General features: G+C 39.5%; 2 protein-coding genes and 1 pseudogene across 2 annotated transcripts; 2 read left to right on the plus strand and 1 right to left on the minus strand.

The window, feature by feature from the left end:
- Positions 1-13,039: 13,039 nt before the first annotated feature.
- On the minus strand, positions 13,040-33,768 carry LOC104602958 (uncharacterized). The gene is made up of 3 exons (XM_010266837.3): positions 33,461-33,768; positions 13,799-14,001; positions 13,040-13,463 (listed from the first exon to the last, which is right to left on the minus strand). Exons 1-3 carry the CDS (start codon positions 33,560-33,562, stop codon positions 13,199-13,201), a joined length of 570 nt encoding a protein of 189 aa, XP_010265139.1. The 5' UTR covers positions 33,563-33,768; the 3' UTR covers positions 13,040-13,198.
- A 1,266-nt stretch (positions 33,769-35,034) lies between these two features.
- LOC109115061 (heavy metal-associated isoprenylated plant protein 39-like) lies at positions 35,035-38,927 on the plus strand (annotated as a pseudogene).
- Positions 38,928-51,024: 12,097 nt separating this feature from the next.
- LOC104602957 (ribulose bisphosphate carboxylase small subunit, chloroplastic-like) lies at positions 51,025-51,960 on the plus strand. Its single transcript, XM_088902383.1, has 2 exons — positions 51,025-51,399; positions 51,516-51,960. Exons 1-2 carry the CDS (start codon positions 51,082-51,084, stop codon positions 51,744-51,746), a joined length of 549 nt encoding a protein of 182 aa, XP_088758509.1. The 5' UTR covers positions 51,025-51,081; the 3' UTR covers positions 51,747-51,960.
- The last annotated feature ends 5,777 nt before the right edge of the window (positions 51,961-57,737 follow it).

The raw sequence follows: 57,737 nt of genomic DNA on the forward strand, positions 1-57,737 counted from the left end.
ATTTATGAAAAAGATCTAATCTCCACTGTCGGTTAGAGTCAAGAAAATCACAAACTTGACATATATAGGCATATGCGTATAGGCGATGGACATTGCCCAATTGTTGCATTGCTAGTACTCGAGTACTTGAGATCCCTGTTGGCTGTTGATTAACATATCCTTCATTATTTCGGCTATTTAATCACTTCAACTCCTCACTTTCGCAATATAGCTATCAAATCATTTCATCTACCAATTCTACTGTATTGACTTTTCTATACATTTTCTCTTCCTATCTTCATGTTGGTTACTTGATATAATAAGCATATAAATTAATAATAGAACTGTTCATGCATGTGTTGTCTTGGCCAGCTCCCTTGGGTCCCTTATGGCACTACTCGCCCGATCGAAAAAGGCCAGTTGGGTTCGGTAGGAGCTGACCTTGATGACTTGACCCCTGCAGCCTAGCCCGACTCCTCTGTTCCCTGGATCTGTGGCTATTATGAATCCAAGCATCATCTGTTTTTGGGTTTTAATGCATTGTTTTCTGTACTATACACTGCATTTTTTAATTTTATTTTAAGTGAATTAACAAAAGGGAAATTGGGAAAAGGTTGAAGTAGTTGATAACTTTGAGCAAGTTTTATGGTCTTGCTACGGTCCAAGCGAGGCCCCACCCAAGAAAACACTGAATGCCTGGATGGATGGATGGACGGATATTGGATTAATTTTAATTAAAATTTTTAACTCTATTAGTTGGGATTCATCAATCTTGTTGATTGATCAAAACTCAAGGAGGAAGAAAGAACAAAGAAACAATGAATGGGGTGTCCGGAAATGATGCATCGATGGGTGTGTGGTTGGGGAGACGAGAGAGAGATCCCCCATAACCATGGGTAATGAGTAATAGATGAGTATCAGTAGATGATGATTATTCAACTTACAACAAGCTCTGAGTCAATTTGATTCCAAATCCAAATCGCTATCGGACAAACACCCTCGCCTTCAAATCACTCCATCACCCTTTTTTTTAACCTTTTCCGCCGCATTATACGTGGCACTTTTCCCACATCTGTCTGTCTCTCTACTTTCTTCTCAACTCTCAGACACTCTCTCTCCAGTCTCCCGTCCCCGGTTCAGTCTTCTGCTCTCTCTCTCTCTCTCTCTGCGCTGCCGCTAATAATAAAAGGTCGTCCTTTTCCTTGGTGACCATCCAAACTCCAAAGTCCCAAAAACATCAGAAAACGAGGCCCCGCTACACGACCAAACTAACCAAAGGTCCAAACCCCACAAATACTATAAGGCATAATAATGCCTTTCATAGACAATACTACCCCTCTATTACCAAAATCAAAAGACAATATTAACCCTGGTTTTATCAAACATGCATCCACTCAATTGTTTCGCCATCTCCATGCCAGAAGCTCTTCTGCATCAAACATCTTCATCTCTGACGCACATACACATATAAATGGACCATCCAACTCCCTCTACTACAAAGATCAAAAGATAACGGTCAAGATTATCCAATCAAATTGATATCTAGTCAAAGATATGTCCCACCATACGTCAATCAATCCAACTGTGATGTTCGATGAACATGTGCACCCTAGTGTACGGTGGTACGTAACCTCCCCTCCTCCAGTCCTCCTGTTTTCCTTCCCTAGTATCTCTCCAAATCAAGGTGGGGATGAGGTGGAGAAAGGTAAACACTCATTTACGCGTTATGGATATATACATACTACGCTTGCAAGCAGATATATACATCTCTTTCTCTCAGATTTCAATTAACCAGCTAATTACTGAAATAACAATACACCTGCAACAACTCTGACCCCATCAGAAGACAAAGACTCAAGAAGGAGAAAGGAAATACAAATCTAAAATGGTGATAAAAGGATCTTTGTATTGATGCATTGCAGAGACAAGAATCTCTGTAGTTTAATTACATTTCTGCTACGCTCTTCTTCCTTCTTCTTCTTCTTCTTGTTCAAAGCCAAAAAAGAAAAAAAAAAGAAATGAAAAGGCTTTACAGAGATTCCAGCAATACAAAGTCCCCCCAAGAACAATCATCATGATCACTATAAGATTTACCAAAATTTCAGCTTCTGTACACATCATGATCCCTTCCATAGTTCCATCTCTTGTTTGTCTCCCTCCCTCTCCCTCTCTCTCTCTCTAACATAAAACTACCAAAATACCCTCGGTTTCCTCATTCAATTGCCGAATGCCCCATTACACCATGATCGAAATGATTGAGGAAAGCGCGGGTATTTTGGACGAAGTGTATAAAAAATTTTCAACCGAAAGCAAAAAAAAACCCGAAAAAAAAAAGAACCTGCTAGTTATGAAGAGGATCTGGGCAACTGGGTACTTTTCGTTTGCTTTCTTCGAAACCTTTTTGAGCTTGGTTGAAATCGAGAACCCTTCCACTGAAGAATTTATTGAAGAACTCATCGTTGCCCTTCCTCTTCTTCTCCTCATTCATGTTGTTCTCCGTCGACTGTGTTACCCAGTTATTACTGCCCGGAAGAGTTCGAATTGCCCCTACCTTGCAGTCAGAACATACCCATGTCTGTAAAACCGAGATGATCAACAGAACGACCAGAGAGAGCACGAGTCTCCTGCCTCCGGCATGCGACATCGCCAGAAAACCCACATACAGAAATAGAGCCAAGATTAAAAAAAAAAAAGATAAATGATGAAAGAAAAGCGGGATGTCTTGGCTACAACATGAAACGTCTTCCGGCGAGATTATGTTGGAGATCAAAGTGAAATTTAACAGGATCTTCTCTTTTTCTCTTTGGCTTCTCTTTCTTAGACTCTGGAATGACGTCCCTTCTGGTCGATATGAGAGAGAGAGAGAGAGAGAAAGAAAGAGGGAACTCTATCACTCAGCTCGGCCACTGCAGCTATTACTACGACCAGCACCACGTGATGACAGATTTAGCTGTTGTTTGGGGTGGTTTAAAATCGAGGGTATGTTAATAAATTGTCCGTCGTCCAACTGTTATTTACTGATGTGCCATTACCTGTTAAACAGGGCATTTTTTGAAGCCTTGAAATTTGAATGTCGGTGCCTAATAAAATTAAAATTTAAAATCCCTCATAAATTTTTAAATTTTCCGGTGAGGCCTGACTGCCTGAGGGGAAAGGAAACAACAGAGTCCGACTACTCGAGGCCGTGGATCCCGCCACCGTGTCGTGCTGGACACTGACTCGTTGACGTAAAGAAACCAAACCAGGAGCCCTGCCGAGTGCCGAGGACCTCCCGGCCCCCTCCTGTGTTTAGTATATTTACGTCATGAAATCAGAATGTTTAAAACTTTAAAACATAAGGATAAGGTGGTATTGATGGGAGAACCAACGGTGATGGCAAGCCTGAGCTGAGAGCTGAGGATTCTTCATTCTGTGGGGTCACGAACGGTTCACCACCTACCAACATATTAGCACGTCACACCTCCATCATTGATGATTTAGAATCACGGGTTTATGTCCTTCTCATCATAAATGATATGATGATGATGATGATGTATGTAAATATATAAGATACAGCTGTTGGAGTAGTTTTCCAGCCAACCCGGACCATAATTACCTGATTTTAAAACGTTATGGCTCGGGCCCCGGCCAGCTGTGGTTGGCCCTCCTCTATGGTTACAGCTGTTGGATTGGAACAATACAACCGGAGGATCAAGATTCACAATTACGATTATTGAACCATGTTTGCTAATTAAACTTTTGGAATCTTTTTATCAAACTTCACTTCAAAGGAGCTAAACTCTGAACGTAGAACCTCGATCTATGGTACCATTCACTGATACTTAAAAAGTTCCAATGACTGACTCTGATCTGTTTGTCTTGTTCACACTTGCGTTGTTTGCTTTCCGCGTTCGTGTGCTCTAATGAGCCGAGGCTGGGCCTACATTTGAGATTTTGACTAGTGAGACCTTTAGCTAAAACAGCTTGAGCCGAGTTTGGGTGGGCTCCGGCTCGGTTTGTAACAAATCACAATCTCACCCGCCCCACGCTGGTCGGGGCGCTGTTTTTGACTGTTGGCTGGATTCGGAATGGATTTTGAGGAAACCCGAACCTCTTAATTCCGAATTCGTTCCCATAGATAATAGATAATGTGTGTATAATGTATTATTTTATTTTATATTTTATATTTGTATATATAAATAATATAATATGATACCTATAATTCATTTTTCATATAATAAAATGTATATAATATACTTTTTTTTCTCAAAAATTGATTTGCACATAAAAATGGTTGGAGTGGGGTGGATGGGATAAATTCAGGGATCCTTGTATCCTGTGAGGACCAACGAGGTATACAAAAACCGTCCATGCACTTTCATCATTCATTACTTTAAAAAATGGGATAATATAATATATATATATATATATATATGTATATATTTGTTGCTGAAGTCCCTTATTTTTTTTTATTTCATTTGAAAGGTTACACAATGGGGGATAGCCCAATCTCCACTACGACCAATAAGCTGATTGGCACCTTACAATCTCTTATTGTGAGTAGACCTGGGATTTATTGATTTTATTCCCTCCTTCACTTAGGGATTGTGAGTAGACCTGGGATTTATTGATTTTATTCCTTCCTTCACTTAGGGATTGAGAGTTTGGAGTTTGGAGGATTATCTCTCTGTTGTTTGATCCATTCACTTAATAATATCAAAACAAAAAAAAAAAGTTACAAATAATATATTATCTTTACCACGTTAAGGTTAAACATTTAGAAGTTTCAAAAAAATCATCCAAAACAGGCCCGTATGGATGACAATGGTTTCCTATTCAGGTCAATGTTTAATAAGAGTTATGGCCCTTAGTTATAATTCGTTGACGGTTGCTGGCCAGACCTTCTTGGCCGGGTAGGAACAGCACGGCAATATTTCATTATTTCGGGCTGTTCAAATTCTGCCCCGACTTAACTTCATTATCGTCCTGACACTAATCCACACGGTAAATTTAACGGGTTGAACTGGACAAGTAATAAGAGAGAAAGAGAGAGATATATTAAAATTAAATATATGCTATACACTAGTAATATATATTGAAGTAATTATTTCCTCCTACATAAACGGCTAAACCAAACACTGAGCAGACCAAAACCCGTCTCAATGGGGAAGGGTGGTTGGTAGGGTTTACCCTGATTACCCAATATGCCTTCATCGATCTGTTGCCGTATGGCACTTGTTAAAACACTTGAATTCCCTTTCTATTCTTTATAGTTACTAATAGACACGATAAAGTTGACAATGCTCCATATGAGAATAATTGAATAACAACAAAAGTATAAAAGTGTAATGATTCAACTGGCATCATCTCATGAGTCAAACTTACAACTGAATGAATTGGTCAAAAATTGCTTTGCTGGCCAAACAATTATGCTGTTTTCCACAAATTTATTTTAAACAATATTCCACTTACTTTTTATTTTTCATCTTAACTGAGGCTCCCTCTAGTTGACTATTTAACATCCATTTGTAAATTTCCAAGACGCTTAGCAAAAGAAAGAACAAGAAAAATTTGTAATAGCTTCATTATTTTAGGGAAGCCCTTGGTTTTGGGTTGCAGTACTCTTGTAGATGGGGATTAGGCCCCATAACTTGTCATCTTTTGCATACTATGATCCTAGTTAGGAAAGGCGTACGGAATTGATATGGTTTGAGAAAATTCATGTGCAATTAATTTGGAATCAATAATAAGAAAAAAAAAAAAAGAATCAAACAAATATGCATTCATGTTTAATGTCAATAAATTCTTATAAATACATAGGGTGTCCCGATCTCCTATCCCACAAAAATTCTGCAATACTTTGAAAGCATGAGCATCCAATGCACATTTGGAACATCTCCATGTGAATGTAAGAGATATGTAAGGGAGATATTTCTAAATTGTGGCTGCATGTAATGTGGGTAAAGTTTTTGTAGACAAGAGATCCGGATTCATCTATAGGTATATAATAATATCAACTATATGCATATAATATCAATTGTTTTTAAAATATACAACTAAAACTTTCCCAAAATTATTCATGTATTTCTATGTATTGTTGAAAATTATACAATTTGAATTGTTTCTAAGGCTCAGTTTAAAAAGGGTATACATACAGATATAATATATACAATACAAATACAAATACATATAAAATAATACAAAATACAAGGATTTGCACTCTACTACTCCTTCCAAACTGATCGGGCCTAATAAAAAGAATTCAGCATGCTTATAATATGCAATATACTGTATGTGAATTTCCTAACTAGGGTTCAGATGATCATACCTATCATTATTGCACGGGTCGTGTCTTGTTCCCATTGGGGGACTTCACCTAATAACTTCTAATAAAAAGTCAACATGCTTATAATATGGATATGTATATTGTATTTGAATTTCCTAACTACAATTCAGATTATTGTACCCACCATATTAATTATAGCATGGGTCTAGCCTTGTGGGAGAACAAAAACCCATTCAGGACCTCACCCCTAACAGGTTGAATAATTCCGTCAAGTGGTATCATTGCTTGTTTGACGAAATGGTCTAGTTTTCGATCATTGTGTTCTCCCATTTGTGTGCATTATTGTTAGAGGTTTCCGAGAGTCATGCATCCAGACATACATAAAAGATTTATTATCAGATTATGGAGTAAACCAAGAGAACCCTACCTTTCTTATCATTCTCCTTTGTTCTCTTAATTTTTGTGCTTTTAAATGTTATACATGGTATGGAAAATTTCTTACGGTTCCCATAAACCAAATTCCTGAGCATGGACCATAGATCTCAAGTTAAATGGTCTCAGACCATTTTATATGGTTCCAAACAGATTATTTGTACATATAAATAATCATTTCTTATTATACACATGAATAATTAATAATATATATATATATATATATATATATAGCTCGTGAGCTTTATGAGTCTAGATTTATTAGACTCAAACTTGGTTCCATTAACAAATAAATCTATTTATTGGATTTGAGTTTAGTTTAAAGCTTGATTTAGACTAAGATAAATCAAGTGTTTTACGAATAAAGCTCCAATAACTTGTGAAGAACTCTCCAACCCTAATTTTGCCCCTATAAAATAAAATCATTCAAGCGTTGCAACAACAATCAATTTGACCATTTCGGTATAACCAAATGAATCGGAGAATACATTTTACATGATATTGGGAAAAAGAAATCCAAATACCCAATATCTCAAAGTTTTGAGCTATGGTACCTGGATTCCACAATTCAAAAGGCCGGATTGAAAAATAAGAGAAAAAAAAAAGTTGAGGGAAAAGTCTTCAGAACTTTTGAACTATCCCCCAAATTTGTACTTCTCTCTTATTTTTCTATCAAATTAAAACAAACATAGCCTTACGCAGAAAACAATGAAAATTTGAATTTGAGACTTGTTTTAAGTTTGACATTCTGAAATAAACTAGGAAAATATGTCTAAGTAAAAATAGATAAAATTGAGGAATTATCAAATTTGCAGGTTTTAATGGTTAGTAGCTTTTAACTAAATATCATCAGTTGATTATTCTTTTTTATAGGGCGTGTGATGCTCTTAATTACCTTCGATTCTCGACCGGGTGCTTAATGATATAAGTTAATTGTAAATTTGTATTGTTTTCCTTCCAATCTTAATCAAGAAACTGATGAACAAAAATATACTAAATTATATTCTGCTTCTGGACACACATAAAAAAAATGCAGAACCGCACATGTACAAACCCAAAACCGCATCTACTTGGCACTCTAACTATAACGTGTAGAGGGCCAGCAAGATGCAGGTCTCTCTCTACAGTTGTAACAAGCAAGCAGCAAGCTTACGACACCTTTATTGTTTCTTTAAATGCCAGCCAACACATGTGTCATGTGGGCTTGCTTCCTTTGAATCTGATATAATTACCGTTGGACGAAGGCAGACTCCCAATCCCAAACCCACATTTATATTAGAGAAGATTATATAGTTTATATAATACTGATTAACGATAAAACAATAGTATCTTCTTGTACCTTAAAACACTTTGTTTATAACGTAATTAATCCCTTAATTATTATATGTGTACGGCGGCCGTTTAAGCAGATGTGTGTCTCCATTCTCCACTCTCCACACTCTTTCTTTCCTGTAAATTCACGGGACTCGTTAAGTCCGGACAAAACTAGCAGCCTACCCAAAGTAGAGAGACTTGGTTTAGTAATTTAGCCGAACATAGAGGGTGCTTTTTACGGATGGCCCTGATAGTGATACACTTATTTGGAGCTCCTTTTTTTTATTATTATTTCATTAATTTAATTTGATGTTTTATTTCACCTCAATAATTCTTTAGGGAATGTACATAAAAATTTTAATATATTAGATGAAAATGGGTTTGAGGGCAAGGCCCCCTCTCAAAGTCTGACTTTTAATGTTTCGTCCCCACAAAGGAAAAAGTGGGTTTTGTCCGTGCAAAGCTCTCAAAGGCCTGAACTCGGATGCCATAAAGCCTAAACCTTTTAAGTTTCTATTTGGATTTTGCACCCTTTTGGTGTCCCTACGTCTATGGCCCCCAACCACATCCATCCATCTCTCTCTCACTCTCACTCTCCTACACACACGCACACACAGTTTTTGTAAGCTTAATTGTAAATCTCTTTTCATCTTTCTTGTTGAACTTTAGTTGTGCGTTGGAAACCTTAACGATCATATTTTAACAAAAGTGCTTCCTAGCTACCGCACTTAATTAAAGAGTTGTTATTTGATATTTGTTAGTAGAGCAGACACCCATATAGGTTATTGCTTCCCTTTTCACCACAATAGGTTAAAAAGTTAGCAGAAGACTCACAAGACTATTGTTGGGATGCTCTACCGTCCTTGTGCCCATATATCTTTTTCTTGTTTTCTTTTAGTTCTCTTTTCTTCTTTGTTGTGCGTGGGGCCTAGGAGGAAAAGAAGCAAAACAATTTGTTCTTGGGAAGGACGACGTGGTGATTGATCGATCTTTCACATTCACAGTAACGTAGTGAAAAAAAAAAAAATTGAGAATGGTGACTGTGACTGATTTGATTGCATGTTTGTTACGTAGAGAGAGATCAGAGATGATCATCCATCATGCATAGGGCCCTGATTTGTCCTTGGTTGGACGACAACAGTTCACACCAATACGACCCACGAATTGTTTTTAACTAAAATTGAAGAAAGAGGAAACATGAACTCTGGAATTTTTTGCTTATTGATTTGGAACGCCAAAGCGATGAGACAAGTGCAACACATCTGGTTGTCAAATGCCTAGTCTAATCTCATGATTCTCGTTATCCCCCGCCAAAGATGCTAATCTTGCCAAGTGTGTACATTAGCATGCTGCCAACATGTTCCACACCTACAGTTGCACTTCATACAAACAATATTCAAATGTTATACATACTAGTATTATAATCAACATATATATATATATATATATATATATAGAAGAGAGCTGGAAGAGCACTATTTCAAACTTATATGCCTACAGTTTCCGACTGAACCAAGCATATATGCATGGGCTGTTTGGGAAGTCTTTTATATATATCTTTCGACAGTTCAGCAGACCAAAAGACGAATTGAGCTTTTTGGAGTTTGGCTTTCAATAAGTCCAAAACCTTTTGGTTCAGTCGGGTTTGGGCTATTAATCATAGATTTTAGGCACAGAGCTTCATTTCCTGATTTTTGGTCATTTTGGGATTTCATAAGCTTTTAGTGCATGGCTCTTTTCGACTTTCCATCATTCATTACCAAACAGAAAATTAAAATTTTGGTCTTCTGAGTTTTGAAAAGCTCGAGAGACCATGTGAAAAGATTTGCCAAATATGCCTCCATGCATGATAATTAGAATAGAAGATCTAGCAAAATAGTAATATAGAATGAATTATTTTGATTTGTTTGATTGCATGTTTATATCCTCTTCAAGATGCAATCTGCATAATATATATACATACATATTCTTTTTTCCCTTGAAGTCTGACATTTTGTTTCATCATCGATCATCTACATAGAAACATAAATCATTGTTTTCTCTCAGCAGTGAGTTGATATGATAAGAAAATTAAAATTAAAATTAAAATTGGGAATCTATTGAAGCATATATAAGATTTCCATCAGTTAGGATGGCCTGTTTTAAATAGGCTTGCAGCATGGATCCAGGCAAGTCTGTAGCCATGCATAGTAACTCCCATTCTTGGTGGGCCACACTGAATTAATTGGTGTCCTGATTAGGCATGCGGCATATATAGCCATATTATATTCTGGGTGCATGGGCCACAACTTTTCCATGTCCTTGGAGTGTAGCTCCATAGCTGGATATTAGACAAATGAATGCGAGGTATCATGTTTTTGTCATCTACATTACTACATTGGCTTCTCATCTACACGAACAGCATTATATTGCCTCTCAGCAGCTGGTAACTATTAACACATACACACAATCACATCTGCAAATAGTAGAGGTAAGTAACTACGTACATTAAACATTCTTTAACCAATATATATTGCGCGCAACTTCTCCTAGTATCTATTAATATTGAATACTCCATACTAAAATTGACGTGTAATTAAACCGTATTAGCTACAGCTCTTACAGCTGATTCCCTATTTACTTTTATTCGTCCAGCTTTACTTTATTTTTACTATAGTTCAGCTTCATTCCTTTTGTGGGCTTTCAGGAATATCAGGATGCTTGTCTGCATTATTTTAATTCAAATGTGTTTGTTTAAGGGAGAGATTCTTTCACGTGAATGACTTCAATTTGGAGCTGGGCTGATCAATCAGAGATTCAGAGTAGAATATAAAAACACAACAGATCACTTGGCATGCATTGCTGGTAAGCAGTAAAAAAAAAACGTCAATTTTGTTCAAGACAATATATAGCTCACAATATTAATTCCAGAATTCTGATGATTTTTTGTATATTCATTGTTTAGGCTGATGATGAGGCGTTCTTAGAATCTCAACCCACATAGATGAGTATATATATATATATATAGATGGATAGATATATAGATATATATATAGGTACTATTTGGAGAGTGCAAGGACAATAAGTCGATGCTTGGAGTTGGAGCAGCGGCGGAGATTCAGGAACTTTTGGCTCTTACGTACCCTGTCTCTAGTCTCTACGCCCTTGAGGCTTGAGCTGAGCAGCTAGCTAGCCCAACTCGACTCGCTCAATATAGAAAAGCTACTACTTCTTTTGTGAACCCTTTCATACGTTAGCACCTGTGTGCTATGAATGTAGGTAGAAATTTATTTAGGGTCCCGTTTGATAGGGCGTTCAACTTTTCCAGCTTAGCAGGAGAGGCTTCTGCTCAACATTCTGAATGCTGCTTATTGGAAAACTAGGGTAGGACTAAGACATTAGACATTCTTTCCGCGTTTTAAGTTTAACCAGACAGCCTGTTTGGTTTTGTTTTGTGCGCCTTGAAATGTGAAACACTGAACTGAAAATTGAAAAAGCAGATTAACCAGAGGAAACCCCACCCAACAGGAACGCGAGGGATCATTCCATTGCTGCTAAATGATAATCAAGCCAAAGAGTGAAAAAGAAAAAGGAAACCATTATTGTCTCATCTATTATGATCTATATATAGCCGTTGCGCACATCTTCAACCTCAAGTATATATGTCTCATCAACTATAAGTCTATAATCCCATCAATGAACAACATGCAAGTAGGAAGTAGATCATGTTGGAAAGTGGAAACTGGGTGTGCATGGGTGGGTACTGGGTAGCAGATCCTGTATCGGGTTCATTGCACGTCTTCACTGGGAAGTATCTCTCTCTCTCTCTATATATATATATATGGCCGGCCGTTGCTGAGTTCTTATAATCACCACCACACCCTAGACAAGAGCAAGGGTAAAGCAGGGGTTATGTTGACAAGGGTTCAAGTAGTGATGGTATCGTATGGTACCGAAATATTAATGTAGGATAAATACGAGGTATTCCCAAATAATCTTTTTAGGTGCTGTTCGGATTGATTTCTACTTTTATGTTTTTAGAAGCCCAAAACCTTTGGGCTTTTACTGTCTATTTTGTGCTACAAGATGAATTTGGAAATGTATTTTCACACCATGAAATTTTGCAATAGAAAGCAAGGAGAATGCATTTGGGTACAGTAACAAAATTTCATGTTTTGGCACTTGAATATATACATAATGCATTCCTAGGTTCGGTAAGAGTGCAAATACAAGTATGTTTCTTTTGGTTTTGCATTGATAAATTTTGTATTAATTCTTACCAAAGGTGTTTGGTTCTAATAGGTATAAACATGAATCCCAAGATTAAAATCTACAATTTTGCGTTGACAAACTTTGAGAATAGTTTGCATCCATTTTCTAGAATCAAACTTTGTTCCCATTTTCAATGAAAACATGTAAAAAATAAAAACAAATTTGGCATCATTTTCAATATGAAAAATTGAAAACTAACTCTTACCAAATGTCTACAGAAATGATCCAAGTGAAAATTCTCTTACCAAACGCATCTTTAAGGCCATGTGGTCCTGTGTCCACTTGGCACTTTTGCAGCATCATATATGCCACATGGATGTAGGCATCCAAATCCGTTGATAACAATGGCAGCATCATATATGCCGCAGGAAACACAGGCATTCAAATGCCAAGGTACTTTCTGTACAACTTCATAAAACACAGAAGTACCTTGTCTACTTGATATACAAGCAACACCTTAATTATGCGCACCTGAGACTAGCTTGTCATTTGCAGTCGTGCTCCTGTACCCACTACCAAACCAAACCAGGGAATTCAAGCCAAATGCAGACCTGTTGTATCAAACAAGGGCCAATGAACTGGACCTGTCTCACGCACACTGAATGACTGAACTGTGGGAAATAAACAAATAGCGTATGCGTTACACTACACATAAAATGAGACGGGAAGAAAACAAGATGTGATCGATGTAGGGAATAGGTACAAGGCAAGTCGCCATTCGCCAATCCGTAAATGCGATTTATGTGTGGTGTGCGTGTCTCGTCCAGTCCACAAGGTAGATCGTAGTATCATAGATGGTTTAGATTTAGAACACTTCTTTTGGATCTGTAAATAGCATTAAGTAAAATGTCTGACAGTTTACTATTACATCATACAATCAGAGACCCACCAAAATTTTCATTTCATGTAGCCCAAGAAGCAAAACTTGAAGAAATATCTGGGTTCATTGTCCTGGTCTTAGGCGTACCCAGTCATTCCGACTGTCGAGTTTGGACGATTGGTTTTGCGAGCAGCTTGTGCTGTGGCTTTGGTAAAGTTCATGTAATAATAGACGTTAAGAATCATAGATGCAACCACAAACACTGCTCCTGCAATAAAAACACCTTTCCTCAGAGTTTCACATGAGAGGTTCTGGGCATAAATCATCCCTCTGTACTTTGTGTGGTAAGCATTTTTTGCTGCTCCGGCAATTAGACATGCCTCCGCTATCAGAAAAGTTAGCCTGCACACAATTCACAAGTTTATCAGAGCATGCTGACAACACCTAACACATGTTTCAGAGCTGACGATCCTGACACTTAATTAGACAGCTTAAACGTGGCAACTTAATCGTCTGTAAGGGTAAAGAATGCTAAAGTTCTATAACCGGATCTAAATATGCATGTCATGCGCAAAAAGAAACTTTGCACAATATTATTCATATAGTATAACAAAGAATAGTTGTTAAAACAAAGATACTAATATGAATAACTGAAAATAAATGTGTAATAAACATGGAGTTCTCTTGTTAGGTAGTGACAGAAAACTGACATCCCGAAACATATAAAGAAATCTCACCATGATGATATGAAGTAGATGATGGACCAGGCTCGATTTCCACCAGGGGCTAAGGCTCTGCCGAAGCACATGCATTTCGTGACACCCATAAGCAGTGATTCACTTGAGAGTAGGAATAAGAAAGAACCAACCCCATAACCAGTTGCAACATCTGAGTTATAAGCACAGTAGCTTGCATTGTATTGATCTGTAACAACTCTACCCTGTCAATACAGAATGGAATCACCTTATTAGAAAACCCACCAAAAGATCAGGATCCTTTTCCTAATTCATTTTCTTTCATTTTATAGAAAGCAAAAGACCAACAAGGCAAACCAACTCGGGAATAGGGCTGTGTAAAGGTCAGCGCTACAACTGGTCCTATGCACCTTAGACAACAAATCATCTGGGGCTTATGGTATTTGTTGCAGAAAGCTTAAGATGATAATGGATGACTTTTAGCTGATTATATATAGGATAATAAGGACCCACCATATATGGGCTTCGCCTGAATTCTTTGTTTCAAAAATGAGAAACAGTGGATTACTACCTGATTTCTAAATCATCTTATAGTTGCAACAGATTGCTTTCTTTACCATCCAAAATTAAAATACTAAATTACTGGCTACAATCATCCTGCCAGGTTGATTTTCCTAAGTGGGAACCCTTTAAATGGTTTGTCATTAACTCATTATCCTTAGTTACTAATCAACAGTTTAGGGCTTGAACTGAAAGTCCATTACTTCAAGTTTTTTGCTGCACTGCCTTTTCTATTTTATCCACTGGGCCTCTGTGATATTCCTGTTGTGTGGTTTCTCATGCATCTGTAATAGCTATAATTTTGACTTACTCTTAACCTTAGTATTCCTCAGATTCTTTATGCTGTCCCACCAGAATCCCATGTATCACCTTAGCATACCTATATATAACGGTTTTGCAACCTTATTATCCACATTTATCATTTTCTGGTACAACCTTATTTTTATCTCTTACATGATTTATGCTTTAAACTATATATGTCATAATAACTGTTTTCCCCCACATGATTTACACATGTTTACTCGGTCATCACTATCCTAAAATCTTCAACAAAGCAACTCTGAGAGATGGAGATGCCATGATACCATCTCAATAATATGTCTAAATAATTCTTTTCTACACAACTCCCAATCATGATCCATGGATACCATCTCATTGATAAAGTGAAGATTCATGTGATTAACATATTAGTAAATGAAAACTGAAGTATACTTCCAGAAATTGTGAGATTCCAACTTTTGAAGGTTTGCATGATGGAGGTGAAATTCTTCAATTTATTTCTATGTTATTTTTATGAATAATCTTTAATTCTGCCAAGGTTCCCAGCCCCTATCATTGGACATTAGAAGTGACCAATCAAGAGATCTCATACAAAAACCAATAGAGATCAAGACATCTCATACAAAAACCAATAGAGATCAAGACATTTCATACAAAAACCAATAGAGAGAAACCATGTAAAAGAGGGGTGATGAGGGGTGATTTGGCCCGACCTAGCAAGTAAAGATCACGTGGACACAACCTGCCAGCAGGATGACAACTTGGCAAGGGGAGTCTAGTTAGCAGTGCGGGAGCCCGGGTGCTCGAGCACCTTGGCACCAAGCCAATTCGACACCCAAGTATCGAAGTGACACGTAATCAACTCCAGAAGCTTCTCAACAGACTCCAAATCTCCCGAGATCACGCCGTGTAACGGCGGCCTTATCCTCTCCCCGCCCGCATCGGACGGTAACAATAGACTTCATTGACTGGTATGTTACTCCTAAAGTGGAAACGGATCGTATCTACGCGGGCCGAGGATCCCGGAGTCATTTCGTGAGACCCACGGTAGCTCAACTATATAAGGGCATCAACCCCCCCAAGACCCAGGTACGCGCGATTTAGTGCATTCTAACTCTCCTTGTTCTCAAACTCTCAGCTCGCATATACTATTACTAACTTAAGCATCGGAGCGACCTCGCTGGGTTAGCCACCCCGGGTTCTCTGATACCTCCCTTTCCCTACAGTTTGAGCGACCTACTTGGCGACAGGCATCCGAGCTGCTCTACAGCTAGGAGCATCCAGATCGCACACCATCAATTGGTGCCGTCTGTGGAAAACGATCAAAAGGTCATTCCAATCCCAGTCTCAACCTTAAAGGCATCTTCCAACAATACCAGAAAGAGCGACATGAATGTCACTAGGGGGCAAGAGCAACAAACAACTATTCCCCAAGGTCCCTCGGTGACCATAGGCCAGTTCACCATTCCCTTGACAGTCTCAGGGGTTCCATCACTGTCCGTGCCGCACACCACCCAACAAGTGAATGTCCCATTCCCCCAAGTGAACACCACGTTCTCGGAGCCCTCTGTGATTCCCCCTGGGGTCGGGCATTCCCAGTTTAACGACCTCGTTCAAAGCGTCTGGATGATGCAGATCCAGATGCAACAGATTCACCAGTTCCAACAATTTTAGCACTATTACTTCTACCAGCAATACCAACAGTAGTTCCCACCGCTGCAATTGAACCAGCCAGTAAGTCAACATCAGAGACAGACTCAGAACCAGAACCAGCACCGGGCCCATCAAAACAACCGCCAATCTCCTCCCCGCGGTGAAAGAACTTCACAGGTACCGGTCCCTCCCTTGGGACGAACCCCGCCACAGGGTATAATAGATGAACGGTGTACTCCCCCAGCCTCCCAAAGGGGGAACTCGAAGGATAGGCCCAAACCCAGCCAGCCCGAGAGGCATAGTCGGCAACTCCCGCATCAGGACAATGTAGATCGTCAGCTTGGGGCCCAAGGCGCGGGCTCGAGAGCAGACCCCTCGGCACCCCGCGACAGCCAGCACCGATCACGCGGCGAGGACCCCCGATCCACCTCGCCCCATCATTCGGAACAAAATCGAGATACCTGACAACACTGAGGCTGGCAGCACAAATGCAGCACCAGCAAAAAAGCAGCAACGGCGATGTCGCAAGACTCGCCGTTCCTCAGTGTTGACAGTTGTTTTGTGTACTCAGGTTTAGTACAGCAAGGGTACTGTTGTAATTTCTCCCATTTTTATATTGTACGACTGGGCCAGTATTAAATAATATCTCTTACACTCGCCCCCTGTATTCTGGAGGGTTTTCAGTCCACTCGACTCTCCTCTCTTCTCTCCTCTCCTCTCCTCTCTTCTCTTCTCTTGCTCTTGCTCAACATGGTAGCAGAGCAAGTCGTCCAGGCCTGAAGGGTGGTGTCAAGCAAACCTGTTGTTTAATGTCGTGCAGATGGTCTCTCCATCTCCCAGAGCTGCATCCCTCGAAATGCTAAGCTGTTGTATTCAGTTCGACCCAGAAGTTATAGACTTTTCATCTCCCGGAGCTGTCTCCATCAAACTGCTAATCTGGTGTACTCAGTTCGACCCAGAAGTTACAGAGACTTTTCATCTTCCAGCATAGAAGTTGTACCCCTTGTCTGCTCGACTGTAGAGATGCTATCATTTGAGGTTCGTAGAGGGAGTTCTAGTTTACAAAGAGACTATCATCTGAAGTTAAAAGAGGTACTGGTCATCTATTGTTCGACTGCCCTACTGATTGACTGTTTATTGATTGACTGTTCAGCCGATTGATGGACTGTTGATTGACTGTATTCCTTAACAAAGCAGTTGTATTCAGCTGATTTTTTTTGGTATTATGGACTGTTGATGCCGTGAAACTGATAATGTATTAATCTTATTGATTGACTGTTCGGCTACCTTGTTGATCTCATTGACTGGATGGCTATCAGGCCTACTGATTAGGTGTGTGGTAAACTTCACCCTCTTTTTCACTCTATTGGGAGGTCATATGACTTATGTTCAAATGTAGGTCATTCAGACCTAGTGATGTACTGCAACTGTAGTGTTTCTTTTTGGATTCCTACAAAATCATAGGTCATACAAACTTCTTCCTGTACTGCAACAGCAGTGTTCAGACTTTGCTGTCAGTGAAACCGTAGGTCAGAAGGACCTGTTCCAGTACTGCAACAGCAGTGTTCAAACTTTGCTCCCAGTAAAACCATAGGTCAGAAGGACCTGTTTCTGCAATAGCCTTGAACGGCAGTACTCATTTGGTTGTTGTTTCTTTTTTATTCCGATATCATGGGCAGTGAAGATTCAACCACATCTGGAGTTTCCTCAATGCTGAATGGAATGGGTGGGGGTGACCTATCCTTTCCTATGGCTGTTGTCCCTCTTGATGGTTTAAATTACCTAGAGTGGTCAAGAGGGATCAAATTATACATCACTGCAAGGGGGAAGATAGGCTATATTAATGGGAGGATCAAAGAACCATCCTTTGGGAATGCTGAATATGATAAATGGAATCAGGAGAACAATATGGTTATGTCTTGGCTCTTGGTCTCCATGCAACCTCAAATAAGGAAGAATTTCATGTGGTCTGAAACTGCAAATGAAATATGGGAACAAGCAAACTCTACATATTCAGAATTGTGACACTATGCCAAAATTTATCAACTGCAAGCAGCATCATCTACTTGTAGACAAAGGGAGAGGTGTTTATCAATTTATTACTCTGACTTGACCTTTGTCTGGAAGGAGTTGGATCATTACCAGAGTGTGTGTGATGAGGATGCCAAAATGTACAAGCAACTTGTCTCCCAACAAAGGGTGTTTGCCTTCTTACATGGTCTGAATCCTATGTATGAATCTATCAGGGTTCAGATTCTCAGCTCTAAGGATCTCCCATCAGTTCAAGAAGTCTATGCTCTTGAACAATCTGAAGAAAGCAAAAGAAATTTGATGAACAGCCCTGGTGGGGATGCAGTTGTGTTGGTAGCAAAAGGGGGTGTCTCTACTGGTGTGGGATCTTCTTCCAGGAAAGGAGATCTCCAGAAAAAAACAGAAGATAAGGACAAATTGTGGTGCACTCATTGCCAAAAACCCCGACACACCAAAGATACTTGTTGGGATCTTCATGGGAAACCAAAATGGGCTCAAGATCTGACTAAGAAGCAAGGTTCAGAGGTGAATAAGAGGTCCGGCCAGCAAGGTACAAAGAAACATCACATGGCCAACATGGTTACTCGGGAGAATCAGCCCCCCATTTCTACTGTGACTCAAACACATCTCACTGGATCTGACCCGAGGGAGGATATTATGAATTCCTTCCGTGACCATTTAGAGCTCTATGGTAGAGCAATTCGTCAGATGGATGCTCCTCCCTCAACCTCATTTGCATCTACGTCAGGTAACCCTAGCACAGCTTTCCATGTTGCTTCTCACACCCCTGACTCTCCATGGATCATTGATTCTGGAGCGTCAAAACACATGACTGGTACATCCTCTTACTTTCAAACCTATCACCCTCTTTCTAGAAGAGACAAGGTGAGACTAGCCGATGAATCATACACTTCCATAGCTGGTCAAGGAACTCTCTCTCTTCCTCTTGGTCTTACCCTTTCTGATGTTCTTCATGTTCCAAAATTTCCCATTAATTTGTTCTCTGTTAGTAGTGTTACTAATTCCTTGAATTGCTCAGTGACTTTTTTCCCTTCTCATTGTGTGATTCAGGATTTAGCCTCGGAAGGACGATTGGTAGGGGACGTATGGTTGATGGACTTTACATGCTGGAGAATAAGGCTGGTCTTCATGTTACAGAGTCTATGAGTCTATGAGTCAGTCCTGTAAGAAGAATGTCTATTTATGGCATTGTCGTCTTGGTCATTTGTCTTTTGAGTCTTTGAAAGTTGTATTCCCAGAACTGTTTAAGTCAATGTCTATCTCTGATTTTTCTTGTCAAACGTGTCAGTTAAGTAAACATTGTAGAACTCATTTTCTTCAAAGTAATAGTAAATCTGAATCTCCTTTTCACATTGTTCATTCTGATGTATGGGGCCCTGTTACTTTACCATGTGAGTGGCTACAAGTATTTCATTACCCTCATTGATGATTATTCTATATATACTTGGGTATACCCGATGCGAACCAGGGAAGAAGTACCAAAAATCATTCAAGATTTCCAGCGGATGGTCTTCACTCAATTTCAAACTGAAATTCAAATTTTTCAATCAGACAATGCAAAAGAAGTTTTTCATAGTGACCTCACGGAGTTTTTTGCTTCGCGTGGTTCCCTTCACCGTAGCTCTTGTGCCCGCACGCCACAACAAAATGGTGTGGCCGAACGGAAGAACCGACATCTCCTTGAAGTGGCTCGGAGTTTACTACTTCATATGAATGTTCCCAAACGTTTTTGGCTTGAAGTTGTTCTTTGTTCCACTTACCTTATAAACCGTATACCCTCTTGTTGGTTAGAGTACAAAGCCCCACATCAACTTCTCTTTCCTAAGGCTCCTCTTCTTTCTATTCCTCCTCGTGTCTTTGGTTGTCGGTGTTTTGCCCAAAATTTGTCTCCCACCCATGGGAAATTGGATTCTTGTGCTATCTCTTGCATATTTCTTGGTTACTCCTTCACTCAAAAGGGATACCGTTGTTTTGATCCTGTTTCTCGGAAATTCTATGTCTCCATGGATGTTTCTTTCTTTGAAGATGAGCCTTTCTTTCTCGTTTCTCCTCAGGGGGTGTGTAGGCATGAGGAGAAACTGGTTCAGCTCCCCTCTCTCCCTGACCCTCCCGCCTTTTCGTGTTTTTTCTCGTCGTCGCAAAGGCCAACCAAATTCAAGAGCTGTGGAGAATCCGGAAGTTGTACCTCCAGTGCCACCAGACTCCTCGGGGGAGGATCATACTCACTCAGGTATTTTGGCTCCCAATGATGTCCTTGAATCTATTGAAAATGATTCCTCTACTGCTAATGATCTTGACCGTCCTATTGCTCACAGGAAGGGTGTTAGATTGTGCACCACTAAACATCCCATTTCCAACTTTGTTTCCTATGAGAACATTTCACCCTCATTCCGTGCTTTCCTTACCTCTATTGACAATGTCCCTATCCCTAAGAACATGATAGAAGCTCTTTCAGTTCTTGAATGGACAAATGCCATGAAGGAAGAAATTAATGCCCTTCACAAAAATGGCACATGGGAACTTGTTGATCTTCCTAAGGGAAAGGTTCCGGTTGGATGTAAATGGGTGTTCACAGTCAAGCATAAAGCTAATGGAACAGTGGAAAGGTATAAAGCTCGCTTAGTGGCAAAGGGATTTACTCAAGTGTATGGAGTTGATTATGCAGAAACTTTTGCCCCTGTTGCCAAGATGAACTCCATTAGAGTCATTTTCTCTCTTGCGGCTAATCTGGATTGGGATCTACACCAGCTTGACATCAAGAATGCATTCTTGAATGACCTTGAAGAGGAAGTTTACATGATTCAACCTCCTGGTTTTCTGGCTCAAGGCAATGAACAGAAAGTGTGCAAGTTGAAGAAGTCCTTATACTGGCTGAAACAATCACCAAGAGCTTGGTTCAGCAGATTCCATGTGGCAGTTCAGCAGAAAGGATACAATCAATGTCAATCAGATCACACACTGTTTGTGAAAAGAGAAGGTAAAATTGTTGCTCTAATTGTATATGTGGATGACATAATTGTTACTGGTGACTGGGAGGATGAAATTCAGAGGTTGAAGTTTTTTTTTGCCATTCAGTTTGAAGTGAAGGATCTAGGACCTGCCAGGTACTTCCATGGAATTGAAGTCGCCCGATCAAAGAAGGGTATCTTCAATTCTCAAAGGAAATATGTCCTAGATTTACTTCAGGACATTGGGAAGATGGGGGTGAAGCCAGTTGACTCTCCCATTGACCCCAACCATAAATTAGGTGACAGCCGTGGTGAACCTCTCAAGGATGTGAAACAGTTTCAAAGGCTTGTAGGGAGATTGTTATACCTTTCTATGATTCGCCCAGACATTGCATATGTTGTTGGTGTCCTCAGTCAGTTCATGCATGCTCCTAGGTCCTCTCATCTTGAAGCAACAGAGAGAATCCTCCGATATCTAAAGAAGTATCCGGGTACTGGCTTGTTATTTCAAAAGCACGGACATTTAAAAGTTGAAGTTTATACAGATGCAGATTGGGCTGGATCCCAAAGTGACAGAAAGTCTACCAATGGCTACTGCACCTTTATAGGAGGGAACCTTGTTACATGGAGGAGTAAAAAGCAAAATGTGGTGGCTAGATCCAGTGCTGAAGTTGAATATCGTGCTATGGCCCACGGGGTTGCTGCTGAAAGCATGTGGATAAAGAATTTGTTGGGTGAGTTGGGTTTCCCAGTGGACAAACCTATAACTCTATTCTGTGATAACAAAGCAGCTATAAGCATTGCTGCCAATCCAGTGCTACATGATAGAACAAAACACATCGAAGTTGACAAGCATTTTATCAGAGAGAAAGTTATCACAGGCGAAGTGTGTACTCCCTATGTAAATTCTGAGAACCAATTTGCAGACATCTTTACAAAGGGTTTAAACCATTCCAAACATCATGATCTTTGTGACAAGTTGGGCATGATTGATATCTATGCTCCAACTTGAGGGGGAGTGTTGACAGTTGTTTTGTGTACTCAGGTTTAGTACCGCAAGGGTACTGTTGTAATTTCTCCCATTTTTATATTGTACGACTGAGCCAGTATAAATAATATCTCTTACACTCGCCCCCTGTATTCTGGAGGGTTTTCAGTCCACTCGACTCTCCTCTCTTCTCTTGCTCTTGCACAACACTCAATAAGGAACAGCCCGCCAGCAAAGCCCAGCCACCCAATAGATCAAACCAGAGAAAGAGAAGAGGTAAGCTCGGTGGCCACGAGAATGGCGCCTGCTCTGTTGAGCCAGCCATCCCCCTGTTACTCGAGCTCCTAGCAGCCCCAATGCCAAAAGATTTCAAGGTACCACCACTGGACAAGTATGATGGGTCTTTCGACCCCAATGATCATGTAGACGCTTTCCTGATCACTGGGAATCCATTGTAGCGAGGTGCACAGCAGCAGTAGGGAAGACTTCGGTTCGAGAATTGGAGCACGAGGCAAAGAACCCACCAAAGCGACCTCGGATAGAAGAACCCATTTATTTCACCGAGGACGATGCTCGTGGGATTTAGTACCCTCATGACAACGCCCTTGTCATAAAGTTGATCATCAATGACTAAAAGGTGAAGTGGATTTTGGTGGACTCACGCAGTTCAGCCAATATCCTCTTCAAAGGAACTTTTGACAAGTTACAACTGCAACAGAGCAATCTGAAACCGACGGATACTCCACTAATAGGGTTCTGCGGAGAAGAAGTCAGACCTATCGGTCGAGTCACAGTACCAGTGGAGGCGGGCACGTGGCTGAACATTGTACGGTTTGAACGTACATTCTTGGTGGTCACGACTCCGTCCCCCTACAACGCGATTATAGGTCAGCCCATCACACATGCTTTGCGCACGATAGAATCGACTTACTATCTCGCGATGAAGTTTCCGACAGATTACGGGGTAGGGGTCATACGAGGCGATAAGCTCGAATCCCGTAAGTGCTATGTGGCTGCCATCAAGGAAAGGCAAAGTTGGTAGAAGACGTCAAACTGGAGCAACCAACGGACTATACTGAGGAACGGGCTGCCCCGATGGAAGAGACAATCCACATTCCGGTTTTCGAGACCAAGCCGACCAAGACTCTCCAGATCGATGCCCTGATAAGCAAACCGCTCCGAACACAACTAGTAAGTTTCTTACTCAATAATTTAGATGTTTTCGCCTGGTCCACGGCAGAAATGTCCGAAATCGACCCTAGTGTGATAACTCATTAACTTAATGTGGACCCTTTAGTCAGGCCAATTAGACAAAGAAAACACAACTTCGCCCCACAGTGGTGGAGGGTAGTCGATGAGGTCGAGAAGCTCCCCACCGCAGACTTCGTCAGGGAGGTCCATTACCCGAGTTGGGTCGCCAACCCCGTGCTGGTGAAGAAAGCCAATAGCAAGTAGCGCATGTGCGTCGACTACACCGACCTGAACAGAGCTTACCCAAAGGATTGCTTCCCCTACCCAGAATAGACCGCCTGGTAGACGCGACCTCAGAGCATGAGTTGCTAAGTTTCATGGACGCCTACTCCGGCTACAACCAGATTAGGCTGGACACAACCGATCAGGATAAAACCGCTTTTATAACCAAACTCGGGTTGTATTGTTATAAAGTCATACCCTTTGGTTTGAAAAACGCTGGAGCAACTTTCGAGCGACTTGTAAACAAAATTTTTGAGCCTTTGATTAGCAATAAAGTGGAGTGTTATGTTGATGACATGGTCGTGAAGACCCAATTCTCTAGATCTTTAATCGATGATTTAGATGCTATTTTTCAAGTTTTGAGGAAGTACAATATGAAGTTAAACCCAAACAAATGTGTCTTCAAGGTCACGTCGGGTAAGTTCATCGATTACATAGTGAACCGACGTGGCACCGAAGCTAATCCGGATAAAATCAAGGTTATTTTAGATATCGACCACCCTAGAAAATCAAGTCCAACGGCTAACGGGTCGGGTAGCTGCCCTAAACCTATTTATGTCTAAATCGGCAAGTCGGTGCCTACCCTTTTTTAAGGCAATTAAAAGGAATGAAAATTTTGAATGGACCGAAGAGTGCCAGCTCGCGTTTGATGAGCTGAAAAGGTACCCAAGTACCGCCCCGATTTTAACCCGACCTGAGGAAGGAGATGAGTTGAAGTTGTACCTCTTTGCGAGTGACGAGGTGGTCAGCTCGATATTGATCAGAGAAGTAGACCAGGTCCAACGACCAGTCTACTACGTAAGTAAAGTCTTGCAGGACACGAAAACCAGATATCCTGACATCGAGAAATTGGCGTACGCATTAGTAGTAGCAGATCGGAAATTGCATCCATACTCCCAAGCCCATACCATTGTCGTCCTTACTAATAGACCTCTGAGGCACATCTTACTTAAGCCCGAGGTGTCAGGGAGGTTGACGAAGTGGTCCATCGAGCTGAGCGAGTACAACATCCGGTTCGAGCCACGGCCAACGATCAAAGCCCAAGTCTTGGCGGACTTCGTAGTAGAATGCACGTTCAATACGCCGGCCCCTGAACCGACTGAGCGCGCTAACGTATCGGAGGCGTCAACCAACGCGGCACCGGTCCTGATCAGAGTAGTACCGACCTAGGACGAGAAGCCCTGGATCCTCCACATAGACAACTCATCCAACCAGCGAGGAAGCGGTGTTGGATTGATACTGTACGGCCCGAGCGAGGTGAAGCTGGAGTATGCTCTCCAGTTTGGATTCAAGGTGTCAAAAAATGAGGCGGAGTATGAAGCACTAATTGTCGGGCTAAACTTAGCGAAAGAAATGGGTACAAAACATCTCATCGTGTGCAGTGACTCACAACTGGTAGTTAACCAAGTCAATGGTGACTACGAAGCACGCGACTCAACTATGGCCGCCTACTTAACCAAAGTCAAGGAGATCCTACCGGGTTTCAACTCTTGTTTTATCAGGCAAATACCGAGGTCCGAGAATGTTGAGGCCGACGCCTTGTCACGACTAGCAAGTACCAACGACAACACCACGCAGACTGTGTACATAGAGGACCTGCCTCGGCCTAGCATTCTCGAGGGCGCAGAAAAGGTCGCTCCCGTGTTGCAAGCGGAACTGAGCTGGATTGACCCACTCATTGATTATCTGCTCCACGGGACCCTACCTGCAGAACGCAAAGCAACTCAGAGGGTAGAGTATCAATTAGCTCGGTACGTCCTTATAGACAGATGGTTGTACAGGAGGTCCTTCACGCTCCCCTACCTACATTGTCTACAACCCTCAGAAGCTGAATTCGTACTTCGCGATATCCATGAAGGGTTATGCGGAGGACACTTGGGAGGCAAAGCGCTCGCCCAAAAGGCATTAAAGCAAGGCTACTATTGGCCCACTATGAAGGCAAACGCACTCGAGCTCGTCAAGAAATGCGACAGATGTCAGAGGCATGCCAACATCCTCCATCAGCTTGCTGCCGATCTGAAGTACCTAACTAGCCCGTGGCCCTTCGCGCAGTGAGGAATCGACATCCTCGGTCCATTTCCGCCGGTAGCCGGGCAGAGGAAGTTCTTGGTCATGGCAGTGGACTACTTCACGAAGTGGGTGGAAGCCGAACCGTTAGTAAGCATCACAGAAAGGAACGTGCAAAATTTCTTTTGGAAAAACATTGTGTTGTTTCGGACTGCCCTGAGTTTTGATCTCGAATAACGGGAAGCAATTAGAGGACATTAAATTCCAGAACTGGTGCGCTGAGATGGGGATTCAGCAAAATTTCACTTCGGTAGCACACCCCCAAGCAAACAAACAGGCCGAAATGACGAACAGCGCTATCCTCCGCGGACTGAAAGCTCACCTCGCGCGAGCTAAAGGGTTGTGGGTGGACGAGTTACCCAGCGTCCTTTGGGCCTACCGGACTACCATCAAGACCGCGACTAGCAAAACACCCTTCAACCTCACATACGGGACAAAAGCCATGATTCCAGCAGAGATTGAAGTACCGACGTTGCGGCTCGAAGCATACGACGAAGAGGCGAACAACAACAAGCTTTGAACTAACTTGGACCTGGTTAAAGAGGTACACAACCTAGCCCATATTCGAACTGTGGCTTACCAGCAGCGAGTAGCTCGGTATTATAATGCCCGGGTCAGGAAGCGACTATTTCGAGTCGGCGACCTGGTCCTCCGTAAGGTAATGGTACCTGAGCCCGGCGTGGGTAAGCTCGGTCCAAACTGGGAAGGTCCATATCGGGTGAGATGGGTGTTCAGAGAAGGAACCTATGAGCTCGAAACCATGGAAGGAAAACAGGTACCTCGAGTTTGGAACGTTAACAACCTAAGGAGATACTATCTGTGAAACCTCAACACAACTAAAAAGACGACTAAGTCCACGGGATTATCGAGCTGACCCTAAGGATGACGAACTGGAGAGAGAACCCCAAGTCACTCCCAGAAGCCTAAGTGCTACGGTGTCGAACTTACTAGAAGACCTCGGCGTGATATAATACCCAGTCGCCTCTTCGGCATGGGCTCGCTAAGACCTAGTCGCTTCGGCATGGGCAACCAAAAACCCCAATCGCTTTGGCATGGGTAAGGCAAAGTAGCTCGGGCACAAACAAGTCGGGTATGTACCCTACAGTGTCTGTTCACCCCGGCGTACAACGACGTTGGATTATTCCTATTCGAGTCTACCTCGCCAGCTCGGGAGTAATCTATACTTAGAGAAATTTTTGCACACAAGAAATTTTGCAAATGTTGTATTTCATTAATGAAGCATTTTGGGTACATAGTGAAAAAAAAAGAACAAGAACAAGAAGACTACAACTATATAACCGAACTCGGAGGCTCGGGATATCGTGTATTTACAGGGGGGTCCAAGAAAAGAGGCATCAAACAACACGGGGCTCCTCATCCCCAACAGAGGCATCGACAAGCAGATCGGTCTCCATATGGTCCTCGGCGGCACCACCTCCCTCTCCCTCTTCTGTTGTCTCATCGCCGAGGTCATCGTCGCTCTTCCTCGGAGTCCAGGTCCTTAGCAGCTTTGACGGCCATCTCCTTGGTGATCTTCAACGTTGTGATTGCACTGAGGTCGAGGTGGGGGAATTCATGCCAGGTCAACCATCTGCTAAGCTTAAAACCCTTGTGGTAGCCCGCTGTCCCAGCCTCGACCAGCAACTCGCAATGTTCCGCCGAAGACTTGTACTCCTCGACGGCCTTGACCTTGGCCTCCTCCATTGCCTAGAGTAGAATATCAATCCGCTCCTTCACCAACGCCTCGAGGTTCTCGTTCTCTCTTAAGAGTCGCCTCGCGCTCCTCCAGCTCCTTCTCCACCACCAGCAGAACCAACAATTCCTTCTTAGCTCGTGCATCGTTTTTCAGCTGGTTGATCTCGTTGCGAGCTAGGTTCAGCTCGGAGTGGGCATTTCAAAAGGACTCCTCGGCCTCGAGAGCTCATTTCAGGTTCACCTCGGACTGGTAGGCCAGGGCATGGATCGAAGAACTCACCTGCCAAGAGAAGAAACAAAGTCTAAGTATGGAGAAAAATCTAAGTGTAATATGGCCCAACGGTTGAGTACGTACCACCATGCAGTGAGTTATCGCTTTGGCCCCGAGCTGAGCGATCGGTAAGTCAGCCCAAGAAGCAACCTCCTCAGCGAAGACTGCGTCCTTGCTCTTGAGGAGACCGAACTTTGGAGTCAAGATGCTCCAAGCAGAGGTGTCGCTACTCGATGGAGTGGTCGCCTAAGCATGCTAGGGCTCGAAAGATGTAGTCTCCTCGGGCACGCAGGGCGGGGTAGCTTTGCCTTGGTCCTCCTCGACCAAGTCGATCACGAGTGGCTACTCGGCAACTGATGGTTGCTCGGGGACGGTGGCGCCGATGTCGAAGGTGGTGGTCTTTGCGTGGAGGCGAGCCTTCTTAGAGGCCCTCTTCTTCTTCTTCCCCTTTTGCATGCTCTCGAAGAGCTCGTCGGCAGGGATGTCAACCATGGCAACTGCAAAAGATGACAAACAGAGTTAGATACAACCTCAAAGTAAAACAAGACGAAGAAAACAAGTACAACAATTGTGATGACGACCTACCATGAGGATTTAGTCCGGCTTGTACGAGCTTCTCCTCAGTCACGAAGTTCTCAAACTTCAGCCCGAGCTTCGCCCAAGATCAGACCTCCTCCCGTGTCTTTTGGTCCAATCTGACGTCGGGGTCCTGGATGGCAACCCTCCAATGAGTCAGGAACGGCCACCCCTCAGTGTTACGGACTACAAAATAACACCTCTTCCAGGCCGAGACTTTGTTTGGGAGCTCGTGCAACAACTTGTACCTGGGGCAAGGAGACATGTAATAGCTTCGCCTGTGCTCGGATAGAACACAAGCTGAATTTTTCTTGATAAAAAGGATCGAAGAAAAAGTGTCAAGGTCTAGAGGTCGGTTATAATCGTGGAAAAGGGAGATGGTACCTACGATGTTGCGGATAGAGTTCGGATGGAGCTGGTCTATGGCGATATCAAAAAACTTGACGATCTCAACTATGAACTAATGGAGTGGGAAGCGCAACCCGGCTACGAGCTGCTCCTCAAAGACCACAATCTTGTCATGACCGTGATCCCAAGGAAAGTTGCCTAAGGGAATGTTGTACACTTAGTTATTGGGGAGCCTATACCGAGCTACTATGAACAAGAGCCTATCCGCTGTCATTGAAGACGGGCCGAAGCTGTCTGGCAAACGACCCTGACGCAAAATGGAGGCCGACCTGCCAGAAGGCTCGCGCTCTTGCCGAGGTGAGTTCGCCTCGGATGGGCTGGAGTCCACATCCTTTGCCGAAGTGCCCACCTCGGCAGGACAAGGCTTCGCGGTCTGTGCCGAGGTGCCCACCTTGACCCCAGCAGACTCACCGCTTCCCATCTAAGAGACTATCTAAACTAAGACTAGACATACTAAAGGAATGGACAACGAAATCGAAAACAAGAAAAGACGAACTGACCAAAGAAAATCGAAGAGAGCAAGATGACCTCGGACACGGGGATAGTTGACACCGAGCTAGGAGACTTGAACACGACCTCAAAGAACTCAGACACGCGGTTTGTGGCAAAGAAAATGGGCCCTTCCGCCCCTATTTATAGCCATCATATCCGAGGATCAACGGCCGACATCCACATGATCCAACGGTTCCTAGGAAAACCGACTGCACGCTACCCAAGGTTGAAATCGGTTGAGTGCACGTTTTGACGTCCACAGAGTTTATAATTGGCATGACGTCCGCGCGTACCTAATACGTGATCTGGGTCATTTCCTAGTCGAGCCAAACGGTCATACAGGTCTAACCGAAGGTCCGCCCTCCGTACCACCTAGACATAGACCAAATCCACCTGGACTCATCATGAACTCCCCGCACCGGGTCAGGACCCCTAGCACGAGGAGTGGGGGGCAATTGATGAGGGGTGATTTGGCCCGACCTAGTAAGTAAAGGTCACGTGGACGCGACCTGCCAGCAGGATGACAACTCAGCAAGGGAAGCCTAGTCAGCAGTTCGGGAGCCTGGGTGCTCAGGCACCTCAGCACCAAAGCCAGTTCGACACCCAAGTACCGAAGTGACACGTAATCAACTCCAGAAGCTTCTCAGCAGACTCCGAATCTCCCAGGATCACACCGCATAACGGCAGGCCTTATCCTCTCCCCGCTCGGATCGGACGGTAACGATAGACTTCATTGACTAGTACGTTACTCTCCTTCTAAAGCGAAAACGGATCTCATCTACGCGGGCCGAGGATCACGGAGTCGTTTCGTAAGACCCACGGCAGCTCAACTATATAAGGGCATCAACCCCCCCAGGACCCAGGTATGCGCGATTTAGTGCATTCTAGCTCTCCTTGTTCTCAAACTCTCAACTCGCATATACTATTACTGACTTAAGCATCAGAGCGACCTTGCTGGGTTAGCCACCCCGGGTTCTCCGATACCTCCCTTTCCCTACAGTTCGAGCGACCTACTTGGCGACAGGCGTCCGAGCTGCCCTACAGCCAAGAGCATCCAGATCGCGCACCATCAAGGGGCCTTGGGTGAACATGAACAGTTGTTTTAAGGAAATGTGTCAAAATCATAAATTGCATCATGAGCCAAGGTTTACTCATTAGAGTATATGGAAAAAGAAAATACATATTACAAGGCATGGAAAGGGAACGAATGTTGTTTATTTGTGTTTCAATGCAAAGGGTGTTGAGACTTAAGGAAAAGAAAGAACCACAAAATCCTTGGAACCACATATAGGAGAGGAGAAATGCAGCAACTAGAAGCCAAAACAAAGAGTTAAAATAAGATATAAAGCAATCCAAAATACATTCAGAAATCACTTTGGATTCTCACCCCCACACCCCAAATAACTGAGTCTAAAAAACACCTTCCCTAGCAAGATTGTCAACAAATCCAATTGACAAGTCTTGGATTTGCCGGAACAAGGCGTTCAATCTAGCAGCCAATGATCCACCCACTTTGAGTAAATAACAGATTCTCCTTGGCCCAGATGAACTGTTTGTCAACCAATAACAGCATGGGAATCACCACCACAACAACACTCTCAAACCCAAATGGAACCAATAGTCAAAGAAAATCCACAAAACCCCCTGCTGACCATTTCCATTACCAAGAGAAAAAGTGAAGAAAATAAATCAGAAAGTCGTGCATTATTTCAGCATACCACTAGCGAACAAAAACAAAGCAACAAACCCTAGGAAAAATATCCAATACAACCACAAACTCTAAAATCCCAAAAGATGCCTCTTTTCCCTTTTGCACAGCAAGTCTAGCACCAATAAATAAGATTTCCTAATGTAACAGTTCACCCAAAATATAAATATATAACAAATGAAGGAAGAAGATAAGTGGGCAGAAAAGAAAGCCAACAGGGAACAAGAACAGGAAAAACATTAAAAAAAATGAGTGAAAGCAAAGTGTCTAAATGTAATCAAGAGAGGAAGATATTTGCATGATGTGACCTCTATTTCTTCTTTCTTCTTAAATGTTCTTCCTTTCCAAATTAAGATTCCAAACTAGGGTTTCTCTTTTTCTTTTTCTTTTTCATTTCATTTCTTTATTTCCATTTTCCTCGTTTTCCTAAATTATGGAAATTTCAGTAGGATTTCCAATAGCATAATGAAAGATCTTGAAACTATATGAATGCTCAACAAAGACTTTCCAGAGAATTTTGATGGTTGGTTCAATAGTTGTATGGATGCTTTATGGATTCAAAAGTAGAATGGTTTTTTAGGGGCAACCTGGTATTTAGACCATTAACTCACTCTGATATTTGTGAGGCGCAAAATGGTCAACTGAGTGGCAATTCTCTAAAAAGAAGAGGGAATGCATCAATTTGACACGGATAATTTACTAAAATATGTTTTCCCTCTGGATGGTTTGGTGCAATGCATGCAGAAATCCCAAAAAGTTAAGTTAAACATTGATTGGAACGTTTATCTTATAACGATGAGTACACATACATACTTGCATAACCCCTATAAACAATAACTCTTAATGTCAAGAGAGAGAAGAAACTTTAATCCTCCCAACTCAGAGCAAACAACAAAACCAACAGCAAACTCAAAACAAGCACTCCCCAACATAGAATCAAATTTCCCAATATACAGAGCAACAGACAACCAAAACATCCCAGAACAACAACCAAACTATTGGGAGTCACAAGGTAAACATTCTGCAGTCTGCACCAGACTATATTGTGCAAGGTAAATATTCTGCCCCATTTGATTTGAAAAATAAATTTCCCATTGGGAGTCATAGAGTTGCATTTTAAATCTCAAGGATTAATACTTGCGCCAAATCAGCAAGCCTACAATGTAGGACATCAAAATTTGTTTAACTTTTTTATCAGGATCAAGTAATCCAACGCACATGTAAAGGTACAACCATCAGGTGTTACACTAGCCCATTGCTGCTGGAGCCATCTTTATATGTATTGACTTGGAGATGATGAAGATTCATCTTGGAGAAGAAATGGATCAGGAATCTTGCTTGGATAAGCATGCATTGCACAAAGGATCATGGATAATTCTCGTATCAGCTATGGAATTTTCAGAAGTTACAGTGCCTCTTTTTTTATTTGGGAGGGGGATAAACAGTGCCTCATTATGCATCACCTTCTTATATCTTGATAAACAAGTTATGAAGCATGACACATGCAACCCTAAGCTTCTTTATGCACAAGTCAATGTAAAGTAGTAATCAATATATTGCAACTACATCATTATGCATATAAATGCAAAAAGCTAGAAGAAACATAATAGAGTACAACTACTGAATTTATAATCATTAAGTCACCTCCCTGTTATTAGCATATGCAGATAACCTCTCTATGAACATACTAATTGAGATAGCTTCTTCAACTAAAAAGGTCATTACCTAATGTTGGTACAAGCTTCTTCAACTCCAGGTCCAGGTACAGGAATGAAATCAAATCTTGAGTTAGGCAAGCAAGGAAAGGCAGAAATTGAAGATATTACTATTGGCTTTTTCGTGCAACATTCTAACAATAGTTGAAAAGAGAATTACATTATACACAAGAATCTCCCAGTCCTTACTGGAGTTCCTTGGCAGGAGAAGAACAATCCATGTACCTCAATACCATGTCCTGGTTGCACAATTCAGCAACTCGCATTGATGCAGCTAAGGACAAGATTAGACTACAGGGAACTCAATCCAAACACATATTCTTGAAGAAACAAGCTACCCATCTTAGGCAGGCATAAATCAAACTTTCAACACAGAAATCCAGACATTTTGGCACTCAAGTTATGATGCGTTATTTACATATACGCGCAACCAAATTAAATCTTCTGAATGAGTACAAGAAAACGCTTGAAAACTCATCCAACTCAAGCAACCACGAAACCCACTAGTAAAGAAATAAAATTTAGGACTATAGACGAGAAGTTTAACCTAGATTCTACAGCAAGAAAGAGCACATTAAATCCACATAAACTTAACAAGCAAATATTAAACCCTAACCCTCCAAAAATAAACAAGAGTGCATCAGATACAGCATGCAGAAGCTTCAAGCAGATGATTTTGCATAAGCACAGAAACGATCCAGAGATTCAAATTACATCCAAGAAGGAAAAAAAGAACCTTGATGTCACAGTAGCGATTTTTTGGACGATACAATGGAAAGTTGTAAGAGAGCAAAGAAGTAAAGCGAAGAAAAACTTACGATGCTTCTGCGGCGTTCAGCAGCAATGGCGAATCCAAAGGCAACTAAGCTTAGAACGACGACCAGGATGTAGACCAAAGTAGAGCCCCTGCCCTCTCCCATCCGGACTTTCTTCTCCTGCTTTTCTCTGTTTTTCTTTTGAAACTTGAGATGTGAGAAAGAGAAACTGTGTGGAATTTCTTCAGGTGTCAGAGCTTTCACAGGCACAGATCGCAGTTCACAGTTCACACACACACTCGTAAAGAAGAGAGTAAAGTGGAGTTTAGACTTTAGAGAAATAGTAGAGTACAGCCGGACAAGAACATGTAGCTCTCTCTGAATTTTCGTGTATGCAGTATATCAACTGGAGAGTCTGGAATTACGAAATTTGCCACTCATCTCACGTCATCCCAACTCAACTCAACTCAACTCAACTCGTTACCGATTTATGGACATTCCACATCTCATTTCCAATTTAGGCTCAGATACAAAATAATACAAAATATAAGGTTTTGTACTCTCATATTTGCATTTGTATTCCTTCCAAAACGGATTCTTAAGGGAAAATTCTTGATAGCTTGAGTGGCAATTTGTTATTCAAACTTTAAAATGTGATAATTCAGTATCTGAACTTTTAAAATATGACAATCCAGTACAATCTAGTATTTATCCATTAAGTGACATTTGAAAAGTCAAAAATGTCTTAAAAATGCCATCTAATTCTCTTTATCAACTATTGAAACATTGACAATAAAAATGAACAGTTTCAAATTCTAGATTCTTCTAAACAGTCACCAACTTTTTTGAATAGAAGAGGCTAGGATTTGGGACTATTCAGTTTTTTGTCAATGTTTGGATGGTTGATAAAGAGAATTAGATGGCATTCAAAGGGCATTTTTGACTTTTCAAATGTCATTTAACGACTAATTAACGGATTGTTTAACGACAGGTATTGGATTGTCACACTTTAAAGTTTGGGGACCAAATTGTCACTCGAGCCAAAGTATAGGGTACTGATCGGGAATTTTCCCTTTTAACAATTAGCAGCCCCTACTTCTTTGTAGAGAGGATCCACTATATCCCATCCGATAGTATGTTGCTGAACAATAATACCAACATGCAACTATCTAAATTTTATAATTGACCAAACATATTTAGTAAGAAATTTTATGGTGTATGTTGTTTGTAAATGATATTATTTTAATTAATAAAAAATTAAATTGCAAAAGAGTAATATAAGATATACAACAGAAATTTCATAGATGAATTGACTAAACATATTTATGTAAAATTTTGTGGTGAATGTTGTTTGTAAATGATACTATTTTAATTAATGAAATTAATGAAGTGTTAGATGCAAAATTAAGCTTATAAACAAATATCTTAGAAACAATAGGTTTTAAAATAAGTATGAGAGGTTAAGAGATAATTCAATATAACCACCTTAGGTACATTGGTTCAATATTCACAACAATGGAGAAATTGAGGAGGATGTCACACAAAGAATTAAAGTAGGTTAAACAAAATAGGAGGGGTGCATTTGGACTTTTGTGTGATAGGCAAATGCCACTTAGCCTCGTTCATTTTTCCGGTAAATGAGAGTGGGTAAGTTGATCAACACAAGAGTTGACCAATTTATCCACATTTATTTTGGGGCATTAGTGGGTCATGCAAAAAAGAATGACTCTTGAGCATGACAGTTACCTGGATAAATATTACCCTTTGTCCACTTAGGTAAATAATTTTTCTATATACGAGGAAAATTGCTAATACATGATGGGACAACATCATCCCTTCAATAATGACTTTTTTTATGGTTAAAAACTTAAAATGATCATTGTTTCACTTTAAGTGGAAACCAAAAAAAAAATACTAGTAAATGCACTTATCTAGACAAGTGTTTCCTAGGAAACATTTGCCTAAGTAAGTGCATTTACCCAAGTAATGGATTCCCAAAAAAAAGACGAACAAGGCCTTGGATTACAAGGAAAATTCTATGAAAGATTGTAAGACCAGATATGTTATATGGTGCAAAATGTTAGGCAATCAAAAAACATGTCTAAAAAAATGAGTGTGACAGAAATATAAATACTAAGATGGATGTGTGAAAAAACCAAAAATGATAGGATTAGGAATGAAGTCATCTGTAGGAACCTAAGAATAGATCCGATAAGTGATAACATGAGATAGGTGATAATATGGACGAGAGTAGACTAAGATGATTTGATAACATGCATGGAAGATCACCAAAAGATCCAATTGGAAGAATTGATTTGTTATAAGTGAAAGGGCTAGAAGAGCTAGTGGTAGACCAAAAAGGACATGGGTATAAGTAATAATAAATGATTTACGCATTAATAATTTAACAATGAATATAACTTTAAATAGAACATATTGACAAAATAGGATTTATGTAGTTGACCCCATATAGTTAGGATATGGCATTGATAATGACGATGAACTTTTAGGTCTTTCAGGCCCTTATGTGTGTCATAAAATTTCTCAAAAGGTTGGGAATTTTTTCATTATATCTTAGTAGTTTTATTAAATTTGTAATAATGTATAATCATTCTTTTATTTATATTATATTAATAATATTTTAAAGTTTCAAGAAAAAAATCGTATTATTGACTTTGCTCCAAAGTAAAATTTCATAAAATTCCATCCATATTTAAAATGATAGATATGTGCATGATAACACTTAAAAAAGCATGTTTTTCTTTTTATTATTACATAATACACATTATAGGTGCGGAAAGAACAAGGTACTAAGATCCGAGTCCGGATCTCCTACCCACAAGAATTTTGCCCACGTCTGTCCACATAACATCCCAGCCACACATGGAGAACATCTCACCCTCCTACATAGTATTATGCACACGAAGATGTTCCCAATGCATGGGGGTAGTCCGTTGTGGGTAGACATGGGCAGAGTTCTTGTGAGTAGGAGATCCGGATCCTGAGATCCATTGATGTTACCATTGAGAGCCTACAGTTTTATGGGTTTGGTCACCAACCTCCATTTCCAAAGAGACGCCAAGTGACCAATTCAACTATTGGGTGGGTGAATAGATGATTCAAGTTGCGATGGACTTGTTTAGTAAGAGAAAAGAAAAAAGGGTTATCCTTACTATTTAGCTAATTGACTAACTCTACCCTTACTACTTACATATTGTCTTAAACTATTGATACTGTTTTGGACAATTGACATCGTTGTTAAATAGTAATAGAAAAACAAAATGTTGAATTTGCCCTCTATTGTTCTTCAAATTTTCAAAATAAAACTCACCTGATAAAAATCTTCAAATTGGTGAAACCGCTCAAGCTCCACGATCTTGAACCAGATTAACACAATGTTGGCTTGCACAGGTTCATCTCTGACGAAGAGGGAAGAACACGGAGATGAATCAACAAAAGACTTTAGGATGTGGAGTCCTCATTCGATTAAACACGTTCATCACCGATCAAGTCCATTTCCAAAGAATATACTTCTTCTTTTTCTTCTTCTTCCTATTGCTAGAGCTTAGCTTTGATTCTTAACAATCCACATGTCAGCAAGTCTGGTGTTTATGCATCCAAACTTTTTCTTAACAATCCACATGTCAACAAGTCTTTTTCTTCTCCATGGGTGGGTTGTTTCTCTTCTACCTCCTATGTCGTCCATTTCACTTACTCAAACTCCTTTATGTACCCACTCTCATTCAAGTCTACTAGGTTTTGCTGAGCTAAGCAATTCCATCAAACCATCAAAATGAATAAATTGATGAAAAAAAGACCTAATTCTAACACAAACCCATTTCAAGTAACCCAAAACTCAAGACCCCTCGTATCCTAAAACCACAGTCCAAACCCATAACCTAAAAAGACGAAAAGCCATTTCCACACCTTTCTGCAGGTTTAGTGTATAGAAGTTAGTTGCAACTCTGCTTCTTTTCCATTCAAACTTGGAATCATGTTAAATCCATCTTCTTTTTTTTATTAGGGCAAATTATAAAGATCCCCCTGTACTTTGTTTTGCAACAAAAACCCCTATATTATGATCGTGAGACAAAGACCTCCTTCCGTTAGCCTTCTATCCAAAAAGACCATTACAATATTTTTTAATCCCCATACTATCCTTAAAGATGGGAATTGAAAATACTACAGATTGAACCCATTTAATCCCGACTATAGTCAAACGGCGATTGGCTGTTGGTACAATCCTACTGGTACAAACAGGCAAATACTACAGCCAAACAATGATTCGATCTTGAGTCAACTACACCGTCAGGATTGTACCAACAGGCAAATACTACAACGTCATGAGGAGAGAGGCGAAGAGTTGAAAATACTAAGTTACTAATGGCGATTGCTTGCTTCAGACTTTAGAGTTGAGAGTTCAGACATTGACACCGCAGGTTTGTACCAGTTGGTACTTGAAGGTCGTTCCGACGGGAATCCCTGTGTTTCGACTGCCAAAGGTGATATAAGCCGGACAGTTGACGTAGATATGATAGCCCCCGGAGATCCAAGTACCCACCTTCCACCTGAGCTTTCCATTAATCTTGATTTTGATCAAGACGGTCCTGAAATATGCTCCTGAGAAAACGAGGCAATGAGGTAAGGTGCAATCGACACAGGCATGTCGTAGACGAATGGAGACCAGATGTTGATGTCTTTGTGACCCTGGTAGGTGGGTGGAGTCAGGAGGGTGATCTGTTGATTACTGTATGTTGCGCACACATGCTTTTGGGGCTCTTTCGGAATCGTACTGGATATCCACTTTATAAGTTTTGGTTTTTCAGAACCTTTTCAAAAGATGAAACCCGATTCTTTGATTCCTGATTCTTATTGAACTTTATTTTGTTCTAATTCAATGGGAGTTTCAGAACCTTTGATTGTATCAGGAGTTTGATTTGATGTTAACTGAGACTTTTTTGTTCGTTTTTTTTTAATTGATACAGAAGGTGTGCTAAAGTTGGATTTACATGATGACAAGGCCAAGCAGAAGGCCATGAAGGCAGTCTCTAGCCTTTCAAGTGTCAAGATGATCTTTACCCTGTTTTCTTATTGAACTGAAGTAAGAAATCTCAGTTTTGAGAAAGAAAAATAGCCTGAAGCTATTGAAATAGCTTTTGCGTTTTTCATCTTTATGAATATGTAGGAATTGATTCCATCACCATGGACATGAAAGAGAAGAAATTGACAGTCGTTGGAGATGTGAATCTCGTAGACGTGGTGAGCAAGCTACACAAACTCTGGCACACAGATATAGTTTCTATAAGGCCTACAAAAGAGCTTTAGAAGAAGAAGGAGGAACCCAAGAAGGAAGAAAAGAAGGAAGAGCCCAAGAAAGATCCAATGGAGCAACAGATCCAGAACTTGGTCAAGGCCTACCAGGCTTATAATCCCCACATGACCACTCACTACTATGTTCAGAGTGTGGAAGAGAATCCAAATGCTTGTGTTATTTGTTAATTCTTAGATTTTTAAGGAGGGGAAAGGAACAATCCGAGACATTAATGGATTTGAAATTTCGAGTGTATTGTCGATGGTGATATTTGAGGCGAGATACCTAGAATAGGGAGGCTAATATGTATAGTTTTAGGTGAGGAAGTTCCCGTTGGAGATGTTAAACTGGTACACCGTAGCGTCTTGCAATGTGAACTGGGGTTTAGAGGGTCGGAGGATCGCCCATACAAGGAAGATGGCGAACAAAATTACAATGGTGAATACGACAATCATGACGAATACTCGTCGGGAAAATAGCTTCTTCCACTTGTGATGGTGGTGGTGACCACAGTCCTGCTTCAATGACATCTTCACTCATCGATTTCTGTCTCAAATTGCAGAAAAATCGCCGTATCTTGCACTGGTAGTGAGCTAGTTACAGAAATCCGTATCTTACGCCGACAAATTTATAGAGGGAACGAAAGAAAGAGACATTTGTTTCATAGAAATCCGTAGTATTTTCCATAGTATTTGCCGTAGTATTTTCAACTATCCGCCTCTCTTCATGGCGCCATAGTATTTGCCTGCTAGTACAATCTTGATGGTGAAGCAACCATACCAATTCTCTGCCTCTCTCCCCATACTATTGCCAAACAACCTCGAAGATGGGAATTGAAACTCGGCTCAGGGATAAGATCCTTGGAATCCAGGCAATGGAGCAGATCCTAGATACAGTCCCTCTCGCCCCTGTGATAATGTTGTTGTGCAGGCTAAGCTTTCTAAGAGCTTGAAGTTGGGCGATCTTCTTGGTGATATGGTCAGACATCTGTTGTTGAGCTATCAAGCACTGTAGTTTCCCATGATCGCGACATCGTTGACGATAGCTATAGAGACGAGATTGAAGACAAAGAAGAGAATAAAGGGAAGATGAGAAATGGGTTTCCTTCGTCCTTTCATTTCGAAGAGTTGGGAGAGAGAAAGAATGAGAGAGACGGTGAGGGAGGGGAAAAGAAGAGAAGAAAGGGAAAACAATAGGTTTTAAGAGGAAAAAAAGCAAAAAAGAAAATAAAAAAAGTTTAGTGAGGTATTTTGGTAATTTAACACATTCCGTCATCTGACTTAGGGGGGTCTTTGTCGCAAAACAAAGTATAGGAGGTCTTTGTCACTAGGCCTGTTCATGGGTCGGGCTGGGCTTTTACTCTTCATTAATGGAAATATGTTAGGCCCGAGCCCGAGCCTGACCCGACCAACGAGCCTACAACTTGGGCCCGAGCCCGGCCCTGATAAAAAGCCCGAAGCCCGACCTAATAAAAAAATTAGAAATTTTCCCTATTCAATAATCAATATAAATCAGAATTTATTTACATTAAAAAAAGAATATAAATTCAATATAAATTCTGAATTCAATAATCAATATAAATCAGAATTTATTTACATTAAAAAAGAATATAAATTCTGAATTCAATAATCAATATAAATCAGAATTTATTTACATTGAAAAAGAATATAAAGAAGGGAAAGAGGATGTGGAGAAGAAGGGTTCGGCTGGAAAAAGAAGGGAAAGAGGCAAAGAGGTGAAAAAAAGAGGGGTATTCAACTAGGGTTTTTAGGTTTAATTATAGGTAGGGCCGGGCTATTTTGGCAAATCCCGAGCCTAGCTCGAATTTATTGCGGGCCGGGCTTTTTGGCCCGAAGTTAAGCCCGCAGGCCCATATACCTATTCAAGCCCGTCGGGCCACCCGGCCCATGAACAGGTCTATTTGTCACGTACCCCATAGTACAGGGTGACCATTGTTACTTCACCATCCATATATATATATATACGAGGATTTCATCATCCTGGGTTCTTATTTCTCAATTTTCGAAGCCAAATACTACTTGTTCCGGTGATTACATGGAGCAAGAAAAAAGGGTACCAGACACCATTTCTTTTGCATTATCATAACAAGAAGTCATCTACCAGATAACAAAAGTGGGTTTCTGGTAAAAGCTTCAGGAAGAGAGGAGTTTAATCTGGTTGCTTCTCAAAGATTTTTCAGCATTTACCAAACAATCGTCGTAGGAGAGTCTCTTGAAGGTTCTAGGCATCCCTTGTGCCGTTTTATGGAGTGCAAAACTATGAGAACACAGATAAAGTGACTTGACAACAGAAGTGCAGAACTATGAGAACACGTCATATGGATAGTGGACTCCTATATTATGTTGAGCTGATTTCCTCCGAGGAGAAGCAGAAATATAGACAACCTTCTGCTTTCTGATTTCCTATATTATGTTGAACACAGATAAAGTGACTTCAACATCCTTCTGCTTTCTTTTACTTTTTCTTTTTTATTTTTTGAATCCTACTCATACTGACATTGTCTGAATTATTCCAGTCATCCGTTCAAAATACACTTAGAAAGAGGGAATGAATCAAAGAATGCACATGATATTTCTGCAAAAGAAATGGTGAAGCTTAATAGCTTATTTATAGGAGATTCGAGTTTGATTTGCCGGAGACGGAAACGTCTGAAGCTTCCCCTGTTTACTCTGTGTTCTTAGGCTGAAATGGTATCAAGTAAGCCCGTCCGATAGTTCTTGGATTTCGATAGAATTTGATGAAGAAGAGCCATATGGAACGGCAGCAAAGCTCCCCCTTGATCTTTACCGCTCAGCCAATCTAACCCGGTTGGCCCCTATTCCTCCTCCACTACGATTCATCCTGTTCTGCAACCCTGGTAACTCTATAGGGAAAGTCTGATCGATGAACCCTTTAGCCGTTAATTCCTGCATCTTCAGCCTCCACCCTCCCATTCGAAAGCAGTTGCATCTGCTGCAGATGGATATGAAGTAGTGATGCAGCTGCATCTGCCTCGTAGAGACGGAGCAACTGCATCTGTGTCTCCATGTCCATCTCTTGGTTGGAATTTTGGGATTCGCCTATAGGAATCTTCCTCTTCCCGGAACCCTCTCATTCATCTCCACTCTGCATTTGCTGCTTTCCTTCCTTGCTCTGTCTGCACCCTTAGAGCAGATGTCTCCGATCCATCACTCCCAGATTGAATCCTTTCATGACACGAATCGAGGGTTGAGGGCCTCTAGTGAGACAAAAGAAAAACCCGCACGCACACCCCCCACGTTTCAAACGGCAAGCACTTGCCCCTGAGAGAGTGCATCGATGAACCCCTTCCATCGAAGGAAGGAGTTACATAGAAGACAACAGAGGTGGAGGTAGAAGGTTATTATCAAAACTTTAAAAAGATATCGGTCGCATGATGTCAGATGTGATGGCGTATTACGTAAAATTAACGGCATATGAGAGAATCTCAATTAGCTAAATAATAGGGTTAGTTTAAAAAATTTGCCCTAAAAAAAAGTTAAAATAGACTTGAGCTTTTTTAACAACATATAATTTGAACTGGACTTGATCCACCCTAATGCAAGGTTGGATTGAGCTGGATTTGGCATGTCTGGAACATTTTATATGCACCATCCACCAAAAAAAAGCGAATTGTCTAATACCCCTAATACATGTTGATCCATTAAACTTCCTCTCCCACCCCACAAACATACCCCTAGAAAAAAAGAAGTACAACTAGATGATACAAGCCCTGTACAATAGGAGGAGAAGGAATTATTGATATGTCAATTTTTTAACAATTAACTGATTCACCTCTTTAATGGATGAAGTCCTTGTACTGATATAACCTCATGCCTCTTCTCTGCAGCTTGGCGTTATTTTGGTCATTTGTGAAACAACCACTATTCATGGATATTTTCGAGGTATGTGTTCGTCAATATAATATTTGTTTATTTTTTATTTTATCAAAAGAAAAGGGAAACCGTGTCTGACAGGAGGTACCATTACCAAAGTTTAGGAGCTAATAGAATTTATTTTCCATTAAAAACACATTATTGGTACCTTGTTTCAGCCTAGTGGGCCGAAATTGCTATAGCGCAGAATTCATTTAACTTATGCGTCATCATCCACGTTGATTGATTGCCCGCCCAATATTAGGAATCAGGAATCAAGAATGTGAGTTAAGTGGGAGCAGAATTTTAGGCATCAGACTAAAAATTGTTCAGGAATCAGGATTGAAGACATGTTAGCCCTGCTCACTCAAGCCCCCCAAGGATAACAGAACAACTTCCTAAGTAAATGTGTTTTGTTTGGCTAAACATTAATTAGCGGGTATTTGATGTGTCATATTCAGGCAGAGTTGAAAACTGAGTCTTTGTGATTGAGAGATGGCGGCCCCACAGAAGAAATCTATGGACGACACGTTAGCTGACTGGATGGATGACATGCTGAAAGACGAAGGGAAGATCCTCGAGGCCAAAGCTGAAATTTAGAGTGCTATCCAATAAACAGGTTCGTGTTGCAGGGCTAAAAGATTATCTGGTGAAAGCTTGGAAGCTTAAAGACAACAAAGAAATTTCAGAGTTTGGGGTGGATTCTTATCTTGTAAGATGCAAATCTAGAGAGTTTCAATGACGATGCTGTCATTATTGAGAGATGTATTGCAGATAAGCCCCCGGATACAGATTGGGTTCTATTGACTGTTGGATTCGAATTTATGATCTCCCCATTAATTACCTCATCTTCAATGTCGGCATGGAGCTTGCAGTTAAAGTGGGGAAACCTTATGAGCCAAAACTGGAGGAGGCTGAGCTTTGGACTAAATATATTCGAATCAGAGTTAAGATGAATATTTACAAGGCGTTGGTTAAACAAAGGAAATACAAACTCCTAAATGGGGAGATAATCGATGTCACTTACAGATATGAGAGGATGCCCAGATTCTATTTTTTTTTTTCTGTGACAGAATTGGTCATTTAATTAAGGCTTGCTCTTTCAAGGTCGATCTGGAGGAGCGTATTGACAATGGAACTGATGAGGAGAAGAAGCAAACTTTGTCAAGGTACAATATGGCCCGCTACTCGGATGATCTCCAATCTGAAGCAAACCAATCACACAATCAGAAAAAGAAAAGTTCAAAGGAAAATTGACGATCCAAAGTCATCAAGGAGAGAGGAGTTTCAGCAGTAAGAAAGGAACTCGCGTTGGGAAACCCAACATTCGGTTTCCGGCTATAGTAGCGTTGGGATTAACAAAGAAAGTGTTTGGGAAGAAGAGAGAACGTCGGGGGAAGGCGAAAAGTCGGGGACCCGAATCGAGGGGGAGTTGGTTGGACTCCCAATCGATAGCGAAGTCCTAGAAAATAACGAACAGAAAATTCATAATGACTGCAACTTTACCCATGGTAGCAGAATGGATATTGATTCCACGTTATTGGGTGACGTGGATAAAGTTATTGAGTCTAGGGGAAAGGGTAATGACATGAAGGGAAAACACCTATGGGCCTAAATGGACCTGGATTGGTTAGTGATGAAGGGAAATTTGGTCCGAACTTGTAACAGGGAGACATGTGGACGTGATTCGGTATAAGTGACAACTCAACATGATCAGATTGGCGTGTGGACGTGACTAGACACAAATGACAGCTCAACATGATCAGTTCGCTACAAAGCAACCTCAGGTACCCTGTTACCTCGAATTAGAGTTACTTCGAGCTAATATCATCCCGAACTAAGATCACCTCAGTACCAGTTCGCAACCAGGATAACGGTACCAAGTCCACTACAGATCGAGTTCGGACAACTGGGCCCACCCCGAAAAGAGTTCACCTTGAGGCAAGCCTACCTCGGTGCAAGATCATCTTAGTACTAAGGCACTTCAGCATTCAGAGCAGGTCGAGTATGAAGAAAACGAGCTCAGGCAACTCGCCACCAAGTAGCCCGGCACTTCATAGGCAGCTCGCTACCTAGTCAGGCCGACCTCCGTGTGATAACCCCGAGGAGCTCACCACCGTACCCCGCATCTTACGGGATCGTACCTTAACGGCTATATTAGCTCACCCACTCCCCGATTCAAGCGGAGATGGGCAACCTTACCGGTTGGTGGCATTATCCCCATCTAACACGAAAGTGGATCCCATCACAGCGAGGATCCAGGAACTGGTCCACCAAACCCGCAGGGACTCTGGTATATAAAGACCTCACCCCCCAGGGGCGAAGGTATGATGTGTAATCTTTGCTCTCTAGCTCTCTAATTCTCTGATATCATCTTCAAGCTCTCTACTACGTGCTAACTTAGCCATCGGAGTGCCCCCGTCGGGTAAGCCACCCTGGGATCTCTGATTCATTTCTTGCAGGTTACTCAGTCCCTGTCATTGCTGGTAGCCAGATCGTCTCCAGCAGGGAGCAATCGGATTACGCCACATCAGTTACCACTATGGATGAGAATGAACCCCATGCACAGTTGTTCGTGGCAACTTTAAGAAAAGAGCAAGGTTACAAAAATCATTGGGCGATTTTCACTTTACCACAAAAAAATTATGAAGAGGCTACGGGGGCAAATCTTAATCTACCCCTAGGGGTGGATTCGAGTCGAGCTGAGCCAAATACTTGGCTATTCGAGCTTGGTTCGTTGAAATTGTGTAAGGCTCATGGTTTAAAGTATTGATATGATACGCCCCATATTGGGCATATCGCATTATATCTTTTGAAAACAATACGCTCCGAAACGCTTGTTTCCAGGTGTTTCAAAACCCCAACATTTTTTAATAAAAAAGCCTATTTTTAGCTTCCCAAAAAACCAAAATTTGAAAAAGAAACTAAAAAAAAAGAGTTTCAGGCGTTTCTAAGTACCAATACGATACTATCGATATGTGTATCGCATCGATACTTTGAACCTTGGTTAGGCTTGAGCTCGATTTGAGCTAGAGATTTGATCTTAACTTGGTTCAAAGCTCACAAATTCGAGCTCGGCTCAACTCGAGCTCTACTATAAGCCATGTTTTTTTTAATAAAAATAAAAATATAAAAATATTATTTATTTTACATACAAAAAATTAAGAATTATATTATTTATTATTATACATATAAAAAATAAATATACATATAATTTTTTTATTTTACATAATTATAAAATATCAATAAAAGTTATTTATTATATATATTTATATATGTATATGTATATGTATATAATAAAAAAATATTTATTTATTATACTAGGCTCGATTAGGCTCGCGAGCCTCACAAGCCAAGCTTTACTAGGCTCAAGCTCAACTCGATTAACAAACGAACCTATATATTAGGCTCAAGCTTGGCTCAAAGCTTAATTTAAACCGAGACAAGATGATCTTTTCATAAGCTGAGCTCAAATAACACATAAGAAGCTCGACTCGTGGCCACCCCTACCTGCCCCAAGCAAACATGAAAGTCTTAGCGTGGAATGGTCAAGGTGGTGGGAATTCCTCGACAATTCGACATCTTCAAAAGCTCCTTGCTGATTATAATGGATTTGGAATTCGAAGCTTGTGCGTTGTTGGAAGGTGTTTAATTCTGTCTGGAGATTGGGCTTTACTCAGTTTATTTTGAGGGGGATGTTTAGGCTGTGATTTAGGCTCTGTTGGAGACGTCGTCTCCTCTTCCTTGGCAGTTTGGCGTATTCAACATATGATCGCCAATTGCAAAGCTCTTCTTCATAGTTTCCCTCTCGATTCAGTGAGTTTTGTTCCTAAGAGCGCTAATCTGGTAAGCCATAACTTGGCTAATTTTGGTTTTAGATGTTTTTAGGTTTAACACCTATCAGTGTGTCCTAGACTCCTAGTCTCTTTGATGTCGATTGTTCTCTGAGCTCCTGTTTATGAAATAGCCTTCTCAGGCTTAAAAAAAATAGCGGGTATTTGATGACATGCATTTGATTGCCAAGGCTTTTTTAGACCTAAGGGTAAAGGTATGTGCAATATTTTAGAAACCGTCCCAAGATCGGAACCGTTTTGGTTATGGGTCAGCAATTCGATTATCTGGTATGAACGGATGGTCTATTGCAATTTAAAGAAGAATAAAAAATTAAAATAAAAACAGCCAATAACCATTGTTCAGGTTAAATGGGCCAACGGTTCAATTGCCTGACTAAGCGGCTCACCAATGGCTATGTGAATAACGCCAGAGACGATGATCATTCTAATGAATAAATGCAACATCTCGGATCAGTTACTGCAATGATTAGAGGTGACATGAATGTTTTAATTGTGTTAAACCTTTTTTCAGAGGTTTTGGCTTCGTTTGGATCAGGTGTAAAACGTCATTAGTGTAAAAGTACACTGGTGACATTTTACACTGAATTGTATAATAGGTGACTGTTGCATTTTGAAAACTATGATAAAAATGTGAAAAGTTTTATATCGATAAAATCGATGTGGTATTTGCATCGATAATCGATGTAAAACTTTATGCTTGATGAGGTTTTACATTGATTCACGATGTAAAACTTCATTCAAACGCCAATAAATCTAAACCGGGTGAAATTTTATATTGATTTTCATTTACACTCTTTCCAAACGCCAACAAAACTGAATCAGTGTAAATTTTTACATCGTTTTTAATTTACACCGATTCCAAATGCATCCTTTAGGTTTGAGAGTACTACTAATAGTATGACTGGCATTGAATCTATTGAAAAGGTTGGCTTTTACTGATAGTGTAAGATTTGGAGATGGGTTTATTGGCAAATTGAGTGTTTCATTGTGCTTTATATACTAGGGCAGTTAATAGAGGAATGATTATTTTTGCTGATTTGCCTTATTATCAATTACATGCTTTTACACTCCACAAAGCCTCCTCGTCGTCAAAATACTCTGACCATCAGAAAAGATTTTCACCGGAGAAGGAACATGAACTACCGTCGGTAGGAGATATAATAGAATGGCAACTTTATAATTTGCAAGCCTCACTCCCTCCACAATTGGTAACTGAAATTTCAATACTGGTTGTGGAAAGTGTGAAAAGAAATTCTCATGCCAATAAGGAAAAAGGAAGGTGACTTCGCTAATCACGCTGCTGATTAGTCGCTCTCTAAGTTTATGGAGTCATCAGTTATTAGAAAAAACCTGGCCAACACATTACAAGTTGATATGGTTTCCATTAATAAAGGCAATCATGAGAGGGAGTGCATCTTGTCCAGTATTGGGCCCATAAAAAAGCTCATATTGATCCAAGTGATGACAATCTCCATGGGCCAAGCAATTTTAACGGAGGAGGTAAACACTGCCCACATCTGTTTAGTACAGAGCGGTGAAAATAGCGAGTATGCTAAAGATTTTAGGCCCACTGGGTTGAGCAATGTTCTATATAAAATTGTGGCAAAAATTATTACTAAAAGGTTAAAACTTGTGATGACCAAACTAATATCCCCTTTTTTATAGCACTTAATTGCATTTCAACAACTTAATTGGTAGTATTAGGTGGCATTTGGTAAGTTTTTTGTGCGGTCTTCTAGACTTTGGTAAGTTCAAAAGAATGAAAATTGGTCTTTTCCCGTTCGATAACCAAAAGTTAGAAAGATGAGAAGACACATGCACGAAAAGACCTAGAAAGACCGAAAATGCCAAATTTTGAGAAGTTTCAAATGAAGCTTTCTGATCTTTCTGAATGATATATAGCCTTGAAACATGTTTTTAAAAACCCGGTAGACCAAGCCACTTACTAAACGGTCTTTGTTTTTAAAGACAAAACCCGAAAAACTTAATACGTCTTTTGGTCATCTAGGCTATTAGAATATCTTTCTAAAAAGATTTTCCAAATGGCACCTTAGTTAGTGGACAACCCAGGGCCAGTTTTAGAAATAAATAATTATTTATTTTTTAATTAAAAATAATCTTTATTATTAGTACTATTATTGTTATTTAAAATAATAATACTAATAATAAAATATTATAATTATTATTAATATTTATTAAGTAATAATGAAATTATTATTATTACTACTACTACTACTACTATTATTATTATTATTGTTGTTGTTGTTGTTGTTTTTGTTGTGATTGTTATTAAATAGATGACAATAATGAGGGCATTAATGTCATTTTATCATATCTGAAATGCGTCTTATTTTGTAAGACATGAAACTGGGTCTTACCAATTCAAATATGAATTTATGTTTCAGATCCTCTAATCAAACTTAAGCTTAAACACCACGAGTATCTAAAAAGTAAAGTAGTGTTATCAAACACCACCTTAGCATTTATTTTTCCTTTACCAATTTGCAAGATTGGTGTGGTTTGGCTCAAACCTATGCAATAGAACTGAAGCCCATCCCCATTGTGATTTACATGGGTGGTTGGTTGACTAGCTGAACAGTAACAGTGATAATATTATTGATGTTATCATTGGATTGGGAAGTGTTTCACTATCTTGTGATATATTTGTTTGGCCAGGGATAACATGGTCTTCAAAAACTCCCTGTGGTCTCGGAAATATACTGTTAATACTTGGGCCCATTACATCAGGTCAACTGTAAACCATGCCATGAAGATTTCTCAACCACCCTAGATCCATGGTTTGAGCTCTCAAGTAATTAAAGTGGATAAAGCCACTAATGATCTTCCTTATATTGCGTTTATTTTTGGTATAAATGTGAATCGACGTAAAATTTCATCATTGATTTACATTTGCACACGTTTGTTTTCAATATAAATACAGACCGGTGTAACATTCCACTCCTGGTTTGTATTTTCATGCATTTGTTTTTAGTATAATGTTTACATCGAAAATCAATGTATTATTTACATCGATTTTAATTCCATCGGTTGAGTTTTACATGAATGAATTTTCCATCAAAAACAAACATAACCTTAAGGTAAATTTTGATGGTGAAACCTCTAGGACAAAGCCAGGACTTGGTATTGTGATTCGTGATGAGATGGGGTCAATTTTTCCCTCGTACAATCCCAATGGAATCTCAACCAGCTGCTGTTACTGAAGCTTTGGCTCTCTTGGAGAGCCTTATGTTTACCACTGATCTTGGACTCTCTAACGTCCTCTTTCAAGGTGATGCTGAAGTTTTAGTCAAGCTCTTGTTGGGGAGGATACTCCCAATTGACACCGCTAATTGTGATGGACTGAGGTATTCATCATTCACCATTGAATCTTACTTTTTCTAAAAGCATAAATGTTAAGGATGCCAACTGATTAATTGATAAGGTCTTTGACTGGTTGCAATGGAGACTTAAAGTTTAGTTTGGAAGGAGTATGTAGAATGAAAAACTTTATATTTAATATTATTTTGTATATATTTATAATGTACACATTTGTATTTATACTCCTTCTAAATTGGGCCTTAGGATTGAATCCTGCCTGGACCACACGGTTGAGGGGATTATGACCTTATGGGTTTGGGGGATGGGCTACGCCTGTTGTACAGCCCCATGGATAAAAAATAAAAGAGCGTTGGGAACCAAAGATCCAACGATGGAAACCAGTGGTATACAATCAACTTTTAGGACCCCCCTCATTTTCCAATGAAAGGAACACATAAGAACCTCAAGATACAAATGGACAAAGTGGATAATTTTTTATTTTTTTTTTTGTGGAGGACAATACAATAAACTTGGAAAGGACGCGGCGAAATCATATCATCAAACCACAACATGTGAGAGATGTAAATTTGCCGGGAAATTATGAACACAAAAATAATAAAATAAATAAAAACAAAACCCAGCTAGCCAGTAACCACCGTATATGCACCATGTAAGCTTTATTTAAAAGCTCTGTTCCACAAAAATTTCAAGTCCACCAGCATTTCAACTTTAATTTTTAAGTAATTATAGTGTATGTTTAAGCAAATTAACGACGATATAACTTTTGGAAGCATCTAAATTAAAGCAATCTTTTTTCATGCTTTAATATGAATTTACTCGGTTATCTCCTTATTATAGCTCCTTTTCCTTTGGGTTAAATTTGAATAATTAAAATCCATAATCTCAAGTCATAGGTAGGTAGTATTCATACAATCCGTAACACATATTTTATTATAAAGAAAAGCTGAACGATGATTACATATTCAATTATTTTCCTCCTATATCCTAGGAGAAGAAAGAGGAGCCATGCCACGTGGCATGCATTGAAGGTGGTGCCTAACGATAAGACCCTAATCCAGTTTCACTCTCCTTGTGTGGTCATGGCGAAGTGTAATCCTATCCTCTTCCACATCCAACAGCTAGCACTAGTTTACCATGTACTAGATGAATTTGTGACCATTGGATGCATGATAAAGTATGGTAAGAAAGAAGACAGTTTGCCTTGCCACTATATATTTGCAGGGTAGGAGTCGAAGCTCTCTCAAGCTTCAATTGATTAAGTAGTGTGTTTGCAAAGAAGGTAGGGAAATGGCTTCCTCCGTGCTCTCATCGGCAGCTGTTGCCACCGTGAGCCGTGCCACCCCGGCTCAGGCCAGCATGGTGGCACCTTTCAGCGGACTCAAGTCAGCAGCTGCCTTCCCTGTGACCCGCAAGGCCAACAACGACATCAGCTCCCTCCCCAGCAACGGTGGCAGAGTTCAGTGCATGCAGGTGTGGCCACCACTCGGAAAGAAGAAGTTCGAGACCCTGTCTTACCTCCCACCACTCTCTCCTGAATCATTGGCAAAGGAAGTTGACTACCTCCTGCGCATGGGATGGATTCCTTGCTTGGAGTTCGAGTTGGAGGTCTGTAATTATTTTAATTTTTAATTGTAGTGGCCGGATTTGTATCTGCGTTTTCTTAATTATTAATCTGTGGTGGTGACAGTTTGGTCTGTTTGGTGTTGTGTGAATGATTGTAGCATGGATTCGTGTACCGCGAGAACAACAGATCCCCTGGGTACTACGACGGGCGCTACTGGACCATGTGGAAGCTGCCCATGTTCGGCTGCACTGACTCGTCTCAGGTGTTGGCAGAGCTGGAAGAGGCCAAGAAAGCCTACCCCAACGCCTTCATCCGGATCATCGGTTTCGACAACAAGCGCCAAGTGCAGTGCATCAGTTTCATTGCCTACAAGCCTCCTAGCTTCTAAACTTTTAAGGGTCAGCCTTGGGTTGGGTGTCCTGAGAACCCTGCCTCTTCCTCTTTCAATGGAATTTCTCTATGTTTATTTGTCGACTCTACTACACATAATTATATAGGAGACAGTGTGGGCGAAATGTACATTGAAGAGCAATACATAGAATGAGCAACTACTGTCCTCTTTTTGCAAAACTAAAGTTTCTTGAATCTATCCTTCTCGACCACGTACTTTGTACTCTCTCCATTTCATTAATAATGCACAAGTGAGAATGGGTAGTAGGCGGAGTCTATAGAAGATCTCACAATTATGGAGTTATTGAAGTAGGCGGAGTCTTTTCCATTAATATAGGTGTACAATGGCCCGCCTCGTAATCGAAAGATGCAACAAAAGGCCATTCCCTCGATCCTCTTGATGCTTGATCAAATTTCAAAATTTAATTAGCCAGGAAAAATGATTTCAATTGGGTGACAGAAGTAATTAATTGTTGGACCCAAAGGAAACAAGACAAAAAATAAAAAAATAAAAAGAATTTAAGAAAATAAAACAGGCATCATATAAAAAAGAGCAATATTTCCAAGTACACTCGAGCAAACAATTAAGGTCATTTGTGCAATAATTGTTGACCGTTTGATCTGCCTGAGAATGGGGCGCACATTAGATGGGGTCCACTGACAATACCTTCAGTTCTGCTCAATTACAATTTCACCACCGCTTCTATGGGATGTCTTTTCAGCCATGACACCTCTTTTCTGCCACCGCAATTGAATTATTTAAAATTGAAGACCATGCATGAGATAACTCAATGTCATATTTTCCCTCACCTTGGTTCAATAAATCATAACAGTGGGAGATTAAGGAGGATGTAGCTAATAAAATTAGAGTAGAATGGAAAAAATGGATTGTATATTTGGAACATAAGGTTATGTTTGGTTTAATTTTCATTTTTTTTATTCTTATTTAAGATGAAATTTTAAAATAGATAAGAATGGGTAAAAATGGGTAAAATGAGAAAATATTACTATGAACCAAATGTTTTTTTTCCTAAAAAATGAATTCTTTTCAAATTAGCAAGTGCCTTACGTTGTTTATTTTCATTCTTAAAAATTGTGTTAGCATTCATTAACCACCAGCCTAGGTCTCCAAAATCATTAGCATAGATGTTTACCAGTAGGGCTATCAATTGGATTAGATCCGGTCCAATCCAATATTGGTCCATTTATAAATAGACAGAACCAAATCCATAGAACAAGTCCAATCTAATCCAAATAAAATACAAATGGACCAGATTGGGTCCAATCCAATCCAAATTGAATCAAACACCAAAATAAAATAAAAAATCCAGAAAATATATAAAATAAACTACAAACACCTACAATCCAGTCCGGTTCAATTAAAATGCAAATGGACCAGATTAGGTCCTATTCAATCCAAAGTGAATGAATAAAAGCACTTTTCTAAAAGTTCTTTCATAAAAGTACTTTTGTAAATGTACTTTCATAAAAGTATTTTGATAAAAATACTTTCATAAAAGTGCTTTCGTAAAAGTGCTTTTGTAAAAGTGCTTTTGTAAAAGTGCTTTTGTAAAATTACTTTTATAAAAGTACTTTCGTAAAAGAGTATTGTAAGTGTTTTTGTAAAAGTACTTTCGGAAAAGTGCTTCCATAAAAGTGCTTTTGTATAAGCACTTTAAGAGCTTTCATAAAAGTACTTTTATAAAAGTGATTTCGTAAAAGTACTTTTATAAAAGTGATTTCGTAAAAGTACTTTTGTAAAAGTGTTTTTGTAAAAGTACTTTTGTATAAGTGCTTTTGTAAAAGCACTTTTCATAAAATTACTTTTATAAAAGTACTTTTGTAAAAGTGCTTTCATGTAAAAAGTACTTTTATAAAAGTGCTCTTATAAAAGTACTTTGCTTTCGTAAAAGTAATTTTCATAAAATTACTTTTATAAAAGTGCTTTCGAGAAAATGTTTTCATAAAAGTGTTTTTATGCTGATGGTTTCTAACCATTGGCATTGAGTTTCTTTAAAGAATGAAAATGGGCAAGATGGGACATGATATTTTTCATGCTGTAGGCTACCCCAATTTTTGTGCTATGGATTGATTTTTCATTTTGAAAAGAATGAGGCCAATGGCAAGAATTTTGTAACAAAACACTCTAATGTTATTCATTCTTGCTCACTCTTATCCAGAATGAGTAAGAATTAAAAAAATGGGGCCCTAAGTAGCGAACCAAACATGGCCCAAAAGGAAAATATCACTTTGGCTAAATGGAAACTTTTATAAAACAATTGTAAGCCTAAATATGTTGTTTGGAATTAGAATGAGTGTGGCAAAAATATTTATGCTTGGATGGATTAGTAGTAAAACTGGGCACATAGATCATAAATGCACTAATATGAAGGAACCTAGAATTAGATCAAATAGATGATAAAATGAGAGAAAGGAGTCTAAGGTGGTTAGGTCACATGCATAGAAGACCGTTCACAACGCTGCTAGAAGAAGTGATATGTTATAAGTTAAAGGCCTAGAAGAACTAGAGGGCCAGACCAAAAAGGATTTTAGAGGAAGTAGTAAGAAATGATTTAAAATATGGCACGGAACAAAGCAAGAATGGCAAAACAAGATTCAATTAGGCAATTCCATATAGTTGGAACAAGGCTAAGATGATGATGATGATATGAAATGTGCTTTTCATCTAAAAATAAGATTCTTTTCTTTTCTTTTCTCTTCTTTTAAATTTCTTTTGCAAGGGCCATTTGGACATAAATAGGGCAAAACTTAGAATTTTTCTTAGACTAAAAAGTCATGATTTGGCTTGGTAGCTGGTTGTTTGCGCCTTTGTGTAGTTCATTCCATAATCATGGCAAAGGTTTTGTAGGACACTTTTCCCTTTTTTCTTCTCTTTCTTCTTTTGCAACACTCATAGTAGAACCAGATGAAAGCACCCTTATATGGTGGTCACAAAATTTTTTCTCGTTTGTGGTACAAATCTGAGCAGGATACAAAATTTGTACCTGGTTTAGTTTTGTATTTATTTGCACTCTTACTTAATATCTATGCTACTTTAAAAAGTACGAAAAGCCTCGAGAATATTTTTGGAATTTTGTGATGACAAAACTTATCCCTCTATATATAAATTTATTGATAAAAAATGAGGGCAAATAGAGTAATTAGTTATTGACATTAAATGAGTTGAAAAGAGTTAATTTTAAGATATTCAATGCATTCAATTATCTCTCATTAAATCCAACATTTAAGGTATTAATTTGCATTCATCTTCATTGAATCATATATTTAAGGTTTCTTTGTTTCTTCTCATCATTAAACTCTATAATTAAATACATACATAAATAAATTATCAATTTCAATAACATAAAAACTTATACTTTTAAAATCTACCTAGAAAAAAAATAGTGTTTTCATCTAAATGGTGGTAAGAAATTAAACCATTTGGGTCAAATGGGTAAATCCATGTTGCCACAATCAAATAATAAAATTCAAAAATATATAAAATGAAACAATCTAGAAATTAAAAAAAAATGGGAATGATTTTAACATCATATATATTTGACATATTAAACAATAATAAATATGATAAACAATGTTTTAAAAACCAACTCGGAGGCCAACCCACTTTTGCCTTCGGGTGATAGGTCACCAATTCGACTGTGAAGGTCAAACAAGTCAAACTGCTCTGCGTCAACACTATGTGTGTGTGTAAAAATATATATTTTATCAGTAAATAGTATAATTATGTTTTGCATATATCATAGTTATGTTTTACATATATTTTATAATTATTTTTTACATATATTACATACAATATATGTATTATGTTACATTTATTTATGTTTTTTTAATTCTATTTTAAAATTTTATTTAAAAAATATTAAAAATTGCAATTTGGGAGCCAAAAAATGAGTTTTTTTTTGTGAAAATAGCAAGGCAAGGCACATAATGCCCTTGGGACGTATATCAAAAAGTTACTAAAAATAAAAAAAAAGATAATCCCAATCAGACATCGGAGTGCAAAGTTATGACTTCCAAAAGTTTGCACATAATTAAGTGCGCAACCTGCGACTTGGCTATTGGGTCGAATAGGTCAATGGTTGAACCGCCCAAGTCAAACGATTTTTAACCAAAAGGGGGGAGTTTCAACAAAACAAAACCTAGAATCAAGGCCAAGTGATAGTTCAAATGGTTCAATCAAGCAAGTCAACAACAAGTTGAAAACATTGATTATAAATAAGAAATGTTTTAGATATATTTTTCTCATCATTAAATTCTACTAATTAAATCCAGGACATTATTTTTAATAATATAAAAATAGAGCTATCTCCACCCCAGAGTCGATTAACCCCTTTTGCCTAAAAAATAATTTGAAAACAAAACCATTTTCTTCCCTCACCGTGGTGGGTAAGCAATTCAGCCATTTGGGGTTAAATCTGTTAATAAATAATGTCATAATCAAATAATAAAATATTAAAATAAATAAAGTATATAATACAAAAAAAAAGAACTGGGCATGTCCTTAATATTGTATATTCATTATATTAAAAAAAATAAGTATGAAATGTAAGAAGTATTTTTGTAAATGATGAAAATGTAATGCCAAAATTAAAATCAACCTAGAAATGAAATGATGTCATTGTCAAATAATAAAATTTTTAAAAATAGAAAATACAAAGAATCACAAAAATAAATATTATACATAAGATATAGTTTTATAAATAATGGAAATGTAATACAAAATTTAATGTCAACCTAGAAATCAAACTATTTTTGTTTTTGGGTCATGGGTTAGTCATTCAGGTCAAAAGGATTAATCGATGATATAATAGTTAAATAATAAATATTTAAAAATAATAAAAAAGTACAAGTAATTAAAAGAATATATAAAAAAATTATATATTAATTATGTCAAATAAAAATTAAGTGTGATAAGTAAAAATTGTATATAATGTAGATGAAATATATAATTGAAAACTGATTCGAAAGCAAAGCTATTTTCTTATTTAAATGGTGGGTCAATGGTCCAACTTTTCAAAGAAATTCATGATGTCATAATTGAATAACAAATATTTAAAAAAAGATAAAATACAAAAGATAAAAAGTATAAAGTTTTGTCAAAAACATTTCGGAACATTTCTAATGTTATATAATCATCATATTAAATAAAAATAATTGTAAAATAAAAACTATTTTCATTTAAGATAGAAATGGATACAAACTTTACTAATAGTAGTAGTAGTAGTAGTAGAAATAATAATAATAATAATAATAACAACAATAATTGTTATTGTAATTTAAATTTTCTATAGGTGCACATTTAGTACAAGTATTTGGGTTTATTTTTAAACATATTGTTACTTTTATTAATTTTCAATTTCTATCATAACTATGACATATCTAAAATTAAAGTAATTAATATGAAAATAAATTCATACGTGCAACGCATGTGCTTAATTACTAGTAGGGTAAAATATAAAACCTCCCTTGAAATTTCTGACAATGATAAAAACCTTTCCTAAAATTTCATTTTAACAAAAACCTCCCCTGAACTTTTGGAAAGCCCAACACATACCTCCCTTGCCTCATTGACCCAGACGAAAAACATTTGACTTATACATTATTTTTTCAAAATACCCATTTTACCCTTTTATATATGATTTCATATAAAATTTTACTAAAATAACCCTAAAAGAAACTTCAACATGAATCACCCATTTGATGTCCTCTGTCTTGTCTTTCACTCTCCCATATATCAAGTTTAGAAGAGAGAGAGAAAACACTCAGCCACCATAGACTTTCCCACCCTCAAAGCTTCCTTTACACGATCCAACTCATGTAAACCCACCCTCAATACTTCCTTTACACGAACCAACTCATATGAAGAAATAAAAGGTTCCACTATAAGGCCTGAGACCTGAATCAATCGCATGGTTGAAAGATATGACAGTTGAGTTTTTCATAGAGGGACCCGAGATGGGTATCGAAC

This window comes from Nelumbo nucifera, chromosome 4 (genome assembly GCF_055504915.1).
Source record: "Nelumbo nucifera cultivar China Antique chromosome 4, China Antique-T2T, whole genome shotgun sequence".
NCBI classification, from domain to species: Eukaryota; Viridiplantae; Streptophyta; class Magnoliopsida; order Proteales; family Nelumbonaceae; genus Nelumbo; species Nelumbo nucifera.

Coding starts and splice junctions, on each gene's coding strand:
- LOC104602958 (XM_010266837.3), bottom strand. CDS start 33,562: ATGGGAGAGGGCAGGGGCTCTACTTTGGTCTACATCCTGGTCGTCGTT. Junction 14,002..33,460: donor CTGAACGCCGCAGAAGCATC/GTAAGTTTTTCT, acceptor CTGTATTGACAG/GGTAGAGTTGTTACAGATCA. Junction 13,464..13,798: donor ATCTACTTCATATCATCATG/GTGAGATTTCTT, acceptor AATTGTGTGCAG/GCTAACTTTTCTGATAGCGG.
- LOC104602957 (XM_088902383.1), top strand. CDS start 51,082: ATGGCTTCCTCCGTGCTCTCATCGGCAGCTGTTGCCACCGTGAGCCGT. Junction 51,400..51,515: donor GCTTGGAGTTCGAGTTGGAG/GTCTGTAATTAT, acceptor GAATGATTGTAG/CATGGATTCGTGTACCGCGA.